Raw genomic sequence first — 72,089 nt, 5'->3', positions numbered from 1 at the left:
TCTCTGAATGGGGCGGAAGAATGATATAAAGAAAGATTTAAGAGATGTATGAACTTCTTGGGAGGGTGTAAAGATAGAGGCTTTGAATAGACTGGGACGGAGGAGGATCATGCGTAGCTGTGTTGGCCTCAGGCGGCTTTGTACTGTACTTGGAGTTGTTAGTAGTATAGAATTTTGGATGAATTAGGATGGAGAATATTATTCATATTGGTGGAAAATCTTCAATTGTTCTAGCCCCCTTTAGGGTTGAAGCCATCCTGACCCCCATACTGATACAACCTTGAATATGAACGAGTGTCGATTACTAATTTTATTGGAAAAATCGTGTTTCGTATTTTATTTTAGCTTCGTATGCGATTAAATCAGAGCATTTTGAGCTTTTTTTTTAAACATTCTGTTTTATTGTTACTAAACTAAAAATAGAAATACAAATTCCGAAAACCTAAGATGGTTACCCATTCCAGCATCCCTATGATGTTTCATTGACTGGCTAGTGCTGGGAAATAAAGAAAAATAAGATAAGTCCGGGCATCAAGCATTTTTTATATTTTCCAAGAATTTATTCCGCAACGTATTTTTGTGTTGAAATGAAAACAAATGGTCACTCATTAACGAATCCGCTTTGTATTTGAATCATTTTTTCACTCGGTATTAAAGAACTCTTTTTGTTTTGAATTATTCATTTATAGTTTGAATTATTCATTTATTTTGATCAATTTTTTTACATTCATCAAGCTAGTTTAACAGAATCAAATCTGTAGTTTTTTCTTTCTTTTTGAATGTCCGGTAAGTAACAACAAAACAAATGCAAGAGTTAACAGCAGTTATACTTTACAGACTAATCTCATAGTCTTTTGACTAATGCTGTAGATTGAAATCAAGTAGTTTTCAAACTAAACTTATTCCGCAATGTATTCTCGTGTTGATAAGAAAACAAAAGGTCACTCATTAACGAATCCTCTTTGTATTTGAATCATTTTTTTCACTCGGTAAATTTTTTAGAACTTTGTTTTGAATTATTCATTTTTTGTTTTTCACTTGCAAAGATGACTAGGGAAGACAATATTCAAGAGGAGGATTTTAGTTACCGGTTTAAGGGTTTTCGATCATGGAACTTTAAGTAGTAGATCTATTATGTTTTCAAGCCTTAACAATCCAGAAATGAAACTAAAATCACATTTTGGTGCCGTGGAACAGAAAAGCAAGACCTATCGGCGTTTCTAGCTTTTTGTAAGAATTCCCAGAAATTTTGTTTCCGCAATAAACATTTATTATCAGGATGAATTTAAATAATAGCCTGCATACCTTAATCAGTATTAACGGCAAGTTTCTCTTATGAGACACTGTTATTTTTAACGTGTTTCTAAGATTTTGGCTACTATTGGCCGTGGTTTTTCTCCATTAAGGTACAGCTGTAGCTGAAACCTTTACCTTCAAATCTGTTCGGGGCCTCGGCATGAAACGTTTCACTAATCTTCAAACACACAGGACAAAAGAATAAGACATTGTTTCTTAAAGGGGGGGGGGGTGTTTTACATTGAAATGGAATAAAAAACACAAAAGAATTATTCAATAAATAAAGACTACTTCATTCGAGTGAGCTCAGACAAAATCGGCTCAATTGCATTTTCTACTTGTATTGTGGATTTGAGGAAGGTCGAGCTGAATGCCGTTGATTTGAATGGCTGTTGAGTCAGACAGGGATGGGTTAAACGCAGGTTGAGTTGAATGAGGTTTGTGATAAACAAGGGTTGGACTGAACGGAAGTCGATTTAAATGGGGGGGGGGGGCGGGGGTCGAATTATGATTCATTTGTATGTGTATTCAGTTAAATGGGGATTGAGCTGTAAAAGGGTCCAGTTAAATGGGGGGTTGGTTGCATGAGGACTCAGTTGAATGGAGTTGAATTGCATAGGGTTCAGCTGCACGACGGGTCAGTTGCACGAGTGTTCAATTAAACGCAGGGCTGAGTTGCACGAGAGTTCAGTTGCACGGGGTTCAGTTATATGGGGGTTGAATTACATGAGTGTTTAGTTGCACGAGGGTTCAGTCTCAATGGAACCACACGATAGTATTGCAATGATGCTATACATTGTATGAGAGGTGCTGTATTCAGATAATATTTTTCATTAGTAAAAATATGGCAAGAGAATGACCCCAAAAGAGTTAGCAATTTAGTGGCCTTTTTAAGCTTCCTTCAGGTGAATACATTCAAAATTTTGAAAATGAAATTTTAATATCATAGGGAAGGGTCCTGAGGATTTTAGGGATGCCTGGGTAAGGAATTGCCCAAGATTGGTTGGGACGGTTCTGTATTCAGACAATATTTTCGTTAATATAAAATATGCCCAGAGGACGACCCAAAAAAAGATATCCAGTTAATGGCTCTTTTACGCTTTCTTCAGGTGAATACATGTAAAATTCTCAATAGCGTAATTTAAATAAACGAGGGAGCGTCGGGATTTTAGAAATGCCTAGGTGAGGCATGGTCCAAAATCGGTTGGGAACCTTTGGTGTACAGTCTTGTACAGTGCCACTGTTTCTATCTATATAGTTTCTATATTTCTATCTCAGAATTGTCACTCATCAGTGTTTAGGCACTATTTAATAAAAGCGTTGTCTTGAGGCTGAAAATGACACTTTTTGTGGTGCCGTCTACATCGTGCCTTAAAAAAGCACTAGAACCGTTAATTCCGTTCAAACAAGGCCGCTCGTTTTATCTCTGACCTACCGTTCGGTAAGCTCTCTATTGGGATAAAACAAAAAGGAGAGCTCAGCCCAGTTACCCATGCTAAAAATTCCGCTTCCGTCGGGCGTTAAAATCGGTCAACGTTAAAATCAGGGATTGCCATGATTTTAGATCATGGCAATTCCATTAACTCTCCCGTAATTTGTATTATAAGGAATGTTTACCCTATTTCAACCAAAATTGATGTTTCGCGACGCAAAATGGAAGGAAACGGCGCTTCGCCGTCATACCATGTACTTTCTTACTGAATAATGGCGGTTCATTTCCAGTCAAGTGAATTATCTTTCAATGTTTTACGACTAACGGATCGAGTCGATGGTTTTGAAAATTCCAGTAATGGGCTTTTATTTGAACCCTTCAGCTGAGTCTGAATGAAAATTATTATTAATGAGATAGTACTACTAGGGAGGCATTTGTCACTAAACAGTTTTTTGAAAATTATTTTTTTTTTTTATTTCGGCTACTACGGCCCGTTGTTTACTCATTACTAGATTTGCAATTTAGTATTGCATATTCTACTTTGTATTGAGCATTAATCTTCTATTGTTTTATACTTTGTCTCCCTTGTATCTCAACTTTTTATTGTTTAGCCCTTTTTCTGAACCAATTACACTAATTTCGGAATTTACGACTAAGAATTGACAGATATTGGCAGGTAAAGAGTTAGGTATGCAGAGAAGAAGGGAAGAGCAAAGGAAAGTGGATAACTGAACTCCCATAAAAAGAATGTTGCGGTATTAGGCTAAACTCATCGAAGGCAAAACTCTCTTTTGGGCCTATTAATCGGTATCAAGGGGGGGGGGGCTATGAATATTGTTTTTTTTACATATTTCACAATCTTTCCGGCTCGACCTAAAGGTTATATGGTCCTTTCCTTTAATTACTAAAATAACGAGATTATGGAATTTGTAATCCCAACAATTTAGGCTGATATTTTTCGATAAGTGGCAATATTATCGCAGAAAGCCAGTTATATGGATTTTAAGCGTCAGTTCAGATTCCTTTATTTAGCTTTCATCAAATGTAAGCTTTTAATATTATTAAATAAAAAAAAACAAGTTTTTTTAACTGAAAGTAAGGAGCGACATTAAAACTTAAAACGACCAGAAATTACTTCGTATATGAAAGAGGCTGCTTCCTCCTCAGCGCCCCGCTCTTTACGCTAAAGTTTGACTCTTTCTCTCAATTCTTCTTTTTAAAACAGTAAAAAACTTTAGCGTAAAGAGCGGGGCGTTGATGAGGAAGCAGCCTCTTTCATATATGAAGTAATTTCTGGTCGTTTTAATTTTTAATGTCGCTCCTTACTTTCAGTTAAAAAACTGTTTTTTTTTGTATTTAATTTCTGGACGTTTTTGAATCAATGCATGTTTTGATTTTGGCTCTCCGCAGAGGAATACTTAAAACAAAATTTGCATTTTTTTTTTTTGGCTAAATGGCTTTCTCATAATTTTGATCAAATGATTTTGAGAAAAAAAGAGCGGGGGAGGAAGCCTAGTTGCCCTCCGACTTTTTGGTTAATTAAAAAGGCAACTAGAATTTTTAATTTTTTAAGAATATTTTTATTAGTAAAAGAATTACGTAACTTATAAATTAGCTTACGTAAAGAACTTTTGTATTCTCATATTTTTATTACATATATGAGGGGGCTCGCCCCCTTGTCAGATCCTCGCTCTTTACACTAAAGCTTAAATTTTGTCCCAATTCATTAAGAATGACCCCAGAATCATAAAAGCCGTAGAATAAATAGTTGAAATTACTAAAAATACTTTAGCGTAAAGAGCGAGGTATTAGGAGGAGGTGAGCCCCTCAAATGGGTAATAATTTCCGTTCGTTTTAAGTTTTAATGCTGCTCCTTACTTCCAGCTGAAAGAACTTTTTCATATTTATTTTTTCATTGTTTTTTTTTTTTAAATAATGCTAGTAAATCCTGCGCTCCCTTCATGGAGATTTTCTTCCCCCATGACAAATTATCGATGGAAAGTTCCCCCAGCATATCCCCCTCTTCTCAACCCCTCCCCCAACCAAAAAATACTCCTGAAAACGCCTGTACACTTCCCAATAACCATTGCTATATGTAAGCACTGGTCAAAGTTTGTAACTTGTTGCCCCTCCCACAGGGACTGTGGGGGAGTAAGTCGTCCCCAAAGACATAGTTATAAGGTTCTTCGACTACGCTGAATAAAATGGCTATCTCAGAATTTCGATCCGTTGACTTTGGGAAAATAATTAGCGTGGGAGGGGGCCTAGGTGCCCTCCAATTTTTTGGTAACTTAAAAAGGGCACTAGAACTTTTCATTTCCGTTAGAATGAGCCCTCTTGCAACATTCTAGGACAACTGGGTCGATACGATCACCCCTGGGAAAAAAAACAAGAAAACAAAAAAACAAATAAACACGCATCCGTGATCTGCCTTCTGGCAAAAAATACAAAATTCCACATTTTTGTAGATAGGAGCTTGAAACTTCTACAGTAGGGTTCTCTGATACGCTGAATCTGGTGGTGTGATTTTCATCAAGATTCTATGACTTCTAGGGGGCGTTTCCCCCTATTTTCTAAAATAACGCAAATTTTCTCAGGCTCGTAACTTTTGATGGATAAGACTAAACTTGATGAAACTTATATATTCAAAATCAGCATTAAAATGTGATTCTTTTGATGTAGGTATTGGTATCAAAATTCCATTTTTTAGAGTTTTGGTTACTATTGAGCCGGGTCGCTCCTTACTCTTGCTGTGAGGTATAGCTTCATCTATTGATTATGGTCCACCTTAGGGTCGCGGTCTACAAGCTCTGATATGGCGATCTGGGCATTCAGTCCAAGATAAATTTTTTGGATAGCTACATAGTAATTGTCATCATTTATATCAAGTGAATTTTTCAAAGCATTTACATATCCTACCTCAAGAAAGTTCTTGGAGAGAGTTGCAACAAGTCTTTTTGTTTCTAATTTAAATGTATGGAAAAGGGGAGACTGTCATTGGAAAAGAGCATTGAATTCAGCCAACATGCCCAAAATATAGTCCATGAACATCATCATTATTCTCATAAAAGGGTTTTTCAAGCCACCAAGTGCTAAATCGTTTCCATGGGTAGGATCATCAGACACAGCCTCAGTAAAATATAATGTCAGAACATCCCATTGCTAAAGAATCCATTTGACGCAGCTATGTACAGATAACCATCTAGTTTGTCCAGGGGACAATATCTTGTGATTGCCAATTTCTAAGAAGTCCTCGAAAGCGTTCAATGAATTCACTCGTTTTGCACTATGACTGAAGTGGCTGTGAATGGCTCCGGGTTTTCACTAAATGGCACTGTTCCCTGTCACACCTATTATGTTCAATGAAAAAGTCAAAATATGGCAAAAAATCACCAAAAGTCGGTAGAAAATCGGTATTTCGGTAGGCTTGAAATTTATTCGGTAGAAAGCTCCGAAAATCGGTAGATCTACCGATAAATCGGTAGAAGTGTAAACACTGGTAAGATTAGGTTTGTAAACTAATGTTAAGAGAACTAAGTCGCTAAGACTAAGAATGAGCAAAGATAAAGAGGAAGGGAGGCTGGGTAACAAGATGCTTAATTTCGTGGACAGCTTCACTTATCAAAGTAATACTTTTGTACAAGTCGCTGGGTGTAGTGAAAGTGTTAAGAGTAGAATAGGCAAGGCTCAAGGTTTTTTTTATAGTTGAAAATAGTTTGGAAGAAAAGTCTGTACACAAACATCAAAATACTTCCGTTCCTTTCCGTGGACAGCTTCATTTAGATAAGACAAAATTTAGCAGATGAGACATTGATGAACAGCAGTTTTCTCGTATTAAACATTATTAATAATTATTTGATTTTTTCACAGAAGTATCACCAATGTGGACCATATTGGCTGTACAAATGTATCATTAATATTTACAGTGTATGTGGATATATAAAAAAGGTAAATGATACGGAATTAGACTTTACAGTCCGTACCGGCGGTGCTGATCTCCGTTTCTTGGCCCTTCAGCCAGGAAGTGCAATGGGGGGTCGGGGGCCAGCCATCCTGTGCTTTCGCACACCCTTCCTGTTTACCTTCCCCAGATTTCTCCAGGTACCCATTTAAAGCTGGCTCGACTCTGGCTCAGCTTACAGAGTCAAGCCACTGACCCCCGTCCCAAACTGAAGAATTGGGTACACTGGGATTCGAACCCACGTCCTCTCAGACGAAGGATCCCAAATCCAGCGCACCAACCAACTCGGCCAGGACGGCTTCCTGGCCGTCCAGGAAGGCCATATATATGTGGATACATATATTTGGACAATATAAGAGTATTCATTTCACAAGATTATCGCATATACCTTATTCACAAAACATTAAACAGAAAAACTAAACAAACAACTTTTGTGTACTCAATAAGATTTTTTTCGGAACGAACTTAGTAAAATTGGTTCCTTTATACAATTGGGCAACATGATCCACACCTCTACATCAACTTGTCGTAATGACAGTGCACCTCTATGGCTGTTTCGCATTTCTGATATGAGTAAATTATTTTCAGATGAGGTTGTTGGGTATGAATTATATTCTGAAGCCGTTTGAAACATATTAATTTGTTTCAGTCCAAATAGTGCTAAAGAATTAATACACTACTAAACCAAACTTGCAACTTGAAGCAAGGATATCTTAGAAATATTCAGAACTTTTACCAGGCGGAATGAATCACTTGTAGAGTATTTATATGAAAATAAAGTTTTTACTGCTCGATTTTGTATTGCTTGGATTTTACGTGCATTATAATTGAACGAAATAGACCAAAGAGTATATCCATACTCTAAATATGAACAAACCAGAGTGTAATATACAGTTTTAAGTTCTTCATGAGGAATAAATGAGAAATAGCCATATATGCTTTTACTTTAGGCAAAGCATGTAGAACATAAACCTTAACTAGGAGATAAAATAGAAGTTAGTTTTGCTACCTTTAAAGGTTGGTAATTAATGACAAATAAAGGACAGAGACAGGTGGATTGATGACTCAAAATGATATCCATGGGTACCATAAATTTACCTTGAAGCAAAAACTTTACCGTTAAGAGCAAGATATTGAGCAGAGGACTAATTTCTGTTTGTTTTTAATTCAATATTGTTCCTTATTTTCAGTTGAATTTTTTTTTCATTTAATTTCTGATCGTTTACTTCTGAGTTGAGTTTGGCTAGGTAATATCTGAACGAGCCAAAATACTTATTTCAGGGCTGGGGAGCCGGTTAAAAGATTCTACGGACCAACCGTCTGTTCTACTGAATAATCTGGGTAATATTGCCATTAAAATTACTTTTTTGTACCAACTGGGACCAATTACCTTTAATTTTTTTACTTCATATAATTTCAATCTACCGAAATACCTAATGAAAATTTTTTGAGACTTTAAATTACTTGCGCGTCACCCCCACCCCCCTCTTTTTCACTGATTCAAGTTTTTTAACCTGTTTGATGAAACAAAAATCCTAAATTTCAGAATTTAACGATTGAACGAAAGGCGAATACTATTGTTTTATTTTTACAGGTGATGCAGTTTAAAAAAGAAGAATCCTTTAACATTCGGCAAAATTCTGAGAAAATAAGAAAATTCCCTTTAAAATCCAAATTTGCTTCTATAGAAGGGTGATATTTAGAGAAAACAATAAATACATTGATATATTTATTCTTCTACAATGAAATTAAACCATACAAACCATCATTACATAGCATTAAAACCACAATATCAACGCTCCCCCCTCCCCTCCTACAAGGTTCCCTGACCAGGAATACAAAAAGAAAAATATAAAAGTAAAAAGCATAAACACGAAATATATTCACAAATGAAGATGAAAAGGAAAGTCAGCAGGCTGCATCATATAACGAAACCGAACAAAAAACCATACCTATTAAACATTCCACAATTTCAACTTTTACTTGAGACACAAGCCACTTAAGCATAAGAAATAGAAAAGAAAGTGTTAAATCTAACGCAGCTTAAAAGTCAATACTAATGTCTTCTATAACCACAGTAGAATAATTGGCAGGGGTGTCACAAGCCTTTCACCTTGGGGGGGAGGGGGGACGCCCGAGATGTGCCGACAAATCTTAGGCAAGTGCCGACGAAAAAAAATTCTCCAGATGTCGGTAGCCTTTGCTGAAATTTAAACTCGAAAAAAAACATGTCATATATAATAGTTTAAAACAATTAAAAGAGATGAGACACATGATCAAACCCCTACGAATGAATCAGCTAAACTTTAAGCCAATGCTGCTTTACAACTTTCCACTTGTCTACAAGAGGGTTGAGGTCGATCTTGGTCAATATGTCTTTTTCTGACATCATAAGCATGAGATGGTCAAGTCTTAAGTCTCCCATTGTTGACCTCAATCTGTTCTCCACGATCTTCACTTTACTTCATTTTACAATATTAACTCACCTTCATCCGATATTGCCGGAATTGTTTTTGCAAATATGAATGCTATGTACACTAAGGGCAATCCTCTTCTATTCTCCTTCGCTAGAGAGAATAGCTAGGCAAACTCAATTACGCTTCTAGAAACTTTGTCGTTTTCACGCTTTGAAACTTCTGCAAAAATTTCCATTTCGGACTCGAACGCTTGGACAGGCATATCTGCTATTGGGAACGCAGCACTGAAAGCTTGACACTGCGAAGGTTCAAGGTTCACGAGGTAATCAAAGACAGGAAGTACCAGCTCCTTTGTTTCAACGAATCCTATGGAAAACTCTTCACCTACGACTGTTAAAACTTTCTTAAACTCAGTAGTATAAAATGTGACAAGCGACATCTACAACATACCATTTGGTCTGTCGCCATCGGCGTATCTTTGAGGAAGCCACAGCTGACGATGGTATCGTCTATGTTCCCCCTCCAACCAAAAGCAGAATTCTTCGTCAGTCATGGCACAATCATCGTCCTCTTCTCCGCAAATTATTGCTTGGCCATACTGGCAGATGTCGTTACTTGACCAGCGAGTTCGCTCTCGTTGCTGATGGATTGTTTGATGACAGTCACCGTGGCTTTTATCAAGTTGCCTGCACTGACGATATCCAGCTCTACTGCTTGAATTTCATGAATCAGGATGTTTTCTTAAGAAAGTAATGCCCTCATGAACATCAGCTTGCTATGAACTCGAATCTAGGAATGGCATTAAGAAGCACGTCGGACTTTGGCTTGGTGTCTGTATCAAGGGTGTCTAAATTTTCCATTTCTCTCCGCAGTCCAACAACATCTGGCAGAAAACTCCAAAACAATTCAAGTGACCCCGATCTTGCAGACCAACTTGTTTCTGACATTTCTTTTAGATGAAGCCTGCTTTCGACGTCTTCTACAGCCTTGTGGTACAGATTGAAACTCTAGGATCCCCCGGTGAAAAAGTTGTAGGTTTGCTGTAAGACACCAAACATGTTGTGGGTCAAGGAGCTAGATTCACAGCAATGCTCCACTATAACGCTCCCTCTGTGGGCGAGGCACCTGAGGTAGGGAGCATTTTTTCTGAGTTTCTTGGAAGTCTGAGCCTGTGCTCCCTCAAAACGGCCACTTATGTTACTGGCAAAATCATAGCATTGAAATGCCAGTTTGTCTTCATTAATACCAAGCTTTCTTATAACTTGCAGAATTTTTTCGGACAGATCTATTCTTTTCTTCGACTCAGAATCAACGACGGTGAGTAAGCGCTCTTTAGCGGCTCCTTTGACATCAACGTATCGAACACCAATAGCTAAACGTTCTTCATGGCTGACAGTCGGTGTTCCGTCTGCAAACACTCCAAAGAAGTGAGCTTCATTACTTCCGCTACGATTCTCTGAGCCAGCCATGTTCCAAAAATGGCAATCAATTCGTTTTGACCACATCCCGACAGATAGCTTGTGACATACGGCTTGTTCCGCTTACTCATCCATTGATTCATTTCAGTGTTATGCCTTGAAAGCACATTGGATAGCTAAATGTAGTTGCCCACTTCATGATCTTTGCCACGAAATGCAAGATTTTGTTTACCTAGCGTGGTGGTGATGTCAAGCAACATGCGTATGATTCAACATCCTCTCTCCTTTTCTTTTTCTGACTCTATATCCTTTCTGAAATTCTCCTTGTCAACTAAGTAGGGCAAAGACTTGTCTCTCGCTTCAAAAGAAATGAGCTCACCAACAGAAGCCTTTTGGCCATTTGATCGGAAATGAGTAACGAGCGTTCAAAGCTTGACACCCTTTCTACGCATCTTATGCCAGTTTCTAGTTCCAGTAACGAAAGCCGCATCTTTTGTTCCTGTATTTGCGTCCAGGTCCAGTTGGGAACAAGGAACACGTGAAGCAGTAGGCCGAATCCTTTTCCACAATATACTCTTAAGTGCGGGTACTCATTATACCAGTTTTTAACGAAGCACAGTTGGTGTTTGGAACTCTGTGCTTGGGTTGCCTCGTTTACTGGGAAGTTGAACTTCGGCTGAAAAGGTCCTAGCTCAATAAGTTTCAGCTTTTCAGAGTTGGAATGTTGTTCTTTCCTCAACCCAGGATCATGCTTTACTCTAAAATTCCAACCCGATGTAGAGTTTCGGCCTCTGACTCGACCGATTCACTTCCCTTTCTTTTTTGAGCAATGACTTTCTCAGACTGACTAATAAGTCTATTTTTGCATGATCAAGCTGCAAGTGTCAATTTTTCTGCTGTCTCCGTACCTTCAATAATACAAGAAAGAAGAGCGAAGATAATGCCGATTCCTACCGTCTCATCCAGGTCAGTTTCTGAATTAAGGGGCTTCTGCTCTTTCAGCAGAATCCACAGTAACAGCTAGCAGATCACACGTAGCTCCAGTTGTTTCGGCCGAATTTTCTTCCACCGATGTTGCTGCATTTGAAGCGGATGGACCAGGAAGAACTTTTTCAAACGATGTCTAAAAAATTACACTGATTATTTCACAGTCCTAAACCACTGGCTTAGTCTACGTCGCAAAAAATTTCGACTGAATCAGTTCTAATCCGGTCAAAAAGGGTATAGCCGTATAGGATTGCACTTATCTTGACGTTTAAAGCAGTTATGCCAGTATTATTCATATCTACTTTTTTGTCAGCCCCCGCCCCATTGTGTAATATTCAGTCACCAAATTCTCATGTTCATGTGGATAGTTTGAATCGCGTCATATTTCCCATTACTGTTCGCATTTCTTAGCAAAATATCTTTTCACAATCATGGACCAAAGACCCGAGACTTCTAGAATCTGGCAATTAACGAGATTACATTTATCAGACATTTCTTCCAAAGGCCGTAGACAATTTTATATTACGCTGTTTCTCACATTAAAAACAAGAAAGGAATAACCTCGAAACAGTTCAGACCGATATCAACAAACACTTTGTTTGAATAGAAGCCATATGTAAACAGAAACAGACTTGTTTTATTGGCAGCTGATTATTGTTCAAAATAAGTAATACCTAAAATCTGTGTCTTTTCCTTACACATCTGAAAATCGCCCTAAAGAACCACATTAAAAGCACTAGACCGTAATGCCTCTATGCAGCCTATTTGAAATGCTTCATCCGCGTTAAGCAGAAGCTTTCACGTGAAAATAGGCTAAGAAAACGGTAACACGATGTAAAATAAATGTGTGTGTGCTTCTGTGTGGGTGAGTCTCTAGCATCGCCTGTTTTTTCAGTAAATTCCTATTCCGGCTTCCCGAGTTAATTCTAAAAAAGAGCTCCGAGAAAGATTAGTATAGCTTGAACGTATTCCATATCCAGTTTCTTGTACAAAAAATGTTTCAGTATAAGGTCGCTCAATATTTGGAACAGAACAACCACTGCCTCATACACAGGACTTACTTTTGTATCCGAACAAATGGCAACTGCTCAGATAAATGAATTGCTAATTATTTCTTATTTGAAAGTCTAAAGTAAATGTGTACTAATTTTGTCTGTTTTGGCCTTTCTGGGAATTTCAGTTCTACATCAAATTATTATTCTTTCTCCCTACCTGAAATTCTTAATACTCTTTCATTTTAGTATTTAATTCGCCTTAATTACATACAACTGAAATTTCCTCGGAAGGCGATAATCACATCTTTAGGGAAAAATATATTTTTCAGTTCTGTTTGACGATAAGATTTACCCACAATTAGTTAATCGGATAAATTTGTTACAGCTAGCCTATGCGTTTAGTTTCCAAATTTCGGGAGGTTTGCCTCCCTAACTATCCCGTGTATAATTATACTTACAATAAGGACACGAGGAGGCTGCGACTCTGAAGCACTAAAAGAAGAGGCGCCGCTAAAGACTGATTCAATGCTTTTTGCTGCGCTAAATTGACTGAAGCTTGCATCTTGCTGTTCAAGATCACTTTCGCCAACCACGAATTCTTCTGGGGTTTTCTGTGAGCCACCTGGCCGAAGCCATTTCGGAATGTCAAAGAGGGTCGTCTTTTACACTTTCTTTGGCTTAGTCTTCACCTCAGTTCCGTTTTTCAGTTCTACGGAATGATGCTTTTGCAAGTGGGAAGCTCGGTAATCTGAGTCGAATTCAAAATATCCCTAATCTTTCTTTCCGTCCTTGCACACTTCATAAACAAGCTTCGTCCTAGTTCTCGCTCTTTTTCCTTGTCCTCCGAACATTTTCTTTTATCGAAGCGCAGCTCAATACAATACACCAAACTTCCGTATCTTATGGCTCTAGATCCAATGTCGTACTAATTCAAAATCACACTTACTTTGACATTTTACACTTACTCGTCTTTTACACTTTCTTTGGCTTAGTCTTCACCTCAGTTCCGTTTTTCAGTTCTACGGAATGATGCTTTTGCAAGTGGGAAGCTCGGTAATCTGAGTCGAATTCAAAATATCCCTAATCTTTCTTTCTGTCCTTGCACACTTCATAAACAAGCTTCGTCCTAGTTCTCGCTCTTTTTCCTTGTCCTCCGAACATTTTCTTTTATCGAAGCGCAGCTCAATACAATACACCAAACTTCTGTATCTTATGGTTCTAGATCCAATGTCGTACTAATTCAAAATCACACTTACTTTGAAATTTTACACTTACTCGTCTTTTACACTTTCTTTGGCTTAGTCTTCACCTCAGTTCTACGGAATGATGCTTTTGCAAGTGGGAAGCTCGGTAATCTGAGTCGAATTCAAAATATCCCTAATCTTTCTTTCTGTCCTTGCACACTTCATAAACAAGCTTCGTCCTAGTTCTCGCTCTTTTTCCTTGTCCTCCGAACATTTTCTTTTATCGAAGCGCAGCTCAATACAATACACCAAACTTCCGTATCTTATGGTTCTAGATCCAATGTCGTACTAATTCAAAATCACACTTACTTTGACATTTTGGAACTTAATACAACTGGCGACCTAATTTGAGCTTCCCTCTTTCACAATAAACCGGTTTGGTTTCCTAGCGAAATAACATTTCCTGTATTTCGAATAAACATCAAGAATGTGCTTAGGGCTGTAGATGGATCAGACAATATTATCTTTCAAATTTAGAATAAGAACGAATATACTTAATGTATTATTTACCACGAGATCTTCGGCTGCATCGGTTTCATCCCCGATGCTGTATTTCTGACATTCCGAATTGCTGCAATTTCTTGTCAGCTGTTTTTTTTTACGTTTAAAAAAGAGATGGCTACCAGAATTTGCCCGACTTTAATTATGTGTTTGTTGGCGCTAATAGTGCGGTGCTATGTATATTTTAGTATATGCTTTCCCGATGAAAGTTGACAGAATTAGCTTCATTCTGTGTTTGCTAGTGGCGGTCTGTGCCGACAGACCCCTAAACTTTCGAGCAATGTCCGATGAAAGTGGGCAAATTTTTGTTTCTTATATGCTTTAAAGAATTCGCTTTAATCTGTGTTTGTTGGTGCTCTGTGCCGACAGACAAGTAAACTTTCGAACACTGCCCGACAAAAGCTTACATAATTAGCTTCTTTATGTGTTTGTTGGTGCTCTGTGCCGACGGACTAGTAAACTTTCGAGTGTTGTCTGACGAAAGTTGACAAACTTTTGTTACTTATAAGCTTTAAAGAATTCGCTTTAATCTGTGTTTGTTGGTGCTCTGTGCCGACACACAAGTAAACTTTCAAACACTGCCCAACAAAAGCTTATAGAATTAGCTTTTTTATGTGTTTTTTGGCGCTCTGTGCCGACGGACTAGTAAATCTTCGAGCGTTACCCAACTAACGCTTACAGAACTGGCTTTTTTACGTGTTTTTGGCGCTCTGTTCCGACGGACGAGTGAACTTTCGAGCACTGCCCGACGAAAGTTGATAAAATATTCGTTTATTAGTTGCTTGTCGAAACTGTATTCTTAAGACCTTTAGAGGGGGAGTCCTCCCTCCCCCACATAGTGACGCCCCTGATAATTGGTAGCACTGGGGTAGTCAAGTATACTGCTATATATGACTATAGTTGAAATTAAATCAAATAGTTGAAGTTAAAGAAGTAACATTTTCTATTCAAGACAGGTTAATTATTCCAGACAGACTGATAAACAGTCTTGGAATTGAAATAAAACCTGACAAATAGACTTGGCAATCAAATTTTTGCATCTTCTGTTTTGAAAAGCAATTCTGGGTGATCTTTTTTTTCTAAGAGATGTTTACCCTCTGTGAAAAAAGCCTTCAGTTCCATCCTAGAGATGTAAATATCATGTTTTTTTCTGATTTACCAGCTATTGACTATACGACAAATGCTTTCACAAGTAACGACACTGCCTTCTTCACAAGTAGAAACCTTCCTATTCCGCCGCCAATAAAGCATGAGTCAAGAATCTGGTTATACAAAAGAGGTGACTGGGACGGTTTGAGAAACACTCAATGTTCTCAGCAGTTGAGAACCTTTCTCTTTGAAGGCTTAGAGAAGTCCAGAGATAAGTACCAGGGGATCATAGTTGACTGTGTTGAAAAATACATCTCCTCGAAGCGGATCCAGGTGTCTATAAAGAACAAACCTTGGTTCAACGCCAAGTGTAAAAGGCTATCATAGCAAAGAAAAGACACACAAGCGATGATTACTTTCAAAGAGTGGGTAGGACAGAAATGCATTCGTCATCATGTGCAAGGATGCAGTTCATGTGATTCATCAGTCCTGACTTCACTGTAAGATGGAAATTGCGACCAAGGTTCAGCATGCTTCAAATCTCAGTATTGATTATTTTAGACTTAAATGAAATGACTATTTCTGATATTAAAAATTTATTTCCTTTTTATTCCTAGCTCTTATCGGAACTGAAGGCTTGTTAGAAAGTACCATGCTACAGAAATTATTCCCGTTTTCAGTCGGTTCAGTCAAAAATTAAAGATCTGTAACTAGGTCTTCTTTTTAAGAAGTATTAGCACTATTTATTTTTCTACCCCAGCTTAATCTTAGTAATTATTGTTTATTTCAAAAACTTTTCTCACGAAACAAGTTTTTCAATAATCTTCCAAGCGTAAAACCACCATATATCACAATCACTAAATAAATTAAACTCAAAACGAACATAAATTACAACAAATACCCGAGTCAAACTCAAAACGAGCAAAAACTAACATTAGTACGGCGGATAACCCCCATGCGTTCTCAAGACTAGAGCAAAATTTGAGCTATACTGAAAGCAAAACATGTTTCAAATGTTTTCACTTTTCTAACTTTGATAAATAAAAAATATAAAAACTTTAAGGAATAAATATTAGTATATGTCAACATAATTTGCACTTTACGGAAAAAAATACGAATAACCGTAGATTGTCAGTTTAATTGACATGCACAGAAATTTCTAAAATCTGAATTCAATCAATCCAAAAAGAATAAAAGTTGGAAAAAGCTTTATATTAAAAGAATAATGAATACACAATCAAACTCTCAAACCCTAGTAGAGTTAGTGCTCTAAGACGAACTTCCAAAATCTGAGTTTGATCAGTCCAAAAATAATAAAAATTGAAAAACCTTTATATTAAATAACAAATTAAAACACGGTCAAACTCTCGGACCCTAGAAAGGTTATTGCCCTAAGACAAACTCCCAAAATCTTATTTTGATCAATAAAAAAAAATAAAAAGCGAAATAAGTTTTACATTAAAGATGAATGAAAACTCTATCAAGCTCCCAAACCCTAGAAGGGTTAGTGCCAGAAAACGAACTCCCAAAATCCGAGATTGATGTATCCAACAACAATGAAAATCAGAGAAAAATTTCATATCAAATAAAACAGAAAACCCAGTCAAACTCTCAAACCCTAGAAGGGCTAGTCCTAAGACGAACTTCCAAAATCTTAGTTGGATCAATCTAAAAAAAGAATAAAACTTGGAGAAAGCTTTATACTAAAGAAAAGTGAAAACACAGTCAAACTCTAAAACCTTAGAAGAGCTAGTGCCCTAAGACAAATTCCTAAAATCTGAATTTGATCAATCCAAAAGTAATGAAAAGCAGAAGAAGCTTCATATTAAAGTAAAATTAGAACACAGTCCAAAGCCCAAACCCTAGAAGGGTTAGTGCCCTAAGGAAAACTCACAAAGCGTGAGTTTAATCAGTGCAAAAATAACAAAATTCAGGAAAAGCTTTATATTAAACAAAAATGAAAACACAGTTAAAATCTAAAACCCTAGAAGAGCTATTGCCCTAAGACAAATTCCCAAAATAGGAATTTGATCAATCCAAAGATAATACGAATTGGAAAAACCATTATATTAAAGAAAATGATAACAAAGTCACACTCTCAAAACCTGGAAGGGTTAGCGCTCTGAAACAAACTCCAAAATTCTGAATTTGATCTATCCAAAAATAATTAAAATCGGAAAAAACTTTATATTAAAGATAAAAGAAAACACAAACTCTCAAACCCTAAAAGGGTTAGTGCCCTTAGACGATCTCCCAAAATCTGATTTTGATCAATCCAAAAATACCAAAAATCGGAAAAAGCTTTATATTAAAGAAAAATGAAATCACAGTCAAAGTCTAAAACCCTAGAAGAGCTATTGCCCTAAGACAAATTACCAAAATCTGAATATGATCAATCAAAAACCTTAAAAATTGAAGAAAAAAATTATATTAAATGAAACCACAATCAAAATTTCAAGTCCCTTGAATCTTGAGTAGATCCATGGTGAGTTTATAATTGAAAGAAATAGCCAAAAGATTGCCTGATCGTTTTTTCAATTGATGACCATTAAAACACTAGGTGGAAATATGCGCTGCTGGAAAACGGTTAGGGTTCGTGATAACAAACTATAAGTAAGGAGGGGCTCGGCTAAATAGTAATCAAAACTAAAGTGACATTTTGATATAAATAGATACATTAAAAAATTAACTTTTGCTGATTTCAAATAAATACGATTTATTGTTACCCGTCAAAAGTTATTAGCCTGAGAAAATTCAACTGATTCCTGAAAAAGGAGAAACACTTCTGAAAAATCAAGGAGTCTTATTGAAATTCGGAACATTTGATTCAGCGTATCAGAAAACCAGAATCTGATCCTACATAGATTTCAAGCTTCCATCTGCAAAAATATGGAATTTTTTTGCCACAAGAAAGATCACGGATACGTGTTTATTTTTTTTATTTTTGTTCTTTCCAGGGAGGATCGCATCATACCAATGGTCCAAAAAGATCAAAGGGGGTTCATTTGAACAAAAATTAAAAACCCTAGGACTCCTTTTAATTGACCCAAAAATTGGAGGGTGCTTAAAAATAATTTATTTTTAATCCATTATAAATAACAAGACAAAAATGGAGTAATGAATTACAAAAAGAAAGAGATAAAAATAAATAAATAAAAACAATCACCTAGAAAAAAACATGAGATCTTACTAATCCCATTTAAATCAATAGGGTTCGATTTCAGTTTCAAAATTGTATTCCACACGGCGTCAACAGAAATAGGTATAACTTGGTGCTTAGATAGACTCTTCGGAATGACATTTAATTACAACTATGATAATGATCAAAATGATGCGTAAAATTATCATTTCAGATGCGTAAAAATAGAATTAAAATGGACAACCTACATATACTTAATAATCAAAGTAACCAAATTATTGCTAGTATCTTATCTAAATTCTACTAATTTATAACATTCATCAGCTTTACCACGAGAAAAATTTAAACCCTTGTTGCACACACGTAAAATAACCACACGTAACTTTTTTTTAATGAATACACAAACATAAATTGGGAAGTGATCAATATCATCCTTATGTAACCGAGTTAAACAGAGTCTGGAGAATTAACTAGAGTTAGAGTAGCGTGCAAACATAAAACTCTAGAGTAGCGTGCAAAAAAGAGCATATGTTTTATTTCTATAAGAATTATTGGTTTTTGGTTTTTATTTACTTCTAAAAGAATTACATAGAAATTTATATCCTGTGATATAAGTACAATCTGAACGGTCAAAAAAACTGTTTTTTTTTTTTTTCAACTAAAAGCAAGGAGCATCATTAAAACTTAAAAATAATAGACACTATTACGTATATCAGGGGGGTTGCTACCTCCTTCATAATTTGCTCTTTAAGCTAAAGTATGACTTCTTGTCCCAATTCTGATCAACTTCCAAAGCACAAGCGCGGTTTAGATTCTGAAGTTTAAAAAACTTTTAAAAAGTAAAAAAGTTTTTAAAAACATTTAAAAAGCTCTAAAAAACTTTAGAGTAAAGAGCGAGGTATTTAGTAGGGACAACCATATCCGTAATAATTCCTGTTTGTTTGAGTTTTAATGATGCTCCTTACTTTTAGTTGAAAAATGTGTTTTTTTATTTAATAAACATTAAATACACCCCCCCCCCGGGGAACAAATACTAATCAGACACAAACTCACAGATATAAATACGTTCTGAGACCATACTGGCTATGCATGACGTATGAAAACAAGAAAGGAAATAATAAATGAAAAAACAAATAGGTGAAAAACGAGGATTTTGTCAGCCAGTAGCAAAATATGACAAACAAGCAAATATTTCGACAAGGACCTCCGCCAAGTCGTCCTCAGCGCTAAAAAAAATTAAGAAAGAGGAAAAAGACAAAAAGAAACGAAGAAGAAACAAACAACAAAATTTAACCTTCTTAAGTGAACTGTAGGAGCGGAAAAAAGAAAATGAATCAAACAACAAAAAACCAACTTGAAATCAATGAAAGAGAAGTTACCAATTATACTGAATAAGTATCCTTTGTCTTACAACAGATTTCACCTGTCTACAATTTCGGTTCTCATTAGATATGCGGACAGGTTGTCTTAATTAAGACTGGGCAAAAATATTCATAGAGTCTTTTAATATTAAATTGTTATAAATTGCGCTTAAGGAAATATCTCCCGTGTCTCTATTTATAGCCAAACTTCTATTTATACGTTTTTCTTTAACTCAATTGCCTCTTTAAAAGATTGCGGTAGGCTATTTACTGTAGATATTAAAGTTGCCTCTTCAAAAAGAACTAAATGGTCAGGATTTTCGTATATATGCTGGGCCAGAGCTGAATCAAAGTTATCATTTTTATTTTCAAATCTCAGGGACTTATCTATTGAAATTTTGTGTTCATGCAATCGTTCCCCTAGTTGTTGATGAGTCCTGCCAATGTAAAATTTTCCACATGAACACGGGACTCTGTAGATACCACTGCCTAGTATAGGGTCCGTTTTATCCTTTCCCGAGTTGAAAAAATGTTCAACTTTTTGTTCAGTTTTGAAAAAAAAGAGAGATTATGTTGTTGTTTTTTTAATTTTCCAAGTTTGTCGCTGAGTTTTGAGACGTATGGTAATGTAGTGAAAGTTTTTTTCTCAATTGCCAGTGTTTCAACCCCCTTGATTCAGTTACACTGGAAATTGAGAAAAAAAAGTTTCACTACATTACCATACTGGCTGATAAAATCCTCGTTTTTCACCTATTTGTTTTTTCTTTTTTCATTTATTATTTCCTTTCTTGTTTTCATAAGTAATGCATATCCAGTATGGTCTCAGAACGTATTTATATCTGTAAGTTTGTGTATGTATCTGTGAGTCTCAGAACGTATTTACGTCAAGCTTATGGGGAGCATTTGACCAATATTGTTTTAGATTTGTTAAATTGTGTTAAAAAACACGCAAATCTTATTTGTCAATTCAATTTCCTAGAAACTTGCAAAAGAAATCGAATTCTTCCTCCTTCTTTACGTTACAATTTACACTTAGGTACCCAATCTGAAGGCCCATTTAGCCAGAGAATGGGTTTCAAAACTCTAACACATATTTTAAAAGACCAAAGACTCAAAAGATATGTCATTAGTAATAAAATATATAATTTCGAATCTTTATTACATCAGATTTTATCCGTTCCAGATTTTTTCCAAATTTTAAATATCTAACAAAGGTCTTTCCAACACGTTTTTAATTTAGCGAAAACTCGCTTATCAGAAAAATTTTCAAAACTAGAATTTCAACATTTTCAACAAACACGGATTTAACTTCCTAGATTTTGTCCTGGCTCTCCTTTGGAAAATCTATCTTCCAAGGTTTTCACACCCAAGGAGCTAAGTATTCTATCAAAAGGACCTAAATTTGCAATGGCTCAGACACACGTAAATATATCAGAAATCATTACGAGTGTGGAGTCCGGTATTTTTAGCTCTCATTGTGAAGTTGAAAATCCAGACCTACTAAGAGGAGAAATAGTAAAGAGTATCCTTGATTATGAGCCGTCATGGTCGCTTACAACTCAATCAAAGGAAGAAATTAAAATCCTCCGAAATTTGAAAAAAGATGAAAATACAGTAATTACAAAAGCGGACAAAGGAAACACAGTTGTGATTATGGATTATGCAGATTGTCAAAATAAAATAAATACCCTTTTATTGGATAAAAATACTTGCAAAGAAATAAAAACTGATCCCACAGATAATACACCAAGCAGTTGAGAAAAGAATTAGAAATTTTAAAATACAATAGACTAATCACCCCTCATATGTACAGAAAATTTTACCCAAAAGTGTTCAGCCCCAAAATTTTATGGTCTACCCAAAATCCATAAGAAGGATTCTCCGTTACGTCCTATTGTAGCATGTTATAGTTCTCCAGCTACAGGTGTATGAAGATTCTTAGCTACAATTTTCAAGTCTCTTCTAGCAACACAGAAATTTCTTATAAAAAATTCCATGAAAAATCATAGTATAACAGAAAAAACTATCTTATCTAGTTTTGATACAGTTTCCATGTACACTTCATGCGATGTCCATAAATGTGAACAGGCCTTACAAAGAAAATTAGAGGAAAATTCTGCTTGGTCAGATTATAAAACCTTGGAAATTGACACAATACTGACGCTTGTACGTCTTTGCAACAAGTTCTCTTTATATTTTATGTTTTGAGAAAAAAATTTCCTTCGGGTCAAGGGCCTACCCATGGGCACTGTTTTGTCTCCTTTTTTGGCAAATTTTTACATGGATTTGATAGAACAGTCAGCTTCGAATAGTTTCCCCTTAAAACACTTTCTCTGATTTCGTTTCATTGATGATATTCTTGCTGTTTGGGTACGTGGTCAGGACTCTCTAAAAGGTTTTTTGGCACTTTTGAATTCTTATGATTCGAATCTTCAATTCACAATAGAACTGGAAGATTCAGGAAAGCTCCCTTTCTTGGATGGGACATATTGCAGTATATACCAGATGACTCCCATCTACAAAATTGAGGATATTTTTTTTTTCTACTAAAGGTAATTTTCATCAAAAAGGTTTAAGTACATCCAGGTTATCAAAGGAACATAGATACAAATATCTCAGATACAGAATAAGGTATTAAGTTTCAACTTTCTGGGAAACTAGAGGGAGAGTAAAACTAAATAAAAAAACACGGTACGTATCCAGATTGTGAAGAGGGTGCATGTGTAATATACTAAGAAAACAAGGGGGTACGCTGGAACTTTCCGAGTACAATATTGGGGATGTTGAACTAAATGAAAAAACACTATGTACATTCAAGTTTATAATGATAATACTATGGTATTAAGTTGATACTTCAAGACCTGTTGATGGGGTTTATAACTAAATATAGATGCTAAAATGGCCTATCTTCAATATATCAGGGATGGGCATTAAGGTGAAACTATTAGGGGATATTGAATTGTATATTGAACAAAATCAAAATTCACTCTATGCAGGTTGTCAAAAGGGCATACGAACGTTAATTAAGGAACAGCTTAAAGAAATAAAATCAACCTTTGAGGGCTACTACAAATATTGCTTATGCAATTAGTACTGCTTCTATTGTGACTTTTCCAAGTTTTGACTGATTGCGACTGAAATCCCAACCACTTGTTATTGCAATGGCCATTGCATGTGACTTTGACTGCATTAACTACTTTACTATAGCAAATAACAAGAAAATCCCTCAGGACTGGAGCAATACCAAAGAGGCATGGATATACTGGCCGGTAGGCTTCGTAAAAACAAATAGATATACGCATGCCTATATTTTATATTTTTGCAGATTGATACACTCAAAGCGGTTTCTAAAAAAAAGAAAGGATGGTTGTTGAAAGGCGGATTTTTAATGAAGCATGGAAAAATTTATGTTTTTTGTTGAAGTTAAAGAAAAACATTTGTGTTTAATCTGTCAAAAAAGTATTTCTATAGTAAAAGAATATAACTTGAAGTGACATTACGATACTGAGCGCAAAACTAAATTTTACTGTCTTGGAGGTGAATCTCGAAAAAACAGAATCGTTATCTTGAAATCATCACTCAAAAATCAGAAGAATATCCTCAACGTTGTCACAGGCATAAGCAAATCAGTTATGTGTGCCAACAACTAAGTGGCAGAAATAATATCAAAGCCTGATCGCCCATTTACCGACAGCAAACGTGTCAAAGAATGTGTCTTTTCTATTGCAGAGGAAGTTTGGCCTGAACGGAAAAGTACTTTTGTAAATATTAATCTCTACTAGAACTTGCACCCGCCGCATCGAAGACTTGGGTGCTAACTTGTGCGAACCATTTAAGGACTAAGCGCAGTGTTTTACGTACTTCTCTCTTGTATTGGGCTAAAGCATGGACATGTGGGATACAGCACAATTTCTAATATTTGTACTTGAATTTGATGAAAACTTTCATGAATATGTAGAATTGTTTAAAATATGTGGTCTTAACGGAGCTACAAAGGGGGAGGATTTATTTCATCGCTTGGAACAAGCTCAGGTTCCATGGGGCTTGAGCTGAGATAAATTAATCAGCATCACCACGGACGGTGGAAAAAACATGAGCGGTCATAATAAAGGTGTCGGTGGGAGAGTCAACAGCAAACTTTCTAGAGTCTGGGTTTGAATTTCCATATACATTTCACTGTATTGTCTATCAAGAAGCATTATGTTGCAAGGTTTTATCGTTGAGAGAAATAATGGATGCCGTTATATCTGCTATTAATTTTGGTGACGTGATGTATTACTGTGAAGTAAGATGACTAAGCCGATGATCAGTATTTCAACGATTTTTTTATTTAAAAAAAGAAATTTGTATCTTCAAGGAGATGAAAGAAAAGGTAATACCCAAATTTTACAGCAAGCAGTGGGTTGTAGATCATGAGTTTTCAATTAATTTGATTACAGAACCGAATCTACTCAATGGACGTTTAGAAGCAAAAAATAAATTTATATGCCAGATGTATTCAGATGTTAAAGCATTTTAAATGAAACTAACATTGTTCATCAACCATATCGATGAAAGAAAGCTCCATCATTTTCCGTATTGCAAAATAGCAGTAGAAGAAGCGGATATAAATTTTATTTGGCAAAATACTAAAATGAAAGGTGGACTAATACCACTTCAAACTGAGTTTGAAAACCGATTTGCTGATTTTGGAATGATCTCACGTAAGATGGATATTTTCGAGAACCCCTTCGCAGTGGATGCCAATAACGTACCAAATCGAAACGAATAGATTTGCAAAGTGATCCACACTTGTTTAGCTATTAAAGAAAAAACAAATTTGGTGGATTTCTATGGAAGTTTGTCCTCTGGAAACTGCTAGGATTTAAAAGTTTGCTCACTAAATAATTACTATGTCTGGTAGTACATATTCATGGGTATAATTTTTCAATTCTGAATTATCGAAAAAACATACATTGTTCTCGGTTATCGGATAAACATTTAGACGCAATACTACGCGTCCTACAACAAAATTGCAAGCTAATGAAAAAAAAATGCAAGTTAAATGCAACAACAAAAATTTCATGATTGTATTAACTACAATAAATATCGTAGAAATATACACTAAGGGTTTAATTTTACACTTAAAACATTTGCACTTTTGTAATACTGATTTGGTATTAATAAAATGATTGATGAACAGAAAAACAAACATAAAAACTTGAACAGAAAACTGAACATGAACGGAAAACTTACTACTTCTGCATGGGGTTCTTGAGCTTGGATATTTGAGCTGAGCTTTTTTAAATCTGGACTCAATGATGCAGGTAGAGTTTGTCAGAGCAAAAATTTCCTTTCGAATGGGTTGCTATTCCGTAGACGGTAGTTGACGCTCTGACCTGTAATCATCAATAAGATGACTAAAGGATACCCTCTATGATTTACTGAAAGAGGTAGAAGTAACCAATTTAATCGACATGAAAAGAGAAGCTCCTGGAAAAGCAATTCAGGAAGCTGAATATAGCAGAAAATTTGGTGCTTTGGGAGGAACGGTTAAATAGGAATTTTAATTCCATTGACACTGCAGTTTCAGGAAATCAGAATAAGTTTAATTCCAATTCATGAATATCAAAAGTGCTATCATAGCCACGTGAATAACATTTACCGCACTGAAAATATTGAGCATACATGTCTTCGTCGTACCGTCAAGGTACACCTGAGTGATCGCATATCAAACGTGGATATACGAAGAATATTTGATAGGAAGAGATATGGTGCCATCACGGTCAAAGAGATTTGACTAAAGTGGTTGGGCCATGTTTTACGGAGGACACCAGAGTCCTCCGTAAAACAGATTCATCCCTGAAAATTTCATTTTTCTAACTAGACTTTTAACCATGAAAACCATGGGAAGACTTTTAACCATGAGAGTCAGGCCACTGACCCTCACCCCAAGCTAGGACTTGGGATTTTTTTTGCCACACTGGGATTTGAACCCGTACTCCCATGGACAGCGTAATTCTCCAAGGTATCACATTGAAAAGGGGGCTTCGTGGTTCATGAAAAACTGAAATTTATGTACAAAAGAGCTTCTTGCTGATAAAAGTAAAGGCATAAAAATTGAAAAAGCAATAATAGATCAATAGCTCAATCAATAAGAAATGAGATAATGTGGGTGATTTAGTGACTGGCAAGGGGGGTTATAACCCTAGTAAGATTGATAAAAGGTGTTCCAAAGCGTTTCCACTCTTCTTGAATACTTTTCTTGTTCTACACTGCTCCTAGACTATTCTAGACTGTTCCTATTATATTCTAGGCTGGAGGTGCTTTGTCATGGCTTCAATTAAGCTCGGTAAGGGAATCTAAAACTGGGATTGTTAATATCTCCTTCACAAGATAGTGAAAAGTAGCTAAACTAGAATTTTACCATGTTTCCTTCTAAAGAGCCCCAAATCTATGCTAAAACCTGAAATAATACCAACATCAAATTTTTAAGGTCGTGTAACCCTACTATTCTTTAATTTTCAGTGTTTCGGTCTAATTATATAAAGGACAACTAAAAGCTACTTTTCATGCCCAGTAAAGCAATAAAACCACAGTAACTAAATTACCAGCCTGGAAATGATCAAACAAGATCAAACCCAGAAATGATCAAAATACATCAAAGAAGCAAGTACTGTCCTTTCTTCAGCACGAATGTTTCTGTAACAACGTGAATTCACGCCCGATTCTCAAACATTCTTCACCCGATTCTTCACAGATTCTCCCGTACAACGTGTATAATTCAGAGAACTTACGCCTTCACTGGCTTGAACGGTGTTTAAAGGATACCATCTACATTCTCATGAGGTAGGATAGCATTTCAGGCTCTGCTTACTAGGCTAGGAGGCCCAGTTTCGACTCATGAAGTTGCAAGAAGTCACATCTTTTGGCAAAACGGATTTAAAATCTGAGGACCCTGATTTTATTTCTTAGACCGTTTTTATAAAAAACATCCTTCTTCAGTAAGCTCTTAGTAGCGACTAAAAGACTTTGTTGAGACTGTCATCAAAGTTCTCTCATCAACTTTCTGTTTAGTAATGAGCAGCACAATCTTAGCATTTTAAGAAGCAAAAACGTTTATCTGACCAGAAAGGTCAGATCACAGTTGTAAAATCTTTTCAATTTGATCGCTTAAATATTTTATGTGAGCACCATAAATACATTTTTGAGATTGAATGCTGTAAGAATAGATTTGAAAACTAATGTTAAGAGATCTAAGTCGCTAAGACTAAGAATGAGCAAAGATGAAGAGGGGAGGAGGCTGGGTAACAATATGCTTGAGTACGTGGACGACAGCTTCACTTATCAAAGTAATGTTTTTATACAAGTTGCTGAGTGTAGTGAAGGTTTTAAGAGTAGAATAAGCAAGGATCAAGGTTTTTTTTATAGTTGAAAAGAGTTTGGAAGTCTCTACACAAACATCAAAATACTGAAAGTTCATTTCCGTGGACAGCTTCATTTATCAAAAAAATATTCCTATGAAGAAATAAGACGACATTTAGAAGATGAAATTTTGATGAACAGCAGTTTTCTCGTATTAAACGTTATTAATAATAATTTGATTTTTTTTTTTACAGAAGTATCACCCATATATCGAAGCTTATTGTATCATTTACAGAAGTACAAATGTATCATTAATATTTACAGTGTATATGGATTCTTTCTTTTTCTTTTATCCGTCAGATAGACTTGATTTGCCTGATTTGACTTGATTTATTGACAAAATAAAAAACAATACATACACTTACTCCCTTACTGCCAACATGCCAGAGGCTATAAACGGCCACTACGGAGATTTGAGAAATCAATGATTTGATAAAAACACAAGAAAAAAATTGACAAACATATCATCAAACAAAAATATCCTTTTTCTAATATCATTAAGCAGAAAAACTAAACAAACAACACACAAACAAAAACTCAACAACAACAAATGAAAGCATTTTTTTTTTCATCTATTCAATAAGCTATTTTTAATTAATTTTTTTTCAGACCGAGATTAGCGAAATCAATTCTTCTATATATTTGGGCAATATAAGAGTATTCCACATATGAAAGGAAATAAATCACTTGACAATATTATTGCATTTACATTTTTCACAAAACATTAAACGGAAAAACTAAATAAACAGCTTTTGTCTACTCAATAATTTTTTTTTTTCGGAACGAACTTAGCGAAATCGGTTCTTTAATATAGTTGGGCAACATGATCAACACCTCTACACCAACTTGTCGTAATGACAGTGCACCTTTATGGCTGTTTCGCATTTCTGATATGAGTAAATTATTTTTAGATGAGGTTGTTGGGTATGAATTATATTCTGAAGCCGTTTGAAACATATTAAGTTGCTTCAGTCCAAATAGTGCTAAAGAATCGATACACGAGTAAACCAAACTTGCAACTTGAAGCATGGATATTTTAGAAATATTTAGAACTTTTACCAGGCGGAATGAATCACCTGTAAAGTATTTATATGAAAATAGAGTTTTTACTGCTCGATTTTGTATTGCTTGGATTTTATGTGCATTATAATTAAACAAATTAGACCAAAGAGCCCATCCACACTCTAAATATGAAGAAACCAGAGTCTAATATGCAGTTTTAAGTTCTTCATGAGGAATAAATGAGAAATAGTCATATATGATTTTACTTTGGGCAAAGCCTAAAAAAAAGTTATTTTTGCTACCTTTATAGGTTGGTAGTTAATGATAAATAAAGGAAAAAGACAGGTGGCTTGATGACTCAAAATGATACAAATGGGTACCATAAATTTACCTTGAAGCAAAAACTTTACAATTGAGAGCAAGATATTGAGTAGGGGAGTAATTTCTATTGGTTTTAAATTTGATATTGCTCCTTATTTTCAGTTGTATTTTTTTTTTCGTTTAATTTCTGATCGTTTACATCTGAGTTAACTTTGGCTAGTTAATATCTGAACGACCTAAAATACTTTTTTCAGGGTTAGGGAGCCGGTTAAAGGATTCTATGGACCTACCGTCTGTTCTACTGAATAATCTGGGTAATATTGCTATTAAAATTACTTCTTTTTTGTACCAACTGGGACCAATTATCTTTAATTCTTTCATGTCATATAATTTCGGTCAACCCAAACGCCTAATGAAAATTTTTTAAGACCTTATATTACTTGCGCGTCACTCCCACCCCCCCCTCTTTTTCACTGATTCAAGTTTTTTAACCTGTTTGAGGAAAAAATTCTAAATTTCAGAATTTAACGATTGAAAGAAAAGCGAATATTATTGTTTTATTTTTTCAGGTGATGCAGTTTAAAAAAGTAGAATCCTTTAACATTCGACAAAATCCTGGGAAATTAAAAAGTTAAGAAAAATCCCTTTGAAATCAAAATTTGTTTCTATAGAATGGTGAAGTTTAAAGAAAACGAGAAATACATTGATAAATTTATTATTCTACAATGAAATTAAACCATAAGAGCCATCGTTACATAGCATTAAAAACCACAATATCAAATGCTCTAGCAAGGCTCCCTGGCCAGGAATACAAGAAGAAAAATATAAAAGTGAAAAGCATAAACACAAAATACATTTACAAATGAAGATGAAAAGGAAAGTCAGCGGGCCCCGACGGACTGTATCATAAAGCGAAACCAAAAAAAAACATACCTATTAATCTTTCCACAATTTCAACTTTTACTTGAGACACTGCTCACTTAAGCATAAGAAATAAAAAAATAGCGTTAAATCTAACTTAGCTTGAAAGCCAATACTAATGTCATCTATAATCACAGTATAATAATTGGCAGGGACTTCACTAGCCTTTCACTTTGGGGGGGGGGGGATGTTCCCCCCCCCCAAAGATGTTCCAACGAATCTTAGGCAAGTGCCGACGAAACAAATTATCCTGGTGTCGGTACCCTTTGTTGAAATTTAAACTAAAAAAAAAACATGTCATCTATTATAGTTTAAAACATTTAAAAAAAGATGAGACACATGATAAAACCCCTTACGAAAGAATCAGCTAAATGTTAAGCCGGTGATGCTTTACATCTTTCCATTTGTCTACAAGAGGGTTGAGGTTGATTTTGGTCAGCATGTCTTTTTCTGACATAATAAGCATGAGATGGTCAAGTCTTACGTCTCCCATTGTTGACCTCAATCTGTTCTTCACGATCTTCATTTTACTGAATATTCGTTCACCTTCAGCCGATGTTACTCCAATATTTTTTGCAAATAGGAATGATTTGTACACTAAGGGCAATCCTCTTCTATTCTTCTTCGCTAGAGAGAATAGCTGGGCAAACCCAACTACGCTTCCAGAAACTCTGTCGTTTTCACGCTTTCAAAATTCTGCAAAAATTTCCAGTTCGGACTGGGACGCTTGGACAGGAATATCTACTATTGGGAATGTGGCACTGAAAGCTTGAAACTGCGAAGGCTCATGGTTCACGAGGCAATCAAAGATAGAAAGTACCAGCTCCTTTGTTTCTACGAATCCTAGGAACAACTCTTCACCTACGACTGTTAAAATTTTCTTAGACTCAGTAGCATAAAATGTGGCAAGCGACATTTGCAACACTTCATTTGTTCTGTCGCCCTCGGTGTATCTTCAAGAAAGCCGCTACTGACGATGGCATCGTCTATTTTCCCCCCTCCAACCAAGAGCAGAATTCTTCGTCAGTCATGGGACAATCATCGTCCTCTTCTCCGCGAATTAATTGCTTGGCCATACTAACAGATGCCGTAACATGACCAGCGAGTTCGCTCTCGTTGCTCATGAATTGTTTGATGACAGTCACCGTGACATTCATCAAGTTGTATGCACTGACAATATCCAGCTGTACTGCTTGAATTTCACGAATCAGGATGTTTGTTTAAGAAAGTAATGCCCTCATGAACATCAGCTCTGCTATGAATTCGAATCTAGTAATGGCACTAAGAAGCCCGTCCAACTTTGAGTTGGTGTCTGCATCAAGGGTGTCTGAATTTGCCAGTTCTGTCAGCTGTCCAACAACTACTGGAATATAACCCCAAAGCGCTTCAAGTGACTCCGATCTTGCAAACCACCTTGTTTCTGACATTCCCTTTAGATGAACCTTGTCTTCAACTTGTGGTACAGATTGAAGCGCTAGGATCCCCCGGTGAACAAATTATTTGTTTGCTGTAAGACACCAAACATGTTGCAGGTCAAAGAGCTTGATCCACAGCAATGTTACACTATATTGCCCCCTCTGTGGGCGAGGCACCTGAGTTTCTTGGAAATGTGAGCCTGTGCTCCCTCGAAACGATCGATCATGTTGCTGGCAAAATCATAGTATTGAAATGCCAGTAAGTCTTCATTGATACCAAGCCCCCTTATAGCTTGCAGAACTTCTTCGGAAAGATCTACTCCTTTCTTCGACTCATGATCAACAATGGTGAGTAAGTACTCTTTGGTGGCTCCTTCGACTTCAATGTATAGAACACTTACAGCAAAATGTTCTTCGTGGCTGACAGTCGGTGTTCCATCTGCAAACATAGATTGTCTAGCTAAACATAGTTGCCCCCTTCATGATCTTTGCCATGAAATGTAAAATTTTGTTTACCTAGAGTGGTGATGAAAGTGATGGATCGATGTCCTCTCTCCTTTTCTTTTTCTGACTCTGTATCCTTTCTGAATTTCTCCTTGTCAACTAAGTAGGGTAAAGACTTGTCTCTTTCTGCAAAAGAAATGAGATCACCAACAGAAGCTTTATGGCCATTTGATTGGAAATGAGTGACTGGCATTCCAGGTTTGACACCCTTGCTGCACATCTTATGCCAGTTTCTAGTTCCAGCAACAAAAGCCGCATCTTTGTTCCTGTATTAGCGTCCAGGTCCAGTTGGGAACAAAGAACACGCGAAGCAGTATACCAAATCTTTTTCCACAATATACTCTAAGTGCAGGTACTTATTATAGCAGCTTTTAACGAAGCACAGTTGGTGTTTGGAACTCGTTGCTTCGATTCCCTCGTTTACTGGGAAGTTGAACATTTGCTGAAAAGGTCCTAGCTCAATAAGTTTCAGCTTTTCAGAGTCGGAAAGTTGTTCTTTCCTCAACCCAGGATCATGCTCAACTCTACAATTCCAACCCGATGTAGAGTTTTGGCCTCTGACTCAACCGATTCACTTCTCTTTCCTTTTTGAGCAATGAATTTCTCAGACTGATTAGTAAGTCTATTTCCGTATTCAATATACGATCACCCGTTGTCTAGTGCCTGTTATGCAGCATTCAAAGTGTTGGTAACGGAATCTGATCTAGCTGCAAGTGTCAATTCTTCTGCTGCCTCCGTACCTTCAATAATACAAGAAAGAAGAGCGAAGATATTGCCGATTCCTACCGTCTCTTCCAGGTCAGTATCTGAATTTAGGGGCATCTCCTCTTTCAGCAAAATCCTCAGTAACAGTAAGCAGATCGAAAGTACCTCCAGTTGTCTCGGCCGTATTTTCTTTTACTGAGGTTGCTGCATTTGAAGCAGATGGACCAGCGAGAATTTTTTCAAATGCTGTCTAAAAATTACGCCGATTATTTCACAGTAATAAATCACGGGCTTAGCCTACGTTGTGTAAAATTTCCTACCAAATCAGTTCTAATCTGGTCACAAAGGGTATAGCCGTATAGGGATGCACCTATCTTGACGTTTAAATCAGCCATGCCAGTATCATTCACATCTACTCTTTTGTCAGCCCCCACCCCATTTTGTATTGTTCAGTCATCAAATACTCATGTTCGTGTTGATAGTTTGAATTGTGTCTTATTTCCCATTACCGTTCGCACTTCTTAGCAAAATATCTTTTCATGATCATGGATCGAAGACCTGAGACTTCAGAATCTGGCAATAAATGCAATCACATTTATTAGACGTTTTTTCCAAAGGCCATAAACAATTTTATATTACGCTGTTTCGCACATTAAAAACAAGAAAGAAATAACCGGGAAACAGTTCAGGCGGATATCAACGAACACTTTTTGTGAATAGAAGCCATATGTAAACAGAAAAAGATATGTTCTGTTGCCAGCTGCTTATTGTCCAAAATAAGTAATGCCTAAAATCTGTGTCTTTTTCCTTATACACCTGAAAATTGTGCTAAAGAACAACATTAAAAGCACCGGACCGTAATTCCTCTATGCAGCTTATTTGAAATGCTTAATCCACGTTAAGCAGAAGCTTTCACGTGAAAATGCGCTAAGAAAACTTCTACACGATGTAAAATGTGTGCTTCTGTGTGGGCAAGTCTCTAGCACTGCCTGTTTCTCTAGTAAATTCCTATTCCGACTTCCCGAGTTAATTCTAAAAAAGGGCTCCGAGAAAGGTTAGTATAGCTTGAACATATTCCATATCCAGTTTCTTGTACAAAAAATTTTGCAGTATAAGGACGCTCAATATTTGGAACAGAACAACCACTGCCTCATACACAGGACTATCTTTTGTATCCGAACAATCGGCAACTGCTCAGCTAAATGAATTGCTAATTATTTCTTATTTGAAAGTCCTAAGTAAATGTCTAATAATTTTTTTCGTTTTGCCCTTTCTGGGAATCCCAGTTCTACATCAAATTATTATTGTTTCTCCCTTCCTGAAAATCTTAATATTCCTTCATTTTAATATTTAATTCACTTTAATTACGTACATCTGAAATTGTCTCGGAAGGCAATAACTACATCTTTAGGGAAAAATATATTTTTCAGCTCTGTTTGACGATAAGATTTTCCAACAATTAGTTAGTCGGATAAGTTTGTGACAGCTAGCCTGTGTGTTTAGTGTCCAAATTTCGGGAGTTTTGCCTCCCTAACTATTACGTGTATAATTATACTTGCAACAAGGGCACGAGGAGGCTGCGACTCTGAAGCACTAAAAGAAGAGGCACTGCTAAAGACTGATTCAATGCTTTTTGCTGTGATAAATTGTCTGAAGCTTACATCCTAGTGTTCAAGATCACTTTTGCCAACCAGCGATTCTTCTGGGGTTTTCTGCGAGCCACCTGGATGAAACAATATCTGAATGTCAAACAGGGTCGTCTTTTACACTTTCTTTGACTTAATCTTCACCTCAGTTCCGTTTTTCAGTTCTCCGGAATGATGCTTTTGCAAGTGGGAAGCTCGATAATCTGAGTCGAATTCAAAATGTGTCTCGTCTTTCTTTCTTTCCTTGCAAACTTCACAAACAAGCTTCGTCCTAGTTCTGGCTCTTTTTCTCTGTCCTCCAAACATTTTTCTTTATTGCAACACAGCACAATACAATACGCCAAACTTTCGTATCTTATGGTTCTCGATCCAATGTTGCACTAATTCAAATCACACTTACTTTGGCATTTTGGAATTTGATACAACTGGTGGCCTAATTTGAGCTTCCCTCGTTCACAGTAAACCGGTTCGGTTTCCTATCGAAATAGCATTTCGTGTATTTCGAATCGAATTTCGAATTTCGTGTATTTCGAGATCTTCGGCTGCATCGGTTTCATCCCCGATGCTGTATTTCTGAAGTTCCGAATTGCTGCAAATTCTTATCAGCTCTTTTGTTACGTTTAAAACAGAGATGGTTATCAGGATTTGCCCAACTTTAATTATGTAGTAGTTGGAGCTAATAGTGCGGCGCTACGTATGTTTTATTATATGCTTTCCGATGAAAGTTGACAGAACTAGCTTCAACCTGTGTTTGCTAGTGGTAGTCTGTGCCGACAGACCCGTAAACTTTCGAGCGTTGTCCAACGAAAGTCGACAAACTTTTGTTTCTTATATGCTTTGAAGAATTTGCTTTAATCTATGTTTTTTGGCGGTCTGTGCCGACAGACAAGTAAACTTTTGAGCACTGCCCGACGAAAGCTTACAGAATTAGCTTTTTCATGTGTTTGTTGGCACTCTGTGCCGGCGGACTAGTAAAATTTAGAGCGTTGTCCGACGAAAGCTGACAAACTTTTGTTTCTTATATGCATTATAGAATTTGGTTTCATCTGTGTTTGTTGGCGCTCTGTGTCGACATACAAATAAACTTTCGAGCAATGCCCAACGAAAGCTTACAGAATTAGCATTTTTATGTGTTTGTTGGCGCTCTGTGCCGACGGACTAGTAGACTTTCAAGTGTTGCCCCACGAAAGCCTATAGAATTAGCTTTTTTATGTATTTGTAGGTGCAACTGTTTCGACAGACTAGTAAACCTTCGAGCGTTACCCGACTAACGCTTACAGAATTGGCTTTTTACGTGTTTTTTGGAGCTTTGTGCCGACGGCGAGTAAACCTTCGAGCATTACCCGACAAAATTTGATAAAATATTGATTTTATCAAATACCTTAGCTTGATCCAGTAAGAACACATAAACTGGAATGTCCTGCTCCAGCAGATCAATTACTGATTCATAAGCTATATTAGATTTGTTTCAATAGACATGTCTTTTCTGAAGCCATGCTGACCACCAAACAGAGAGCCGGTTTTGGTCATATGCACTATAATTACATACTTGACCAGCCTTTTGATAATTTTGGCCATAACCGAGGGCTTCAAGTTGATCGTTACAAAAAGTTTCTGTTTCCCATTTAACTTGAAGTATTTACTCATATTCAAATGACGGAGCACTAATAAATTATAAGTAACAACAATTCTGATAGAAAAAGAGGCCAATCATTTCACTTTTGGTTTGATAAAAATATACTTTTGACGTGCCTAGTGCCAAATATATCAGCTCACACTAAATGCGGTTATATTTGATGTGTCCTATGTCTTAGAACAAGATTAGACTTGTACAGTTACTTCACTTCTGTACATTTGTTAGCTTTGCAGATCAAAGTTATCATTGATTGTATGTCTACTAGTAGACCTACTTATTATTAATTAATCCTGCAAGTGTGAGCCTTATTAAAAGACCGGATTTCTCTCATGGAAAGCTTTTTAGCGTTAAATGACGAGCATTAGCCCTCTATTATGTTTTATCTTGCTTGAGAATTATAATTAGAACTGAAGAAAGGATTATTCGAGATATTTTGAAGTGGAATTGAAGTACAAATATAGTAGTCTTCATTTGCATTCATTAGGATTTTCCCTGATGATTTGAAATTTAAGGCTAAAGGTGAAGTACAAGGTCTAGGAGTTGGCTGATGCATGATAGCCTTCAGTTCACTTTAGGCTACCCTAGGCATAAGGAGACATGCTAGAACAAGACACTCTTAAATTGCTATGCTATTTTTTGTTCCATGGTTTTGCTTGCTTTTTTGACAATCCATCGAAGCCTCATACCCCTAATTGCCTCATTTGGCATTAGGATATATAATTAACTAATGATAAAATGATGGAATTCTTACTTTATAATAGCCTATGCAATAAGTAGCCTAGCAATGAATCATCTTTCCTATATTTTATTCATTTTTATCTGTTTTTGAATCAGTTTTCATCAATTACAATGTTATTTTTTTCTTTGCATAGTCTAGGTTTAGGCCTAGCCTATCTGAGACCATTAGGGAGGGGGCTAGGGATTAAGTGTTTAAGACACAAACAAAATCAAATAATAGGCCTATGCATAAAATTTAACAATCTAAAAGTGCCTTTATTTTTTTTCTAGCATGTCTCCTTCTGAAGAACAGCTATTCAAGACCTTTACTAAACTTTATCTTTTAACCATTTAAATTTAGACTACAATAACTTTTACATGCTGGTCCATTTCAATATAGGCTAATTATTTTGTTTCACAACATTTGCCTTGTATGAACTTTGTCCAAGATTAAGTCTTTATGATTTAGAATTTAAGAACCTGTATCAAAATTAGACATCATCTCCAAGATTTGGCTTTGCTATGACTATCTATGTGTCCAAAATATTAATTGTTGTTTATGGTTAGAATAGTCAAGCTATCACATGCCTATTAAATATTTTTTTGAAAAATTAAAAAATCTGATTTCTAGGTAGGCTAGTAGGGGTTAAGCTAGGGTCCTGGGTTTGGGGGAGATGTAAAGAATATGTCAACAAAATTGTTCAGTATGCCACCAAATGCAGACACATAAGCTAAATTGAGTCACCCAAAGTTCCAAGGTGTTTTCATTAGCCTACATGCTGAGGCCTTGGTATTTTGGGGGTTCACCCCTGTCCCCCTTCTTAGCAAGGTGGTATAATAGGATTTAACTGTTGAAGTGATGTTTAGCTGTCCTGTAACTGACTATCTTACCCTAGTTGAGTTCAGTGACTAAAACTTCTATAATTGAATCTAGGGCCTAAAATATACCCTGACAAGGTTTTTCCAATCTACTATCTCTGTTTTTTTCTTATTTCTTGGGCTAAGAGTATTATATGGTTGACAAGTCTTTACCTACCTAAATTTTCACCCATAAAAATGTTGTAACTTAACTTTTGGTTTTCAGTTTCTCATTGGATCCACACTAGTTTTTGAAAATATAGTTTCAATTATTTTGATAAAATTCTAAGCCATGTCAAGGCTTTCTTTTCCTAAATTTAAGAAATAAGAATTATAAACCTTTAAAACTTTATTTACCTAGCTGGCCAAGCCTAGGTTTGTGTGCTAGATTTAGGATCCTTTGTCTGAGAGGGTTAGGGTTTAATCCTAGTGTAACCAATTATTTGGTTTGGGATGGGGGTCAGTGGTGTGACTCTATAAGCTCAGCCAGAGTCAACCCAGCTCTAAATGGGTACCTGGAGAAATCTGGGAAAGGTAGGCAGGAAGCATGTGCAAAAGCACAGGATGGCTGGCCCTCATCTCCCCATTGCACTTCCTGGCTGAAGGGCTTTGAGACAGAGATCAGCACCACCAGTTTAGACCTTAAGGGTCTAGTGCTGCATTCCTTACCTACCTTAAAACCTTGTCAATCAGGATTGAGCAAAGGTATGAAATTTAAAACACTTCTTATGACTCAAATGAACAGTAGGTCTATTTCTCAAGGTTTCATGTTTATAAAAAGAAATTTGTAAAAGATCAATCCCTTTTAGAGGGCCAATGAAGATTACATGCTTGACAAATCTTTACCCATCTAAATTAAAAAAAAAAGTTGCACCTTAATTTTGGGTTTTCAATTTCTTTTTGTATCTACTCTAGTTCATAGGTACTTCAATGTAATTTCCTCAGGATCCTAGACTAGAATCTTTAAATTTATGTTCAGAGCCCAAATTGTGACACAAAGAAGCCTTTTAAAGTATCTAGCTTTATCCCCCCTCACCATCCCAAAGGATACTGACTTTTGGTAAACTTAGACAAAATTGGGTTATAAAAAGGAATTTTTAGAAATGGGTCTAAAACACAATATATCCAAACAAAATAAGTTCCTTATATCTCTGCTAGCCAAAATTCTCATTGCTGTAATAATGTTTTAAGTAATCTGTGTGGAAATGTCCCCCAGGAGGAGACTCCCAGGTCTCCTTCTTCATTTCTTGTTTAAAGCTGAATATCAGACTGCAATTACTGGTCATACATGGTATACTGGAGGTGGATATTATTTTTGCCAAACAAAGGATGCTGTAATTGTTAGTATTGAACCCAAGCACATATTTGAGGGTCTTTTTCTAGATTCTCTGTAAATTTGATTGTTCAGTTTGTTTACAGGCTTGGAGTCATCAAAGACTGAGTATAGTGTTGCTAACAACTTCCTTACTCCTATAACTTAAATATATGAGAAAAAGGATGGACCCTAGGGCTCTAAAAGAATCAATATTCATGTAATACCTCATAATCATATCTATTTACATATATACAGGATAATTTGGTTTAATTGTTGTGTGTTACTGGATGTATTGCTTGCCTGGTACATTTGGGGGCTATTATACCCTGCTGGATGATACTAGATGATCCTACTGTGTCTTCCATGACTTCCCAGTCCAATCTTGATCAACACCAATCTTGAAGCTGTCAACTGACCTGACAGACACTGTAGATTTTCTGAGTGAGTTCCACAATGGAACAATGCAATTGGTTAAGAAGTTCAGCTTCTCATGCTTTCTGAAAATTTTGATGCAGTCTTTTGGGGTTTCCTCATGTTTTGGTGAATCCACTGTGATTGAAAATGGGCTTAATAATACCACTGGTCATCATTATAAATCCTAGGATGACATCTCCTCTATTTCCAAGGTATGTTAAGGTAGGAAGGTCAAGCTTTTTTAATCATTGCTTGCAGGAAATTTGTTTTTTGGAAAAAAAGGGAGATTTGTTGCTCTACACTGCACCTTCTCAAGTATCTCCATGTCACACTTAAAGTGTGGGCTGGCAACTGACATGCCAAACTGGCAACTGACATGCCAAACTCAGGATGGTGACAAACAAGAGATGTGTATAGCTTCTCAATTACTCTTGGTTGATGACTTTTCACTGAATGCTTGATCAAACCAAGGATATTGTTTGCCTTAGCTACTTGGTTCTGACAATGACTATGAAATTTAAGTTTATTGTCAATGATTACCCCAAGATCACACTCTTCCTTGGCACTCTGAATGGGCCTATTGGCACCTGCTGAGTCAACCATGTAATAAGTATGGTAAGGGTTGTTTAGACCAAGATAAAGGACTTTGCACTCACATGGGTTGAACTTGAGTATCCAGGTTGTTTGCAGAGAAGAACAACTTTTTGTTGAAGCTGCTGGACCAAAGAGTTTGGAATCATCTGCACATAGTTCAAAGCCATTCTTAACCACCTCAGGAGCATCATCTACACAGAGGTTAAACAGAGTTGGACCTAGTTTGTTCCCTTTGGGGACACCACTCTTAATGTGAACTGGTGTGGAGTAGATGTGGTCACCTCTTTCATCATATACAATGATAATCTGAATTCTGTCAGATAAGAACCTGTGGATCCACTGGGCAACATCATTTTCTATCTGATATACTGACAGCTTGATCATAAGGTAGCAGTGAGACATTTTATCAAAGGCCTTAGCTTGATCCAGTAGGAACACATAAACTGGAATGTCCTGCTTCAGCAGATCAGTTATAGATTCATAAGGCTAGTATTAGATTTGTTGCAATAGACATGCCTTTCCTGAAGCCATTTGACCACCAAAAAGAAAGCCATTTTTCATCATATACACTATAATTGCATCATTGACCAGCCCTTTGATAAGTTTGGCTACAACCAAGGTCAGGTTAATGGGTTGATAGTTCTCAGGCTGGGTTCTAGATCCTTTCTTGAATAACAGATTAATTATGGTTGTCTGTCAATTTGCAGGTAGGCTACTAGTCTGAAGAGACAGCTTGAATAGGAAACAAAGTGGCTGGGCTACTATATCTGCAATTTCTTCAAGGAGCCTGGGGTTAATACTGTCTGGGCCTTTAGCTTTGTTGGAGTCTAGTTTACTCAGTCTTTTCTTAATGTCATCTGTTGTGATGTAAATTTTTGGTATTGGATGTTCCTCCAACCTAGGGGCAGGGCACATTTACTTGTTTAGGGGATCCACTGAAAAGTTGGATGCAAAAAGGGTGTTATGCAAATTTGCCATTTCCCCTGGATCTTTCAGCTTCTTTCCTTCAGGATGGAGGAGGAATGGAATAGTTTATCTACTGTTATCTTTAGCAGATACATATCTCCAGAACCTTTTTGGATTGTCTTGGATGTTTGATGCCATGTTATCTTCATAGTCAGCTATGAAGTGACTAATCAGTTGCCTGAGTCTATTCCTTGCTCTTGCAAAGTGATCCCAGTGGTGTGTGTATTTATATTGCTTATACTTTGAAAAAGCCTCCCTCTATGTTTCATAGCCCTTTTAATAGGCTGGTTCAGGTGTTGTAGTGTTTTTGCTGCCTTCACAAATCAACTTGAAGTATATGTCATTTCAGCTTGGAGCAGGGTGTTCTTAAGATTTTGCCAGGCTAGCTCAATGTCTCCTTTGACAATCACTTGGTCCCATTCTACTTCCTGTATTATCTCCATAGCTTTGCTGTAGTTGGTGTAAGTTTGTTTAGTACAATTTTTTGTTTGTTGACTAAGCAGCAAGTCATGGCATATGCAGACATGGTTGCTGGCACCAGTGGGTGGGAGGTACTGAGTGTTCACTAACAATCCTGGGTTGTTAGTGATTGTTAAATCTAGTAGGGATGATGTCTAGTTATTTTTATACTAGGTCGGTTGGTCTGTTATTTAATATAATCTATTGCTACACAAATATTCAGCAAATGGGTTACTGACAATTGATCTTTGTTGATAACCCAAGCCCTCAATTGACATTTGACATTATTGTCAAATGTCCCATTTGACGTCTGGTAGATTCAGATCTCCAAGAAGGATCAAGTCCTGATTATTTTGATTGGATGCTTGTTCAGTCAACTGAATTAGAGCTTGGTAAGACACAAGTGCATCTGGGTGACTGGGACTTCTATATATGCAACCTATCAGTAATGGTTTACCCTCATTAATAATCCTGACAAAAACACTCTCAATCCATGGGGAATAATTGTGATAAAAGATAAATCTCTAACCTTTATTCCCTCCATTGTGTAGATGACAGTGCCTCTCCTGGGGTTAATAGACAGATTTGAGAACAGGTGATATCCAGTTATCCTGATCTGGTTTTCTGCCAGTGGGTTACTTGAGTTCTTAGGGGTCAACTCACAGATACATAGTATATCATAATCTTCAGTGGTGGTTGCCAGTTTCAGTTCTGGAAGCTTGTTTGTCACTGTATCAATGTTCATGTAAAAAAAAATTCAACACAATCTTTCTGCTGACTGGGTAGTTATTATACATCTTTTTTGGTAAGCTTATGTAACTAATGTTTGTTGAGCTAGAGCTTGAACATGAATGGATAGCATCACTATTATCAACATCTACACTAACACTACTGGGAAACGAATAATTTACAGTTGGGCTTGTTCTAGTGCGCAATAGAGTCAGTGTTCTATTGGAGCCCTGTTTTTTTTACATCTGATTCTATTTTTGCTTTTTACTTTTTACTTTCTGCCTTTGTGCAATCAAAGTGAAACTGCACTTTCCCCTTCAGCTCCCTTGATCTAGCCAAAATCCCCTTTTTAACCTTGTAACTGTCTGTGAGGAAAAGAACAGGTCTAGGGCAGTCACCTGGTTTTGGAGAATAGTTTCCAAGTCATCAAGTCCCCAGAACACTGACAGATATCAGTTTATACAATTGGGAAGATGGTCCTTAACAAACATTTGAATATCAGCAGCCTTTTCACAAGACTCTGGTATTCCATATGTCACAATGTTAAGCTGACGTATCTGTCTCTCTCTGTCCTCATGAAATTGGACCTGTTGCTTTCAGTCTAGCAAGAAACACATCACCAGTTAACCTAAATCAGGGGTAATAAGAACTTTTAATAGGTTAGCCTTAAGGTAACTGTGAGGCACTTTCTCAAAGAGCTTCAGCAAAGTTACACAAAATCAAGGTAACTGCTAGATCCTTGTCCAGAAGGTTGGTGGTGATGTTATAGGTTTCAAGCTGGTTGCTTTACTGCTTGGGAAATCCAACTCTCAAGAGTTTTTCTCTGGGGAGGAAACCATGCTGGTCTATTGCCAGTATATTGTTGAATAGAAAATAGGTCATGATTCTGGCATTCACAATATATTCCATGTTTTTTGGTACAGCTAAAAATGAAATACAGCCTATTGGCCATTAAGTCTTAGCTTTTGTCTTCTTACCATTCTTCAAAAGTTAATGGAACTTGGGAGTATTTCCAGTCAAGAGTGAAAGTCCTTCAGTTGATGCACATTTGAAATATATGGGAGGTAGTGATTGGATTCTGTTTGTCAGTTCTTTTAGGAGCATTGGGCAAATGGACCATGTGTAAATCTAGAGGCTCAACCATGAAGGCCCTTCCTCAGTTGCTGAAGTCAACTCTGAATGAGCATCATGATGTGAAATATATATATATATATTTTCCATTTCAAGATGACATGTGCACCTCTCTTGAAGATATCAATGCCAAAGTTCAGAGCCTAGAAAACTCCAGTTCACATAAAGTTTCTGTTAACAGTGTTGAGGGGATAGTGGATCAAGCTATAGCTGATAAGTTGCAAACCAAAGTTCAAAAGATGGTGCAAGAGGGGTTGGACAAACTGAAAAGATGCTTAAATGTAGTTGTATATGATATCCCTCCTCATGCCAATGACTCATAGTCATTTGTAATGACTACCAAGTACTAGCCACAACCCCAATGTTGCCAGTTAATCCGTTTGATTTATTTGGTTGAAAGATTGATTTGGAGGTGCTTACCAGTGGTGACAATGGTGAAACAAGTTGGAACAATTCCAAAACCACTCTGATTGACAGAGAAAAGAGGTGCACTAAAGAACATTATTCAGTAATCTCTAAGACCCGCCTCTGGGCAAACTTGCCCATTTTTAAGAAGGGACAAAAAGACCTAGCTAGCAACTACCATCCTATCAGCCTTACATTGGTACTTTGTAAGGTTCTGGAAAGTATAAGAAATAATGTATTGGTCAATCATCTTAATAACAACCAGCTACTCAGCAAAAGTTAGCATGGGCTTTGCAAGGGTCACTCACTTGAAACCAATCTCATTGAGTCATATGATATTGCTGCATAACTCCTTGACAGTGACCTTTCAGTAGACATCATTTTGCTTAGTCAAGCAAAAGCTTTTGACAAGGTGCAACACAACTTCCTGATATTGAGGTAATGTGCACATAAGGTCCATTTTGAGGGTATAGGTTGAATTGAGGCTTTCTTATCAGATAGGACACATAATGTTCTCGCAAGTGCTGAAGCCAGTTCCATCTTCTCTGAGCCAGCTGCAGTTTTCAGAGGTGTCCTGCAAGGGAACCCTATTGGGGCCTACACTATTTAGTATGTACATCAGTGACTGGCCTACAAACATGAAGAATCTATTGATGTTACATGCAGACAATGATATGTTACTAGGGTGGGCTAGATGTAACAAAGAACCCCTTTAATAGTTCAGGAAAACCTCAATAAGCTTCCAAGAGGGTCCAGTTCACTGCATCCAAATATAAAATTCTTTATCTTGGCCAACATAACCTCAACCAATCATATGCAGTTGAATATGACCAACTTGAGACAGTAACTGAAGGAAAAAGGCTTAGGCATTATTATAGACATGGAGCTTAAGGTCCATAGTCATGCATGAGCTTAAGTTCCTTAGCTATACATGAGCTCAAGTTCCAAAAGCAGATCAGGCCTTTAGGCACATTAAGACAAATTTTACCACCAGTTTGTATGGTATTGAAACTATAAGACATTAGTCATACCATATTTAGAGTTTGATATGATATTAGCATGTCCCCAGTATAAAATGGATACTAAGGCGCCAGAGAATTTTCAGCAACTAGTTGTCAAGCTCACATCATACCTGCAAGAAAGGCTATATAAAGCATGCTTTAGATCTCTAGAATTCACAATGCTTGTATACAGAAGAAAAAGGCAAGATGTCATCATGACTTGCAGGCTGCAGTCTAAGCTAAGTTTTCTCTCTGCTCCTCTATACTGCCACCAGGGGACACAGCCAAAATTGCAGGTCCCCAGAAGCCAGCAGCCTGTGTGTCAGAACTTCTAGCTGTTTGCTCTGTGCCACTGTGTGGATTAGTGTCCATTGCTCAGTGTAAGACTGCCAATTCATTCAAGAAAACTGTCAATTGCGACTGGATAAATGTAGGATGGGAGCTGACATGCGATGCTGCCAAACCTTGATGAAGTCATACTCCCATCTAGATTTTCTACAAGAGACTCAACACCCTGTTACCTTGCTGTTTAATGCGATTTGAGGTAATTTAAAGAATTTTATCTGGTCCTGTCAGCTTTTGAAATTCTATTGCTTTAGAAATTCTTGAAATTCTTAGTTGCTTTTTGACAGACTTGGGAAATATTTTTATATGATGTATAGTAAGCTGGATTTTTGGGCAGGGGACCACCAGGCTCATTTGTAAACACCGATGAAAATTGCTGCTTTAGTTACTCAACAATTTCCTGCATTTTGGTTGCTTCTTTGTCATCAGATTCCTTCAAGTTCTTTTTTAAGTGTCTACTATGATCTTAAGACTTTACAAACTTCCTTTACCAATCAACTTTCCTTTTTTGTAGTACTTGTTCCAATATCAGCTTCTTTTATTTTGTTCTAAAGTCACTTTGGCTAAATGAGGGTTGTGTAGTCTAAGGGAGTGTCTTGGGCTTCAGCACAATTCTGATAGCCATGTTCTTTTACTGAAATATAATGAGCTTTACCTTAAAATTGTCCATTGCCAATCTAAATCCCCCAAAAGCAGTAATATCTAGTTCAAGCCACTTAACACTGCTCTAATTACTGCATAGTCAGTTTAGGTCTTCTTAGGGTAAACTCCACAATAATTAAAGGGTAATACAATTTGATTTCCCACTCAATGCTCTTTTCAAGTCTTGATTTACTACCTTGGCAATTGCATCCACCCTATCCCCTCCCCTTATATCTTGACATAACCTTATCCTAATAGCAAACTTTGCTGATTTATCTGGTTTGAAGTTTTTGCACTTATTTCTTATAAACTATTGTTTTATAATGCTCATTTTTGTATGTTGGAATTTAGCATATTGCAAGTTGGCAATCTTTTAGTTCAAAGAACCAGATAACCTTTTTATGAGTGAGATTTGAAAATTAATGTTAGGAAGTTGCTTATACTAAAATAAATAAGGTGAAAAGGTGATACTGGGTAATTAAAATGTTGGTCAAGTACATAGCTTCACTTACCTGGGAAGCACTATTACTAAAGATGCTGTTTGCATTGAAGCTGTTAAAAGGGACTAGCAAAGGTCTTTGGTGCTTTTTTCACAGTTGATTTTTTTTTTAAGATTGGCAAGATAAGCCTGCAAACCAAATTTAGAATATTGGAATCTACAGTAGTTAAGTATGGTTCTAAAATGTGGGTACTTCAGAAAACAGAGGAGGATTTGTTAGATATTTTTCAGGGGGATCATCTATGTTATCTTTTGGGTATCTGTCTGGTATGACCATGTTTCAAACAGTAAAGCTGTTCTGTAGATGTGGTTCTGTTCTGCTTTCTATGGCTATAATGAAAGGAAAGATTAAAGTGGCTAAAATAAGTTTTTTTTTTTTTAAACTGAATATTCTTTGTTAGATAGCATGAAAGTAAGGAGAATGTTAAAACTTAAAATTAACAGAAATTATTATGTATATAAGGGGTTTGCTCCCCCCTCCATACCTTGCTCTTTATGCTAAAGATTTTTTCAACATTTAAAAGAGCTTATTAAACTAATTAAAGGTCTCTTGTGTTTCAGAAGTTATTGTTAAATAACTTGAGCAAAAAGTCACAGAGTGAGGTATTGAGGAGGAGGCAACCTCTTCATATACATAATAACTTCTGTTTGTTTAAAATTTTAATATTGCTCCTTACTTTCAGTTGAAAAAACTTGTTTTTAAAATCTAATTCCTGATCTTTTTTAAATAATGCTGGGAAATTCAGCTCCCCTTCCATGGAAAATATCTTTCCCCACTAAAAGTTCCTTTGTGGAAAGATCCTCCCACGTAACCCCCACCCCCCCGTCAGAAAAGTATCTGTATACTTCCCACTAGCCAATATTATGTGTAGTTAGTGGGCAAAGTTCATAACTTCTACCACTTCCCCTGGGGGCTGGGGGGGGGGTCAAGTCATCCTTCAAGACATAGATAATATATCTTTTGACTGCCCTGAACAAAATGGCTATCTCGAAATGTTGATTGGAAGACTTTGGGGGAAAATGGGTGTGGAAGGGGGGCTAGCAGTTTTTCACCCCTGGGAAAAAGAAAAAAAAGAAGGAGCAAAGAAACTGAAAAATAGAAAATCACCAGGACTGGACTGTATATCTGCAAAGATGTTAAAGGCATGAATATCCTCATGTATCTCCCTTTGGTCTTTATTCTGCACTTGGGTTTGGACAACAGCTGAAGTACCATCAGACTGGAAAACACAGGACACTCATCAGGATATTCAAAAAAGGAGACGCTACCAAGCCAGGCAACTGGTGGGGTATAAGTTTATTGTCAATACCTGGAAAGATGCTCTCACATATTATCCTACAGGGGATTTGAACACAACTTGATCATTGCCTCCAAGACAAACAGTATGGCTTCCGCCCAAATTGCTCATGTGTGGACCTTATATTTGCACTTAGGCTTCTTACTGAAGGAAGCAGAGAGTGGGTTTTGAAGATTTATATGATCTTTTCGGACTTTGAGAAAGCCTTTGACTCTAGATTATGAAAGCCTGTGGGAGATTCTCATCTATTATACAATTCATGAGAAAATAGTGAGGATTATTACCGCCATGTAAGATGATAGCAAATGTTGCATTAAGACACCAGAGGGCCAAACTCGTTGCTTCCAGATTTTGTCAATAGTAAAATAGGGTTGTGTTCTATCACCATTACGTTTTGTGTTAATGGTTGATTACATCCTGCAGAACACAAAACCAAGAGGCTTCAGATTAATTCCCAAAGTCCAGGTCAATGATATTGACTTTGCAGGTGACTTAGCAGTGCTTGAATCAAGCAAAGAGCGGCTTCAAGAATTGCTAGACGAGGTCATGGTAAAGACAAACCATCTTGGCCAACGTGTGAAGGCTGAGAAGACCAAATGCACGGCGACTAGTGACTCTCCTCTGTCCATTATACGTGGCTATCAAGATTTTGAACAAGTTTTCCAGTTCAAATATTTAGGAAGTATCGTCGAGAACACAGTGAAAGAAGTACTCACCAGCACAGGACAAGCAAATGGCACCTTCGACAAACTGCATCAAGTATGGAGATCTTATAAACTTTCTCTGCACCTGAAACTATCCCTTTTCAGCTGCAATATTGTGCCAATACTACTCTACGCAGCAGGAACATGGCACTTGAATCAAGAACAAGAGAGAAGGGTCCTGGCTTTTGAAAACTTGTGGCTTTGTAGAATATTGAACATCCACTGGTCACAGAAAAACAACAAACCAGGTCATCTGTGAAATGATGCAACAACCTCTAATAACCATCGTCATTTGAGTCAGAAGGTGGATATATTTGGGCCACTTCCTACGTGTGGACGACCATAGGCTCCCAAAAGCCACTTTACACTGGCAACCACCAGGAACTTGTTGCCAGGGATGACCCAGAAACACACTGCACTGGACCTACCAGAGTGATCTACACAACCTTCACGCAGCACTGCAGCAGCAAGCCTTAAGGAAGATTTGCAGCTCATCCTTAATGCCCTTGGTACCTCAGGAGGCACAGCCGGAACTAAAGTGTAAGGTAAACCATTGAATGTCTGAAATATATATGGGATAAACATTCTCAGCTTGGTTAACATAAAGAAGAAAATCACTCCTCCTGGACGTGTCGTTTTTATCATCCACAAATCCCTATTTACAAATTATAAATATCATCATGTGTCAATTAGGATACTGTAACCAACTGTGAGCTTTAAATTTGAAAACATCAATTGATAAATACAATAGATTATAATATTGTGTTTTGTTACATCTCTGTGCATGGGCTGACTCTAGGGGAAGAGGTTTAAGAGGACTTAAATACCCTCCCTTCATTCTGAAAAATGTATCCTAAATATGACAGAAAACGTGGCGTTGTATATATATATATATATATATTTTTTTTTTGCAAAGCTAATGTTAAAAAAATGTCAATTTGCTAATTTATAATACTTATTTGAGTAATTATTGAAACTATAGTGACTTCTTTTTCCTTTGCAGATTTGTGTAAGCCTCAGTCACCTCTTTGCTTTCAAAAAGTTGTTTTTGTTATTTCTTCTGTCCTCAGATCTGTTTAAAACCAAGTCATTTTGATGGAATCTATCTCTATCTAATACAGTAATCCATTTAAAGATAGAATAGAATAAGTTCCAAAACTGCCAGTAGCAGAATTTGACAGAATTCCAAAAGCTGCCATATCTGCCTACAAATTTGAAAATCTGCCAACAAATTTCACTAGACCATGAAAACTGCTAAGTAGCGTTGCTACTACGCTACTCTTTTCCACATCGACTTTTTCCCTCCTGCTTTTGGAAGAATGTCCCTTAGGAGCTCAATCATTTTTTAACATTTTCTAAATGCTAATACATTAACGTAGTCAAAGCTGATTGTTTTTCTGTGCAATCATGAAGAAAGTTAATTTGAGGGTTTGCTGAGATAATGCAGTATCTCCAGGATTGCTGTAGAAATATTTGGTTTCGTTTTATAATATCTGGAAACCAAAATTTACATAGTCCTTTTTTTTATCTTATTCTGAAGCGCATCAAAAGATTTTCCTATAGGGGGATGTTTTAGGATTGATTTAAATTTTCTAGTTTTGAGTTATAAAATAAATTAAAACACCCCATGTGCTAGGCTAGTATTAGCTGTTAGCAAATTATATTGAGTGAGAACTATTTATTGGTGTCAAAAAGTTTATAACTAGAAATATATGATCCAGCCTAAGTTATTTGCAAGTCATTAAGTCTAATTCAGTTGACAAAGCCTAAGTCACTTGACTTTGAAAGCCTCTGTATTCATATTACTATTTCAGCTACATGTTTAAAAGCTCTCATGGATGAAATCATTCAAGTGTATCCCCCGATTCCTCAAGAAGAGAGGCCTGCTCATTTGGGCCAAAATTATATTCCAGAAGCCATGATCAGAAGTGCTCAGCGCTTAATTGAAAAACTGCTTCGTCAAACTGACAATCGACTGTTTAACTTATATGTAGATCGAAGAGATCCCTTGTTCTTCTCTGATCAAGCTCGCAGCATTGGTAAGCATTGCTAGTGCCCTTGTATTGTAACTTATACGTGGATCAAAGAGATCCCTTGTTCTTCTCTAATCAAGCTCGCAATATCGGAAAGCGTTTGTAGTGCCCTTGTATTGTAACTTATATATTGACCCTTGTTCTTCCCTAATCAAGCTTGCAGTATTGGTAAGTATTTTTAGTGTCCTAATGTGCCTTGTGTGCTTTATCACTTTACTGCTTGCCTACTTATTTTGTTTGCTTGTTATATACTTGCTTGATGAAATTGTCGTATTTTCAGGTGTTTGGCTCATATTAAAAGGTTTAATCAGATTGACTTTTGTGTGGTGCAAGGAATGGGATCAATAGCTTAACCTCAATCATAGAAGGATTAACACCTTGAAATCAATTAAGAATCGGAAAATCTCGATGAAGAATGGTCAAGTTGAAAGAACGCGCTAAGCTCATGTTTCTTGAGCTGCTTTCTGGAAAATATCCATTGTGCTTATCTTCTAATATGGATTGGCGATAAAGGAAGATAAATTTTTAAAAAATATCAAATTAAGGAGGAAATCCAGAAGAAAATCAGGGTTTACCTTTTGAATTGTTGTGGATCTACTGCTCAAAATAGAACTACTTGTTTTCCTGGTATATTTTTCAGAAACGTGACCAACATGAAGAAGAAACACATGAAAAATACATAACAGAGTTAGAGCTACTTGTAAAGCGATTTGAATACCATGACTCCTAAGAGATGACTAGAAAAAATATTGTTTATGGGATCAGAAACCCGGAAATATGTTAGGAACTGCTAGCAGAATGCAATAGTTCAATGCTGGAAAAAGTAGTCAAGCTTTGTAAAGTATAATGAAATGACTTTAAGTGAAGCTCAAGTCATTTGAAAATAATTGTTGCCCTTCACCAACAAAACAAGAAGTTAATGTAGTCTACAAAGGACAATTTAAATCAACAAATGCAAGATCAAAATTGAAAGGGATTGATTGCTACTTTTGTGGAGGAATGCATGGTCTAGGTTATATGTTCTGCAAAAGGTAAAAGGCCAAATCACTTTGCTAAGGTTCGTTGAAGCAAGACTGGATATGGTTAGCCAGGTAAAACCTCAGAACCAACTGAAGAAGATGAGATCCTGCTTTACGCTGTCCAGTAGAATAGGGCACAATGACGAGGCCTTTGTGCCAATAAAAATTAACTGTAAGACCGCAATTATCTTCAAGATTGATAATGGGACTCAGGTCAACGTCATTCCTGTGCACTACTTTGATCTCCTACTTCGAAGATCGTCAATACAGCTAACAATATAGACACTAACCAGCTACTACAGATAAACAATTCCACTACTGGAATCTGCATCCTTTCACACAACCAAAACAAAATTAAAAGACAGAAACATAGATTTCATTGTTAGGCGGTTCAGTTTTTGTCATATGATTTAAATAAAGCAAAAAAAAAAAAAAAAAATAAACCTGTTGGAACTCGTCCTTGACACCAAGGCAGCAAATGATGAAAATCCCCACACTTCACTAAAAATCTCTCCTTATGCTATTTGAGCAGCTGTTCTCCAGCATCGGCAATATATAAGGCGAATGTCAGATTCACGTAAAGGAAGGATCAATTCAGTGTCGAGCAACAAATGCATTGCAAAATGAATAAAAATACTGGGACAATAGAAAAGGTAGAAAAACCTACTGAATGGTAAACTTGTGCTACATGTGACGACAGGTGGTGGTGCAAGACTGCATTGAAGCTGTTGGCCTCAAAAGGGCCATAAAACGCCAATAGTATCCGATCCCAGCTTTTGAAAATGTATTTGCTAACCTGGGCGAAGCCAAACACTTCTCAAAAGTCGATGCTACCTGAGGTAACTGGTCACGAGTTCTATCGGAAGATGCATCAGTTCTTAACTGTCAGATCCATGAATGGTAGGTACCCCGTTAGAGGGGGTACCTTTTTGATCTGATACCTTTTGCAGGACAGTTCCGGAGAAATGGAAGAGACATTATAAGGCCTTCTAGCAACAATACTAGAAAAGGCAAGGTTAACGGGTAAAATGCCAGTTTATAGTTCCATCAGTCTGCTATTTCTGCCACATTATCTGCAATGACGGTACTAATCTTGATCTGGGAAACAGTGTGCAATAGAAAAAAAACTAACAAAAAAACACGGGTTGCAAAAGTGTCAAATGATTTTATCCTGCGAGTATTTGCAAACAAATAGTGGCTTAAAACAGAATTTAATTTTCAAATATTTTTAGTAATCTTAGAAATAACTAAGGAACCTGGCTAAGATCATAGTTTTGATCACACATATGGCCTTCACGTATTAACGTTTCCAGACATCGACGAATAAAACCTTTGTATTTTAATCCTAATATCACCTTACTAGCTTTACCGGAAATAGCAACTACGGAAATGAGAGGGTTAATATGTTTTCACATGCCCAAAAAGCTTAATTTTTGGGATGGTCTGGATTGTTGTCTATTTAACAAAATTATCAGAAACAAGAGCTAAGAGCTCATATGGCACTCGTGACGAGGTCGGAAGAGCCAAGAGCTCATATGGTATGAGCTCTAGCAGAATTCTAAGAATCAATAGATTGCTTTAAAAGTCACGAGGTCCTTCTAAATAGCAAAATTCATTAAGATCCGATCACCCTCTCGTAAGTTAAAAATACCTCAATTTTTCTAATTGTTCCTCTCCCTTCAGCCCCCCAGATGGTCGAATCGAGGGAAACGACTTTATCAAGTCAATTTATGTAGCTGCCTGACACGCCTACCAATTTTCATCGTCCTAGCATGTCCAGAATCACCAAACTCGCCAAAGCACTGAACCCCATCCCCTAACTCCCCTAAAGAGAGTGGATCCAGTCCAGTTACGTTAATCACGAATCTTCGACGATTACAAGCGTTTTCTAAGATTTCCAGTTTCCCCCTTCAACTCCCCCCAATGTCAACAGATCTGGTCGGGATTTGAAATAAGAGCTCTGAGACATGAGTTCCTTCTAAATATCAAATTTCATTAAGATCCGGTCACCCGTTCTGAAGTTAAAAATACCTCAATATTTCAAATTTTTCCAAATTAACAACCCCAAGCTCCCCCAAAGAGAACGGATCCGTTCCAATTATATCAGTCACGTATCTATAACTTGTACTTATTCTTCCCATCAAGTTTCATCCCGATCTCTCCACTCGAAGCGTTTTCCAAGATTTCCGATTCCCAAGATTTTCAGTATCCCCCTCCAACTCCCCCCAATGTCACTGGATCTGGTCGAGATTAAGATCTGATCACTCATTCGTAAGTTACAAATACCTCATTTTTTCTTATTTTTCCGAATTACTCCCCAACTCCACTAAGGAGAGCGGATCCGCCCGGTTATGTCAGTCACTTATCTTGGACTTGTGCTTATTTTCCCCACCAAGTTTCATCCCGATCCCTCCGCTCTAAGTGTTTTCCTTGATTTTAGGTTTTCCCATCCCAACTCCCCCCAATGTCACCTGATCTAGTCGGGATTTAAAATAAGAGCTCTGAGACACGATATCCTTCCAAACATCAAATTTCATTAAGATCTGATCACCCGTTCGTGAGTTGAAAATACCTCATTTTTTCTAATTTTTCAGATCTTTTAGATACCAAGTGCCATAAAAATTGGATTGCTCGCATTAATTGTACATTTTCCTTTTGTTGAACAAATTTTAGTTTTAGAAAGGAAATTTTTCAATGGTGCAAAATTCTTTTTAAGTTGAATTTAAGCAAGGGCGCTTGAATTACATTTAAAGAGAATGCTCAAAGTAGCCCAAAAGGCAACTATAGTATTTGAGTATTTATACAATGAGTAAGGCATAGCGCTAATTGGATCATTTTTATGTGCAAGTTTTTATATACAAAATCATCATATAGCGTAATACAAGGTATTTAGTCGCTAGAAATGTTACATTCAGATTGCAGGAACGAGACAATAGCTATATAGAATATAGTCAGACTATAACAATCTTTATTGTTTCACCTTGAGTCCTTAAGAGACCTTGTTATCACTCTGTCACTATTTTTAATAGTGTCACTACTTTCACTCTGTCAAATTTGCATTTATAGTAAGTAGGTAATCATTTTTTCATTGACGGCAAACCTTTTCTCCATGGTATATAGACTTTTTTCCACGTTAATAATTTTCTCTAGTTTAGGTACTTCTTTAAAGGGCCAGGCATACATAGCTTTTCGGTACCGATTTCAGAATGTCAGTGGGCAAATAATAGTGGTACAAAAAAAATGTCCTTTGCGCGAGATTTTCAAAACTAAACATCATGGACACCAATTCTCAACTGCAGTTTATCTTATTATCTATTTTTTTTCTTGTTATGACTATTAATTTCTGTTATTATTGTTATTTTTTAATTAAAAAAAAATTAATTAGATTTGCAAAGTTTTTCATTCTTAAATTACAAAGTCTTTGTATCATTAAGTATTTGATTGTTTTTATTATTATTTAGTTTTTTTTATTTTCCTGCTGAAGAAAAGGAAACGATTGAGGGTTTCTTTTTTATGATCGCGATGGGACTCCGTGCCGTCTTTGTAAATTGGCATTGAAAACTAGCAAATTTTTCAAGCTCAAGTTACTACCATTTTCTTTGCAATTCGGTTGCGACTTGGCAAATCGGTGCCAAAAAAAGCTACGTTCGGCCGACCCTTAAGAGATACTAAATAAGAAAAAAGTTTTTTCAGTTAAAAGTAAGGAGCAACATTAAAATTAACAAACAGAAATTATTATACATATCAGAGGGGCTGCTCCTCCTCAACACCTTGCTCTTTAAGCTAAAGCTTTTAGTAATTTAAAAAAAGCTTCTTTTTCTCCTTATTAAACTAACCTTGTATCGTTGCCCTTCAATTCTTTTTGGTCAATTAAAAAGGGCACTAGAACTTTTAATTTCTGTGCGAATGAGCACTCTCCGGTTATTCTAGGACCTATTGGTCAATACGATCATCCCTGGCGGAAAAACGAACAAATAATTATCTGTGATCTTTCATCTGGCAAAAATAAAAAGTTCCACATTTTTGCAGATAGGAGCTTGAAACCTCTTCAGTTGGGTTCTTTGATACGCTGAATCTGATGGTGTGATTTCATTAAGGTTCTGTGATTTTTAGGAGATGTTACTCCTTTTTTTTTGTAAATAAGTAAGTTTTCTCAGGCTTGTAACCTTTGATGAGTAAAACTAAAGTTAATGAATTTATATATTTGAAATCAGCATAAAAAGCTGATTCTTTTGATATATGTATTGACATCAAAAACTAGTTTTTCACAGTTTCGGTGGGGTCGCTCCTTACAAACAGTTCGTTACCACGAACTGTTTGAAAAAGTTTGTGATCATTGCTTGCAGGAGGAAAACTCTGGAGGTGTATGTCTAGAAGATCGTAGTAATGGTACATGTGATGACAAGTAAAGGGTAAGTACAGCTTATTAGGAAACATACTGTCAATAGTAAATGTGCAAACTCTGTTTAGCTACTTAAACTCGAAAAACAAATAATCAGAATCCCTCCCCCCATTGCCAAAATTCTACACTCGGTCAAAATAACTTCGATATAAGAAGGCGCAATAACTGCGATTGTAGCTTATAGGAACTTCTTTAACTTATTAAAATAGTTCAATCTTTCTTCTTCTTTTTTCAATATAGTCAGTAATTTTGATTCAATAGACTAAATCAACAAAGAATATCTGTCTTTTTAGATATAAAGCTGCAATCCGTGCACAGGTGGCTTTTTAAAACTGCAAACATCACCACAAATAATATTTCTCAATTTTTGTCATTTATTATTTATCGCTCATCTCGAAATCACGATCTTGTTGCCTCAAAATGCGACGGTCGACAAATTAAAGCCGCGTATTCATTTCGGCTTTTCATACACAACTGGAGAGTAAATAAGCCAATAACACTGCAAGAAAACTGTTCTTTCACTTAAAAGTGTAAGGAAACGGGGTTTCCAATAGGCTGCTGTATTTGGTGTTTTTTAGGTAAAATGTCAAATGAAAACCAAGATTGCAAATAACTTGCATTCTTCCAGCTATAGAGGGAAAGAACCTGTTTTAACAAACATTTCACGTGATTCAACATAATTACTCCACAGGCAATTTAAGGTCTGTGTTCCTTGTCTGACCAGAGATCCTGCATTTGTCAGGTGTTACGTATTTTGTGCTCTGTTCCTACTGGTTCATCCCTCTTACTTTCTCCATGGAGTATCTATTATAAGATAGGAAAAAGTGGTTCTCATGCTTTCCTTTTAAAGCTGTTTTTGCTCGCTGTACCAATCCACTTCTTCTTTTTTATGGTCTTAATTATTTTTAAAAACTCTATCTCATAATCGCTTTTTAACCAAGAAATATTAATTTTTTAGCTAATGTGTCCTAGTCTTATTTATTATTTTATATATTCTTTCATTTTAATAAATATGATGAATTGATTAATTAACTACTAATCACTGAGATGCAGTAATTTTTTTCAGATGTACTTTTGCCAACCGGTGCTTCACACAGAATAAAGTCTGTTGTACTCTTACAAAACTTGGTTGCCAAGATTGAGTCCTTACATGATAATATTGTAGAAAGAAGACGTATTTGCCATGTGCTGAGTTCTGTAGTGAATTTTCTCATCCCAGCTTTGCAGCAAACTCGAGGTACTCGAAACCTTCGAGCAATATTACCCTTTAACAGGCGTAGTTCTTATCGTCGTCGTCTTTTGCGTTGGAATATTGACGCAGCACAAATAGATCAAGGGAGGGGTAATGGAGAACAAGAAATGGGGGGAATCCAGCGTGAAGATGTCCCTGCAGATCCTGTTGACATAGGTCCTAGTGGGATCAGTAACGGCGTTGAATCAAATAATGATGCAGCTTTCATTCCACCTGTGAATAATTTTCGTTCCAGCATGTTCACCGACATTTTTAGATCACTTAACGAGCAGAGGCTCAGCGGCGAATTTTGTGATTTCACGCTGAAAACATGTGAGATCTCTTTGCCAGCTCATCGATCAATTTTATCAGCATGCAGCCCTGTCTTCGCCGCAATGATGAAATACAATAGCGTAGAATCACAAACAGGTGTAGTCGAAATTACTGATATCAATGGTGACATCATGAGTTTAGTCCTTGACTTTATTTACCGAGGTCAGTGCGACATTACTGTTGACAATTTTACCCGTATTTATGCCAGTGCTGAAAAATATCAAATTGATAATCTAATTGACTACTGCCACGATTATATCATGAGTCTTCTCTCACCAGATAATGCCTTACAAATGCTTGAACTATGCCAAGCTTCCGTTATGAATTTAAAAATTAGATCTTCTGTTGCAAAGTACGTTGCTGAAAACTTTGATGGAGTCCTTCTTGAGGACTTTTGTGCACTGAGCCCTGATATTGTACTCTTGATTGCTTCATCCATGGAACAAACTCATACTGATTCAGACTTGCTTGCTAAAAGGAAATACAATGAAGCGGTTTTTACTGGCCTCTGTGAATGGGTTGAAAAGGACAGAAGTGAGCGTGGAATATATGAACTTGAAGTACTTGGCTGTGTTGATTTCACTGTGCTTTCAAAAAACTTTTTCAAGAAAAATATTGAAAAAGTTAAGTCTCTTGATAATCTTCCAAAGTGTGCTAAAAGTCTTATACAAATGCTTCAGGCTCATTACCAAAGTTGTTTCTGCCCCAAATGCAATGGTGGTGGCATCCCACTCCCAAAGGATATCAGGTAAGGCTATATTAAAACTACTTAGACTATACTAATGTAGGTTAATATAAATGTTTTCCTTTATGATGAAAAAGACAAATTCGACGAGTAAACTAATGAATTATATGATGACCTAAAATATAAAACTATATATATATACTAATTACTAATTTAAATACTAATTGACCTGTTGTAAGAAAGCATTATTGTATAATTGGATTTTTATCTTTTGGGCCAAAAGATAAAATCTTTTGTGCCCTTTACCCATGCCCATGGAAAAGGGCTTGAAACCTCTCTCCCTTTGATATATGTGTGGGTGGTGAAGTTAGAGCTTTCTCAAAGATGCGAGACAAATAATACGAGAGTTTTTTTAAAGCAGGAGATATATATATGCAACTTCTGAATATTTCTTAAGATAAAAGTCTTGTTTTTACTCTTAACGCAAAGGCAAAGTGGAAACCAATTAATTAAATTTAGTTAATAATTAAAATAATTTGCCAAATTAATTAATTGGATTAATTAACTAAAAAAGCATTGAACAAATTAAAAAATAAAATAACGTGAGATTTGAGCTGTTTCATTGAATGCCTGAGAAACAATGTACTTTAACTTACACTTCAGACTGAAAGAAATATTTTGTGACATTACAACGCTAAAGTTCACTTGATTCAAAAGCAATATGTTACCTTGTAAGAAAGTAAGAAAGTAAAAAAAAAAAAAACTGAGAAATTTGGCTGTGGGGTCTCTTATGCAGCTTTGCTTACCTTGAACAGATAATGCTGGCAATCTAGTATTTTGTAAACTTGACTCTATAACTTTATACCCATTTTTAGAAAATTTTCAATATGATTCCTATATATTTGTCATCCGTGAGAAGTCCAACTTGTATGGAATATTCTCTGCCCTGTTTGATTTAATGCTCTTCTGTCGACATTGCTAATAGCTATCTTTTTACCATTCAACCATTAACCAAGATCACATCCAAAAAATGTAGTAAAGCAATGTAAAATTCTTTACAGAGAATTCCAGTAAAATTCTTAATTTTACAGGAATTTGCGTATGTATAGTGATCCTGTAGAATAATAATAAGCACATTTTCGTATGGTCTTATTTCAAAATAGCTTTTAACAAAATTATTTTGTGCATGGGAAACATTTGGACATATTTGGAGAAGAGGATTTTCAGTAAGGGAGGGAGGAGTTTCCAGTGAGAATTTCCCAAGAGAAAATTCACTCGGTGGGAGGAAGGGAAGGGGATTTCCTGGAATGATTTGAAAAACGGTCAGACACTAAATTAAACAAACAGTTTTTTTCGACTGAAAGTAAGGAGTAACACTGAAACTTAAAATGAACCGAAATTATCCCGTATATGAGGGGGACTTTCCCTTCCTCAAATCTTGCTCTTTATGCTAAAGTCTGACTTTTTGTAAGATCTCTGTAAGAAAGACTGCTCAAACACAACGCCTGTTGGATTTGAACCAGAAGCGTTTTCAAATAACTTGAAGACTTCAGCGTAAAGAGCGAGGGATGAGAAAGGGACTGCCTCCCTAATTTACAGAATAATTTCTGGTCGTTTTAAGTTTTAATGTTGCTCCTTACTTTCAGCTGAAAAAATCTTTTTTTTTAAATTTAATTCGAACAATAATTACAATTCGCTTTTCATTGCTATATTCAATAATTACATGCCTGTCCACGATCAAAGCTTGCGAGTATGAAAACTAAAACAGCTGATTTAAACTCTTTTTTTAGAAACCATTATAAAAATGTAATGTAAGATTGGATGGTTAGATGATTAAATCAACAATATCAATGAATTTTATGTTTTCTGCTGCCTGTTCTTGGACATGATCAAATTAGGCTCTGAATAGTTCATTGGTTCTCAGTAGGATTAAATAAAAAAAAGTTTTTCCAACTGAAAGTAAGGAGCGACATTAAAACTGAAAACGAACATAAATTATTCTGTACATGAAAGGGGCTGTCCTCCCCCCCCCCCTCAACGCTCCGTTCTTTGCGCTAAAGTTTGACTTTTTCTCACAACTCTACTTAAAAAAATAAAAACTTTAGCGTAAAGAGCGAGGCGTTGAGGAGGGGTCAACCCCTTTCACATACGGAATAATTTCTGTTCGTTTTAAGTTTTAATGTTGCTCCTTGTTTTCATTTGAAAAAACTTCACCGCACATGAAAAATTAAAAAGAAATTTGCATATATTTATTTTTTTTGCTAAATGGCTTTCTCCTAGTTTTTATTGGACAATTTTTTTAAAAAAAAAGAGGGGGGGGTGGCCTAGTTCCCTCTAATTTTTTGTTTTTTTAATGGACGTTTTTATTAGTGATAAATATAAGTAACTTACGAATTAATTTATGCAGTGAACTTCTATATTTGTATTTTTTATTATGTATATGAGGGGGTTCGCCCCCTCGTCAATACCTCGCTCTCTACACTAAAGCTTGAATTTTGTCCAAGTTCTTTAAGAATGACCCCTGAATCACTAAGGCCATAGAATAAATAGTTGAGATTACTAAAAATACTTCAGTGTAAAGAGCGAGATATTGAGGAGGAGATGAATCCCCTTATATACGTAATATTTTTTGTTTGTTCTAAGTTTTAATGCTGCTCCTTACTTCCAGTTGAAGGAACTTTTTTTTATTGTTTTTCTTAAATAAAGCTAGAAAATCCTGTGCCTCCTTCATGGAAATTCTCTTCCTTCGTGATAAATTCCTCCATGGAAAGATCCTCCTAGGTAGGCTGAATTGCTGCTTACTTTCAGTTCGTTGCCAAGTATTGTTTAAAATTGATTTTTTTTTTTTTTTTTTTTTTTTTTTTTTTTTTTTTTTTTTTTTTTTTTTTTTTTTTTTTTACAGGAATTCTGAAGCAAGTTGGTAGTCGAAATTTCTTGATTACTAGATAATTTTCTTTCTCTGAAAGGGGTAATATAGGGAAAGGTTGAATATCCTTAGAGTAGGAAAGCCCAGAAATGGGATGATTAGTAGCAACTTTATGGAAAAAATTCTTGGAAGAAGGGGAATGAAAAAGAAGAAAAGTGCCTGTCCACTGTTTCGGGATTGAAGAGGGTCATGCAAGTCTTTTTACCTTCAAATGGCCGAAATCAGTGCAAACCCGTGTATTTTCCCAGTTTTATTATTTACACCTGATTTTGCTCAGTAATTAAGATTTGAAAGTGTGAGGCATGCTTTTGGGCTTGATGATGTGCTGTAGAGGAGTATGGTAGTTCAACCTTATTATTAACGATATATTAGTGTTACCTATTAAGTTTTTAATGTTTTCTAGATGCACTCAGTGTACCAAGAGACTTTTCAGAGCCACGGGGTACTGTGGACATCAGACGTCATCCCAATATCCTTTGTATGAGTGCTGCTACGCGAGTATTGACGCTAATCCAATTGCCCGTCAAATTTCGCACGTGATTGTAAACAACCCAGAAACCCTGACATGCGAAGCCTGTTCTCAAACAAACGTTGTAGTCGTTCCATCTGAACAACCCATTGATCCTGATTCTGATGCATCTACCGTTGAATTACCAGATGGTTTAAACTAGTTGGAACACCGGCTTCGTTTTACACCCAAGACTAAAAATTGATATACATATAACGGTCCTACATAGAAATGTATGGTTGGAAATCTTAATCTCTTACCAATCTGCCAAATAGCACGCTAAACTTTCAATACAAATATATATTGCTACATTTTGGCAAAGCCCAAACTGAGCAGTTTAAACAATTAATTTAAAAATTATGAATTATTTTTTTTCGTTATTTTGTTTCATAGGTGTAGGACTTACCAGTAGACCTTTCGTAAAATTATTTACTTAAAAAAAAAAAAAAAAAAAAAAAAAAAAAAAAAAAAAATACAAAACAGATTCGTTGGTGTTAACATCCAAGTTTTTGTGCATAACCAATCTACCAGATTGATTGTTCAATACTGAAGGAGACAGATTTTATTTCTGTCGCAGAACATTCTTTGAATCCATAATTCTTCGGATATTCCATTTAAAATGATCGAACTTGTGTTAAATAGTTTGAACGGTCATGATTGGTAATGAGCTATTAACCTAATAATTAATACAGACATGTGACTGTATCGTCAGCGTTTTTTTGTATTTTGTGCCGTGCTCTTGATTACCATCGGCTGGAACTTATGTTATGTCCGGCTCATTTCTTCGTTTACGATAAATAGTTTATAGCTAAGTGTGATGTGACTGCGTTTTTCTAATTTCCAGTTTGACGTTTTGTGTTTGATATTTGCTTTGATTCTGAGGAAATCCCTTTCCAAGATTAGCTGCGTTCGAATTAGGTTGTACGTTGTGTATAGGGTTTCCAGTGGCCCAAGTAAGAAAATTGAGTAGAAATAAAATCTTTTGGAAATTTTATTCTACAGCAAAATTATTTGCATAAAGATTTAGTAGCACTTTTATTTTCGCTTTTCTTGTCAGTCCCGCTGATATTTTGCTTTTGAATTGTTCTTGCTGGAAAATATAGATTTACTCACTATTATTCAACCGTTTTTTTTTTTTTTTTTTTTTTTTTTTTTTTTTTTTTTTTTTTTTTTTTTTTTTTTTTTTTTTTTTTTTTATCAAACCGTGAGTGTTTTGAAACTTAAAATGACGTGGAAAGATGAAAATTTCCACAAATAAACGCCAAAAAGGAAGAGAGCAAAATTACTGTTAAGTGCAACTGTTGGTTTGTGGATGTAAAGTGAATATTATGACGACTCATCTTCTGAATTTCCAGATATAGATGTAATTTTCGGGTCGCTTCGACTTGCAGACGTAAATATAACCGCAAAATTATTTCGAGATATCAAGGATTTCGAGTTATCGGGAGTCGACTGTATTATGTAAGCGAGAAAGGGAAACAGAACGTGTCTGAAAAACCATGAACTTAAATATGCGTTTACAAACAAATAAGATCTAGGAAAACAGTTGGCCTATGTTGACAGAGTTTATCATTTCATAGAAAAGCTTTGTAGGATGATGAAATATGTTATGGTCATTTAAAAGTCGTTTTCTTACATGGGATAAATTATGAAAGAGAGCCGGACAATCTATTTCAGGTATTGTGTCTTTTATCAACGACTGCTATAAGCTATCTAATGGTGTCCCAAAAATAACGTCAGATTAGAATGAATTGCCTTCATTTATTTGAAAAATGCGATCTTGGCAAACCTGAACGAAGTGATTCTTTTTAAGGGGGATAGTAGTTAAAAGAAATTTGAAATTAAGCTATTGCCCTTTGGTGTATCCTAAGGGACCAACTTCTTTTCTTTCTTAAGCTTCAGAATTTTGTCTGAGGCAAGGGTGCTCTGGCGTCAATTTACAGAAACTAGAGAAGGGGTGCAAATTTGTTATTTTTCAATCATCTTTAATGAAAATACCCGAAAAAGGGTAGCTTTCGAAATCTAAGTGGCGGGAGGAAGGTAAATAAATCTTGAGGTAAGTGCCCCTCCCGAATTTATGCCACTGTAAGGGGTCATAAGGAATTATGTGGGATGCTTAGGAGATGGAGGCTCAGTAAAAGGTAGGAAACCCCTAGTCTAGATAAATCTAGCTCATATTGCTTACCAAACACGACTGTATTCAGCGCATTAATGCAACTACTTTGTACTGCTGCTAAAATTGGTTGTGCTCTAGTATCGGCAAATAAGGTCACAACAAGCTTATTACATTTTGGCCATCAGCAGAAAAGAGTTTCGGACAAAAGATAATGATACAGGGAAAATAATTGAAAAGGATCGGTTGAATGCACTGATATATTTACCGTATGTCGTAGAATTAAAATTCTAAAAAGAATTTCAAACTTCTCATTATATTTACCCTTCATAGGAAGTTTCACTGCAAACCCTGGAAACAAAATGTTATTAATTTCGTGGTTCACTGATTCGAATACTTTATGCTTCATAGATCTTAAAACCAGGGAGTATTCAAAATATTTTTTCTTATATCTTAATATTTTATCTTTTGTGTTTTTCATCCTTGGTCTGCATCCATTATTTGCGAAAATAAAAAGTGGTTTTATTTTCTAGAATTGTTTGAAATAAAAATTGGGTTACTGTAGTCGATTGCAGGATCTATAATAGAGAGGAACATATCAGTCTTTTCCCACTCCTTTTCTTTGGTTTGCCTTATGAGTTCTATTAAATTAACAAAAAATTATTGTCCAAGAAGATTATTTACCGTAATAATCTTAAAAATTTGTGAAATTTTACTAGTTTTACTGTTTCATCAGATTGGTTGTCTGTAATTGATATTTACCATTCATTGGATGTTTACCTGCATAGTATGCAAGGCACTGTGCTTTAGTATTTTAACGCCCTGTATGTTACTGTTAGCTGCAAGAGGTCAGATAATTCAAACTATTAATACTACAAACATTCCCGCTAAGAGCATTGACATAAAAACATGTGCTGCCATCTTTAATTTTTTGAAGTGTTGCGACAGTATCAAATTACTTTGCGGGTTTGTCCAAAGAGAATGGCTAACTGATAAGAGTGGGAACTGGCAATAGTGTTGATAAAAAAAAAAAAATCAGCGCCATCTGGCGCGTGGTGACGCTTGGCATTTTTTAAGCTTTGTAATCGTTTTTCTGTCATGAACTGAGTTCAAACACGTAATTAACCTAATATTACCAACTACAGTGATTAGATTAATTATTCTTATAATTACACTGGGAAAAATATCAAGTGTCGCCAAACACTAGATGTTGTTGATAGTTTTTTTGTCTCGACACTAGCGTCAGTACCAATTCTTTAAGTTATTCATACTCTTTGGATATGTCATTCTATTGATTGTGTAAAAGTTTTGCCTGGTATTCATTCATGATGTTCCACCAAGGAATACATTGAATCAACATTTATTTGCACATTGCTGAAATGGCAGAAGAATTCTTTATTGATGGTAGTTTGTTTAGCTTGGTTATCCTTTTAGTTTGAATAAACTTTGGACCCGAGTTTCTATTCATTTTGGTAATTTAAGAGGTTGAACGCCGAAACGTTATTGGACTGTCATGTCTTACCCTCAGTTTTATCTTTTGATTCGTGATTTTTCTGTGATGATTTTTGAGAAATTCGCTTTCAAATAGTATTTAAATCTAAAACAATGACAGTGGTTCTAGTTGACAATCGTATAGACGTAAAATTTAGACAAACAGTAGTCTGTAGTTATAAAATTTTCCATACTTGTGAATTCCTGTACACCATCTTTTTAATCAGAAGCTTTCACTGAGTTTTGTATTTTCCTTAGTTCACTATGTAAAACTTAAGCGAGTTTAGCTATTAATAAATATATTGAAAAAACCTGTTCTTATAATTTTTTTTAATATACGAGTAATAGGATTGGTTTCTTTAGATGTTAAACATGTTGCTTATAGTGAAAATCGCTATTTTGGGTCGAAAGTTCATTATTTGACTTGACTTTTTCATTATAAATATTATTTGTCTTTTTTATTGTGTTTTAGTTACCTCTATGCTATAAGACACATATTCTTTGATTTATTTACTTGGAGTTGATATTAGTAAAGTTGGGCTCGCACAAATCAGCTTTAGTATCAAAAGGTGTTCTGTAACTATTTTGGTCTATGTATTATTAATAACTAACTTGATTATACAAAAATTGTTCGTTCGATTAGGTCGGTCTGTGTGTTTTGCCTTAGATTTAAGAAAAGTTGTAGTTTAAAGGTTTTGAAGTCAAAATTGTTTCTGATATCTTGGAATTAAAAAGCTTTATTGTGAACAGATAAACTAGTTTCAAACATAAAATCCAATATAAGATTTTTAGATTTTCCGTCCCCTCCCCTCCCCCTCTCCGTCTCCCACAACAATTTTAGGCAAAATTTTTATTTATCAACAAAATTATGTTCAATTTATTGATTAATTAACATTTTTTTTTATTTATTTTTGAATCATTATTAATTATTTTAGATAATAATATTTAACTTTTTTATCATTCTTGTAATTCCTGGAATTAGAATCAAGCTGGTGGACTGTAATGAAAAAGTTGAGAGCCATGGCTAATTGGAGAAAAGGCCAAGACATTATTATTAAGCCATTAGATCATTTCTTTGAAATTTTGAGTCTGAAATTTCTGTTCCGCGGGCAAACGCCCCCTCTCCCCCCTTAAATCGCCTCTGTGTTGTTCATAATATTCTGAATCACTGCAACCAAGTTGTTATTATGTTTGAGGCAAAACGACTTACTTCGACATCAGCAGTAAAAAATGCAGAAATGTTAATAATGAATCGGTCCGTTGCTTCTTCCTTAAATGAATTTGATCTTTCTCCAGTTCATATTTTCTGATCAGTGCGTAGTAATTTCCTGTTTTTTTCCCCTTCAATTCAGGAATTGAACTTTCCTGACATATATATATATATCCCTGCCCAATTAAGAAGGATGAAATCCTACAGAAATGCCAAAAATGTTAATTTTTCGTGAAAACGCAGCTATCTAAACCCAGAAACATCCTTTCTTTTCGTAAGAACAAATTTATTTCGGGGAGAGGGGTCAAATTTGCACAATGGTTTAAACTGGTGTTTCATGTGGAAAATGGAAGAATATGTAGAAAAATCAGAAAAGGGGATTAAGTGAACCTAAGGCAGAGAAGTTGTCATTCGGCCTTACGCTTTTCTTGCCAAAGGATAAAAACGTAGTAAACCAGTTCTTTCATTTAGTAAGATTCTCGCTCATGATGGCGCTACTAAGTTGATCAGACATCCATAGTTACAAAGACAAGAAAGATCTCTTTTTCATATGCATCAATTTTTCATATGCATCATTTGGTGACCAACCAGTAAAAATAAATACAAAATAGGAACGTCTATTATTAGTAAGCCTATTCTGTCTCCTGCAAAGTTGACTTCTCTTTGACTTATCCACACATCCTTATGTCAAACCTATATACAAATAGCTGCTTCAATATGAGAGGAGGGGAGTACGTTGACGTAAACATTTATAATCTATTCCACGAGTTCTTATTTTCAAAAGTTTTAAGGAAGACGACTGCAACGTCGAATTCCCCAATGGAATGAAAATCTAGTGTCTTTGATTGCCTAAGTTTCCCAAAAGTACTTTTTCTTGTCAATATAATTTTGAATCTTGGTATTAAAACTTCACTAAATATATCCGTTCTTTACTTAAAGAACAGTTAATTTTAGGTATTGGTTAAGGTCAAAAGGTGCTACTGCGATAGCTAACCTGATAAAATGATAAGTAAAATTCTTAGCTCTTCAGTTTGTCCTACATAAATATAATTTATTGTCATATAAATTTTTATTCATTTTTTAGTTTGACTGCTGGGTTGTGATTATTGGGTTTTGCTTGCAGCCTTGCTTTATTTTGACTTTTCTTGAAAAAAAAAAATTCATACCACTTTGTTACTATGTGCGTAGAAACTTTTTTTGGGAGGACAATGAGTGATTTGAAGAAGGAAAATATATTTCTAAAAATTATGGAAAACTTAATTCCTATTTGACCCTGGTCCTATTTTACAAAGTAAAAAAAAACGAATTTGGCGTTTCTCAAAATTACACACGTCTTTTATAAAATGAATACGAAATGTGCCCAATAGACCATCGCTTGTTTAAAGGCACTCACTCATTTAAACAGATAAACTTCAAACAAACGCTGTGAAGTTTAAAACAAAAAAAGTATAGAGAATAGGAAACGATGAAAATGCTGTATATTCCCCACTATGAAACAACAAAAAGATTGTTTAGAGGCCAAATTGATTAAATCTACTTTTCATTTCTTGTTTTCCATACCTGATCATTTTAAAAGCCAATTTTAATAGATTCATATGGAAATCCGCTTGGTTAAAACCTAAGCTAGTACAGTAGTACCCTATCTGGACTTTTATTTCCCGCGCTAGATGATTAGTATATTAAAATCAGTGATAAATCAAAAGTTTAATAAATTTCGTATTAAGCAGAATTGTCCCGCTGTTCATTTTTGCGGCTTAATTTGTCTAACTTCTGAGGAGCTGAGATAAAAAAAAAAAGGCGTTCTTACTACTTACAACAGTTTGGGACCTTAAGCACGGCGCAGCAAATTACCAAAACTAGAAAGTATACAGTAAAAAATCAGGATTTAAAACTGAAAATGAGATTAAAATGAAAATCATAATTTCTATTCAGTGAAATTTTATTTTTTCGTTAGAGATGAAAATATGTATTATTTTCAGATTTGTGTACCAAAAATTTAATGTTTGTAATTTTTCCAGGAATTAGGTTGACCTGTAGTCACAAAGTTTGGCCAAATTTGCTTAGGTTTGGAATAGTATTAGAATCTTAAGGTGTGTGCCTGCCGCCCTAGAAAAAAATTGTTTGAAACACTTGTGATTCCACAATCTAGGCGAAAACTGTTGTTAATTGTTGCAATTTTTAGCACTTCAGAACATTGTCAGAGGAAAATGTCCGAGGATTCTGAGATGAAATTAGAAATAAATGTAAAGAATAAATTGTACTTGCAAATTCCTTTCTTAAGAAATAACAGTGGCCGACTTTTGTGTTGCATTTTATGCTCGTTTTGAAAACCTTTACCTTTGAAGGTACCATTTTCAAATTTCCCGCCTAATTCATATGTTTCCGCGAATCGTTAATAACATTTTTTGTCTTTTTTTACAATTCTCTTTCTATGAGCTAATGGGAAATTATTAGTAATAAAAGAAAGGGCTGAAACGGGTTATTAATGTATCTCTATATCTGACATATTAAATTATGGTCCTCGGTTTGACAGCACTTATAAATTAGAAACTAGTCTCTGTTAATTATATTTCTAGAACCTGTATGAAAATATAAAACATGTCCATAGATGTTTTTCATTATTGTAGCAAACAATCGCTTGAAGAGTCCTTCAATATGGACTTTTTGTCAAAAGTTATAACAATGTTTCTTATATCACAACTTCGTCACGTTTGGAGTAATTCGAATGTACTGTATTGCACTCAGAGAGATAGTAAATTATAGTTTATTAAGTATTGAAGATGTACTAAGATATAAAATTAAGTGCAATAAGATATTAAATAAAAAACAAGTTTTTTAAATGAAAGTAAGGAGCGACATTAAAACTTAAAACCAGCGGAAATTACTCCGTATATGAAAGGGGCTTTTCCTTCTCAACGCCCCGCTCTTTACGCTAAAGTTTGACTCTTTCTCTTAACTCTACATTTTAAAACAGTAAAAACCTTTAGCGTAAAGAGCGGGGCGTTGAGAAGGAAAAACCTCTTTCATATACGGAGTAATTTCTGTTCGTTTTCAGTTTTAATGTCGCTCAAAAAACTTTTTTTTTTAATTTAATTTCTGAACGTTTTTGAATCAATGCATGTTTTGATTTTGGCTCTCCGCAGAGGAATAATTAAAACAAAATTTGTATATTTATTTTTTTGGCTAAATGGCTTTCTCATAATTTTGATCGAATGATTTTGAGAAAAAAAGAGTGGGGGAGGAAGCCTAGTTGCCCTCCGATTTTCGGTTTATTAAAAAGGCAACTAGAACTTTTAATTTTTTACGAATCTTTTTATAAGTAAAAGATATACGTACCTTATAAATTAGCTTCCGTAAAGAACTTTTGTATTCTCATGTTTTTATTACATATATGAAGGGGTTCGCCCCCTCGTCAGTACCTCGCTCTTTACACTAAAGCTTAAATTTTGTCCCAATTCATTAAGAATGACCCCTGAATCACAAAAGCCGTAGAATAAATAGTTGAAATTACTATAAATACTTTAGAGTGAAGAGCGAGGTATTAGGAGGAGGTGAGCCCCTCATATGGGTAATAATTTCTGTTCGTTTTAATGCTGCTGCTTACTTCCAGGTGAAAAAAAACTTTTTCATATTTATTTTTTCATTGTTTTTTTTTAAGTAATGCTAGTAAATCCTGCGCTCCCTTCATGGAAATTTTATTCCCCCATGACAAATTCCTCGATGGAAAGTTCCCCCAGCATATCCCCCTCTTCTCAACCCCTGCCTCCAACCAAAAATATCCTCCTGAAAACGCCTGTGCACTTCCCAATAACCATTACTATACGTAAGCACTGGTCAAAGTTTTGAACTTGTAACCCCTCCCACGGGGACTGTGGGGGGAGTAATTCGTCCCCAAAGACATAGTTATAAGGTTTTTCGACTACGCTGAATAAAATGGCTATCTCAGAATTTTGATCCGTTGACTTTGGGAAAATAATTAGCGTGGGAGGGGGCCTAGGTGCCCTCCAATTTTTTTGGTCACTTAAATAGGGCACTAGAACTTTTCATTTCCGTTAGAATGTGCCCTCTCGCAACATTCTAGGACAACTCGGTCGATACGATCACCCCTGGGAAAAAAACAACAAATAAACACGCATCCGTGATCTGCCTTCTGACAAAAAATATAAAATTCCACATTTTTGTAGATAGGAGCTTGAAACTTCTAGAGTAGGGTTCTCTGATACGCTGAATCTGATGGTGTGATTTTCGTTAAGATTCTATGACTTTAAGGGGGTGTTTCCCCCTATTTTCTAAAATAACGCAAAGTTTTTCAGGCTCGTAACTTTTGATGGGTAAGACTAAACTTGATGAAACTTATATATTTAAAATCAGCATTAAAATGCGATTCTTTTGATGTAGCTATTGGTATCAAAAATTCCATTTTTTAGAGTTTTGGTTACTATTGAGCCGGGTCGCTCCTTACTACAGTTCGTTACCACGAACTGTTTGATATAATTTTTAAGGGTATTAAATTGTACTAATTTATAGTACACGACAGCAACATGGATTTTGGCCAGCTCTTTGCGATTTTTTCTGCTTGGTGTGAACCGGTTATTTAGATCTGGCTAGCGGGTCTAGCCCTCTATTACCATTGATTAATGCTATTCTTTTTAAGCGCATGTTGGTTGTTTATCGGTTACTTATTGCATTGCCTTTCCTATATTATTCGTCATCTATTCAGCCAATAAGTCTGTGGCTATAATGCATTTATTTTTTGGCTATAGAAAAGGGTCAAAATTACCGTGTCGGGCGCGAGTCCGACAGCTCTCTGTGGTGTGGTGAAATCTTGTGCGAACGCTCCAAAGAGACAAACATTCAAATAGGACACTTGGCTTTTAAGGATCAATGAAGACATTAGAGAAGGGACTTAACGAGTTGATAGGGCATTAGGGCCTAAATTTCAATTTTGTAGGATGTCTCATATTCCGATTGAACGAGCAAGGTATTGTGGAGGAGACGGACCCCCTTATATAAGTATTAATTTATGTTCGCTTGATGTTTTAATGCTGCTCCTTACTTCCAGCTGAAAACTTTTTTTTATTTATTTTCTCATTGTTTTTTTTTAATAATGTAAGAAAACCCTGCGCCCCGTACATGGAAAGTCTCTTCCCTCATGATAAATTCCTCCATGGAAAGACCCTCCCGCGTAACTGCATCCATTTTTTCGGGAGGGAGATCCTTCAGACATTTGCCAAGGGAGAATTCTCACTCTTTGCGTTCAATTACGCTACGACAGGCAACTTACTAATAGAAACCCCATTAAAAAAGTTGTTATAACGCTATTTTTTTTCTAGCTTTTGGTTCATCTGGGTTCTTATTTTTGCCTGTTCCTGTTTGGTCATTTCTTCTATTCTTTTCGCAGTTGCACACGTTAATATCTGTTCTTTGGTTTAGTTTGATTTTTCCTATCAAGGGAAAAGACTATCATTTTATTCCTATCTTATCAAGTTTAAATAAACAAGACTGTATGCGTTTCGAACCAATATCATCTAAGTTAGAATACAACCTTGAATCAGTCTCAAGTTCAAAAATTTATTTTCTGAGTCGGCGGTAAATTTGAAAAAAATATTTTAATTGTATGGAAAATATAAGAAACAAAATTTACATTTCTAAGGCCAGATGAATTTTTGGAACACCTCTAGATTTACTTCAAAGCAAAGCTTGTTTCAGCAACTGAAACGTCAATTCGACGCCCTGCAATGGCTCGTTGTGCCAGCAACGAGCTCTGGAGGATCTTCATTCATTCAAAGCTGTTGCAGAAATATCATCTTTTTTTTTTATTTGCCATCGGTTGAATGCCATATTTTTCAACTTATCAATGGCATGCTCCTTAAAGACGGTCTCAAAATATTCTATATTCTTAAGATCAATTTTAATCTCTATTACTTCTAAACTTTTTACTCGTAAAAAATAAAAACCTTTTACTAACTTGTGTAAGTTGAATAGCCTCTTATCTCATGATAAACCCTCTTCGTAATAAACACAGTTTAGCAATTACAAAATCAATGAGGAATTAAGACCCTTTTGTCTTCCTTTTTTTCTATTTTTTTTTTTTTAAAGAAAATGTGTTATTGTTGAACAGTTTTTGCTCTTTTAAAAAAGCTTTTCTTTTATCCATTGATTGATGCTGGTCTCTTATTTAGCAGTCTTCTATTCATGAACTAAACATCATTAAGCACTTATAAACTTTCGATAAATTTAAGGCAGTTATTTTCATTGGCAGTGAATGGATTCTCTATTTTGAGAGAAAACGTATCAAGTCTGCAATTTTACATGACGAGAATGTTTAAGGCTTACTGGCGAATAAGGAATCTTTACTCCAATGGGGTAACCAAATTCATGTTTCGGAGGAGGACAGAGACTTGAATATAGTAATATACAGTATAGTAATAAATTACAATATACGTAATATATTATTATTCTTGATGGTTTTGAAAGTCTATTTAAAAAGTTAAAAACTTTTTTTTTTTATAAAATTTTAAAATGTAAGGTATCTAGGCTATCCCACATCACTAAGCGTATCAAAAATTTGAGCTATGACACCATTGGCTCATAGCCTTAATTTTTTCGATGGCCACTTGGGCTCGTCCAATGATTTTAACTCTTTTCTTTTAGGCCTACGAAAAAA

The 72,089-nt window shown here is 35.9% G+C and overlaps 3 protein-coding genes across 4 annotated transcripts; 1 reads left to right on the top strand and 2 right to left on the bottom strand.

Moving 5' to 3' along the window:
• Positions 1 to 11,503: 11,503 nt before the first annotated feature.
• Positions 11,504 to 15,373, bottom strand: LOC136034262 (brain acid soluble protein 1-like). The gene is made up of 3 exons (XM_065715403.1): positions 15,346 to 15,373; positions 12,965 to 13,128; positions 11,504 to 11,647 (listed from the first exon to the last, which is right to left on the bottom strand). Exons 1-3 carry the CDS (start codon positions 15,371 to 15,373, stop codon positions 11,504 to 11,506), a joined length of 336 nt encoding a protein of 111 aa, XP_065571475.1.
• Positions 15,374 to 35,779: 20,406 nt separating this feature from the next.
• On the top strand, positions 35,780 to 61,088 carry LOC136034564 (kelch-like protein 20). Of its 2 annotated transcripts, none has more exons than XM_065715807.1 (4): positions 35,780 to 35,913; positions 49,286 to 49,510; positions 55,992 to 57,237; positions 60,504 to 61,088. In XM_065715807.1, exons 2-4 carry the CDS (start codon positions 49,306 to 49,308, stop codon positions 60,769 to 60,771), a joined length of 1,719 nt encoding a protein of 572 aa, XP_065571879.1. In that variant the 5' UTR covers positions 35,780 to 35,913; positions 49,286 to 49,305; the 3' UTR covers positions 60,772 to 61,088. The 2 variants fall into 2 exon arrangements, with proteins under 2 accessions (XP_065571879.1, XP_065571880.1); XM_065715808.1 differs by having other exon boundaries at positions 35,822 to 35,843.
• Positions 38,930 to 39,694, bottom strand: LOC136034261 (uncharacterized). The gene has a single exon (XM_065715401.1). It carries the CDS (start codon positions 39,692 to 39,694, stop codon positions 38,930 to 38,932), a length of 765 nt encoding a protein of 254 aa, XP_065571473.1.
• Positions 61,089 to 72,089: the final 11,001 nt, after the last annotated feature.

Source organism: Artemia franciscana, chromosome 13, assembly GCF_032884065.1.
Source record: "Artemia franciscana chromosome 13, ASM3288406v1, whole genome shotgun sequence".
NCBI classification, from domain to species: domain Eukaryota; kingdom Metazoa; phylum Arthropoda; class Branchiopoda; order Anostraca; family Artemiidae; genus Artemia; species Artemia franciscana.
This window is presented reverse-complemented; position numbering and strand designations above follow the sequence as displayed.

Excerpts from the sequence above, each read along its gene's own strand:
- LOC136034262 (XM_065715403.1), bottom strand. The coding sequence starts at position 15,373 with ATGGAACTGAAGGCTTTTTTCACAGAGG. Across the intron at positions 13,129-15,345 it reads GAAGGCTTTTTTCACAGAGG|GTGGCTCACAGAAAACCCCA; the intron begins GTAAACATCTCT and ends GGCTTCGGCCAG. Across the intron at positions 11,648-12,964 it reads AGCCTCCTCGTGTCCTTATT|ACATCGTTTGAAAAAGTTCT; the intron begins GTAAGTATAATT and ends GTAATTTTTTAG.
- LOC136034261 (XM_065715401.1), bottom strand. The coding sequence starts at position 39,694 with ATGTCTCACTGCTACCTTATGATCAAGCTGTCAGTATATCAGATAGAA.
- LOC136034564 (XM_065715807.1), top strand. The coding sequence starts at position 49,306 with ATGGATGAAATCATTCAAGTGTATCCCCCGATTCCTCAAGAAGAGAGG. Across the intron at positions 49,511-55,991 it reads TGATCAAGCTCGCAGCATTG|ATGTACTTTTGCCAACCGGT; the intron begins GTAAGCATTGCT and ends AATTTTTTTCAG. Across the intron at positions 57,238-60,503 it reads CCACTCCCAAAGGATATCAG|ATGCACTCAGTGTACCAAGA; the intron begins GTAAGGCTATAT and ends AATGTTTTCTAG.